We start from the raw sequence: 72,089 nt of genomic DNA, 5'->3' as shown, positions 1-72,089 counted from the left end.
TTCCTCCAGCGAAGTCAGCGAAGTTGAGAAATGATATCACATCATTTATACAAGACGATGCCGAGTCGTTGTACGAGGCTTGGGAAAGATACAAGGAATTGATGAGGAAGTGCCCACATCATGGTTTGCCAGTTTGGCTGCAAGTCCAAACATTCTATAATGGGTTGATGGGTAATGTGCAAACCATGGTGGATGCAGCTTCAGGAGGAGCTTTGCAGAATAAGACACCTGAAGAGGCGTATGAGTTGCTTGAGGTTTTGGCAAGCAACAACTACCAAAGACCGAATGAGAGAGTAACAACGAGGAAATCTTCGGGTCTTCATGAAGTAGATGCTTTCACAGCCATCTCAGCCCAACTCACTGCACTTCAAAAACAGTTGGGAACTATGCAGGTAAACTCTATACAAGCACCTCAACTAACATGTGATTTTTGTGCAGGAAACCATGTGAGCAGCGAGTGCCAAGTCGGAAACACATTTGCACCGTCGTCTTCATCAACGGAGCAAGTAAATTACTTGGCAGGAAATCAAAGACAGCCGAACAATCCGTTCTCCAACACATACAATCCAGGGTGGAGACATCATCCGAATCTGGCTTGGGGAAATCAAAACCAACAGGGTAACCAATGGAACCAGAGGCAAGTTCCAAATAACCAGCCAGGGGTGACCAATCAACCGGGAGATCCAAGAGTGTCGAAGTTGGAGGATTTGTTCGGTAAATTCATGCAAGAGTCTACAGGGTTCATGAATGAGACGAGGACAAACTTTAGAAACCAAGGGGCGTCCATTCGGAATCTTGAGGTACAGATGGGCCAATTGGCCGAGAAGCTGAATGATAGACCACAGGGTTCTCTACCTAGCAACACAGTGACCAACCCACGTGAACAAGCAAATGCAATCATTTTGAGAAGTGGGACAGTTTTAGAAGAAGTAGGCCAGCCTACGAAAGAAGGAGAGCAACCCGGAAAGGAAGAGTATGAAGAGAGAATGGATGAAGAGATTATCTGTGAAGAGAATTCAGGTGCTTTAGGGGAAGAGAACAAGAGAGAGGATGAAAGGCAAAAGAAGAAGGAGAAATTGCCATTCCCCGAGATACCACCAGAATTAGCTCATCACACTCCACCCGTGCCTTTTCCTCAGAGATTGAAGAAGAAGAATCAGGATAAGCAATTTTCGAAATTCATTGAAATTTTTAAAAAATTGCATATTAACATTCCTTTTGCAGATGCAATACAGCAAATGCCGAGCTATGCGAAGTTCCTGAAGGAGATACTTTCGAACAAGAGGAAATTAGAAGATGAGGAAACGGTGATGCTAACGGAAGAGTGTAGTGCAATCCTCCAAAAGAAATTACCCCCAAAGCTCAAAGATCCAGGGAGTTTTACTATTCCTTGTGTTATAGGGGATATTACTTTTGATCGTGTGCTTTGTGATTTAGGAGCTAGTATAAATTTGATGCCTTTTTCTGTTTTCAGGAGATTAGGGATCGGTGAAGTGAAGCCAACGACAATGTCGTTGCAACTAGCGGATCGGTCGATAAAGCACCCGAGGGGGATAGTTGAAGATGTGTTAGTGAAGGTGGGGAAAATAATATTTCCAGCGGACTTTGTAGTGCTGGACATGGAAGAGGATAAGGAGATTCCTCTCATTTTGGGCCGACCATTCTTGGCCACGGGGAGAGCACTGATTGACGTGCAGGAAGGGAAGTTGCTGTTAAGGGTTCAGGATGAAACAGTGACTTTTAATGTGTTTGATGCGATGAAGTTTCCGTCGGAAGCGGATTCATGTTTTAGTGTGGACGTGGTGGATGAACTCATTGTGGAGTCCATGGAAGAAAACAGTCCAGAATTGCCTCTAGAAGCGTGTATAGCAAAATCGAAAACAGTAGAGGTTGAAGACTCAGCGAGGAACGACTGTGCTAGAATGTTAGAAGCACTCCAACCAATTGAGGAGAGTCAAGATGCAGAATTTGAGGAATTTGACTTTGACAAAGAGAAGGCAAAGGAAAATAATAAAGAAGCTCCAAGGCTTGAACTGAAACCTTTACCGAATCACCTCAAATATGTCTATCTTGGAGATTCAGATACTTATCCGGTGATTATTAGTGCAGAATTGAATGCCTTACAGGAAGAGAAGTTGATTAGAGTGTTGAGGGAACATAGACTGGCGATTGGATGGACCATTGCGGACATTAGAGGCATATCACCCTCATTTTGCATGCATAAGATTCTCATGGAAGATGACTTTAAGCCGAGGGTGCAACCACAACGGAGATTGAATCCTTCAATGAAGGAAGTGGTGAGAAAGGAGGTTGTGAAACTCTTGGATGCGGGGATCATCTATCCGATTTCCGACAGTCCATGGGTGAGCCCGGTACAAGTTGTTCCAAAGAAAGGAGGGATTACCGTTGTGAAGAATGAGAGTAATGAGTTGATTCCAACAAGGACGGTAACGGGTTGGAGAGTGTGCATTGATTACCGTAAACTGAACGAGGCGACAAGGAAGGATCATTTTCCATTGCCCTTCATCGATCAAATGTTGGAGAGGTTGGCAGGACATGCATATTACTGTTTCCTGGATGGCTATTCAGGATATAACCAAATTGCCATCGCTCCGGAGGATCAAGAGAAAACGACCTTCACTTGCCCTTACGGCACCTTTGCCTACCGAAGAATGCCATTTGGGTTATGCAATGCACCAGCAACATTCCAAAGATGCATGATGTCAATCTTTGGAGACATGGTGGAAAGATTCATAGAAGTCTTCATGGATGACTTCTCAGTTTTTGGGTCATCATTTGACAATTGTCTAACAAATTTGTCTCTTGTTTTGCAGCGATGCACGGAAACGAATTTGGTGCTGAATTGGGAGAAATGTCACTTCATGGTCCAAGAGGGAATTGTGCTCGGGCATAGAATTTCCAAGGATGGGATTGAAGTTGATCGGGCGAAGACAGAAGTAATTGAGAAGCTACCACCGCCATCAAATGTCAAAGCAGTCCGAAGCTTTTTGGGGCATGCGGGGTTTTATAGACGCTTCATAAAGGATTTTTCTAAGATCTCTAAACCCCTGTGCAATCTTTTAAATAAAGATGTTGTTTTTGTTTTTGATGATGATTGCATGCATGCTTTCCTAACTTTAAAGAAATTGCTAGTTTCTGCACCTATTATAGCAGTCCCTGATTGGGGACTACCATTTGAACTAATGTGTGATGCTAGTGATTTTGCTTTAGGGGTAGTACTAGGGCAGAGAAAAAATAAAGTGTTGCATGTAATTCAGTATGCTAGCAAGACACTTGTTGATGCACAACTGAATTACACCACCACTGAAAAAGAACTATTGGCTGTGGTGTTTGCTTTTGACAAGTTTCGTTCTTATCTTTTAGGTGCGAAGGTAATCGTTTACACAGACCATTCAGCACTCAGACACCTTTTGGCGAAGCAAGAAGCAAAACCTCGGTTGATAAGATGGATTCTACTACTTCAAGAGTTTGAGTTGGAGATTCGAGACAAAAAGGGGTCGGAAAATGTAGTAGCTGATCATTTGTCAAGAATTGAGAGACCAATCAAGGGAGATGAGGTGGAAATGCCAATTTCAGAAACATTTCCGGATGAGAAACTGATGAGAGTGGATGAAGCACCATGGTATGCGGACTTTGCAAATTATCTATCATCAAGGGTGCTCCCAAGTGGTATGACATTTCAACAGAAGAGAAAATTTTTCTCTGATTTAAAATACTATTTTTGGGAAGAGCCATTCCTGTACAGACACTGTACTGACCAAATGATACGGAGATGTGTCCCGGAGGAAGAAATGGAGAGCATTCTAAGACATTGTCATGAGAGGGAAGTGGGTGGCCATTTCGGAGGAGCTAGAACAGCAGCGAAGGTGCTACAATCTGGGTTTTATTGGCCAACCCTCTTTAAGGATTCCTTCCGGATGATCCAGGAGTGTGACCAATGTCAACGGATGGGGAGTATTTCAAAAAGAGATGAGATGCCGTTGAACAACATCCTGGTGGTTGAAATTTTTGACGTTTGGGGGATTGATTTCATGGGTCCTTTCCCAAGTTCCTATGGGAACATGTTTATATTGGTAGCTGTGGACTATGTGTCGAAATGGGTTGAGGCAGTTGCATTGCCAACTAATGATGCTAGGGTGGTGATTAATTTTGTGAGGAAGAACATTTTCTCAAGGTTTGGAGTACCACGAGCAATTATTAGTGATGGAGGAACGCATTTTTGCAATAGGCAAATGGATGCATTGCTGAGTAAGTATGGAGTGACACATAGAGTGGCAACACCCTATCATCCACAAACGAGCGGGCAAGTAGAATTGTCAAATAGAGAACTGAAAGGGATTTTAGAGAAAACAGTCAATGCCTCGAGGAAGGATTGGTCACGGAAGCTGGACGATGCTTTATGGGCTTATCGCACTGCATTCAAAACCCCAATTGGTATGTCTCCGTTCAGATTGGTGTATGGGAAAGCATGCCACTTGCCGGTGGAACTTGAACATAAGGCATATTGGGCCGTCAAGCAGTTGAACATGGACTTAAAAGCCGCGGGAGAGGAGAGAATGCTGACTTTGAACGAGCTTGATGAGTTTCGTCTGGAAGCATATGAAAATGCCCGGAATTATAAAGAGAAAACAAAAAGGTGGCACGACAAGCACATCCGGGTCAAGGCTTTTGAAGTTGGGCAGAAAGTGTTGTTGTTCAACTCTAGACTTAGGCTTTTCCCCGGAAAACTTAAGTCTAGATGGTCCGGACCGTTCACTATAACGAGGATACATGCATCCGGAGCAGTGGAAGTCACACATGAGGAAAAGGGCACTTTCACGGTTAATGGACAGAGGTTGAAGCCATACGTTGAGGGGGTGATGAGCTGCAAGTTCATCCCAATCCGACTGGACATCCCAACCTAAAGGATGGAAAAAGTCAAGCTTCCGACTATAAACAAGCGCTTCTTGGGAGGCAACCCAAGCGTTTTAACTTTTTAATTTTAACTTTTTGTTGTTTGAATTGTTTTCTTATTTCATTATTAGTATGTATAAAATTTGATGTTTGTTGTTATTTTTCAAATGTTTCAGGTGAAGTCTAGAGCAAGGGAAGGTATCCAGAATTTTCAGACTTCGCCGCGGCGAAATACATTTTTTCGCCCCGGCGAAGAGACATGACGAAACCCAGGTTTGCTACTGGAGAGTTTCGCCGCGGCGAAGAAATTGTTTTCGCCGCGGCGAAGTAAAGGTAGAAATTTTTGAAAATTTGACTAAGGCATTTCGCCGCGGCGAAGAAAATTTCTTCGCCGAGGCGAAGTGAGCCTTAAACTCTCGGGAAGTTTTCGCCCCGGCGAAGAAATTTTCTTCGCCGCGGCGAAACCTGGGAAAATTCTAGGGTTCATGCGTGATGAACTTCGCCGCGGCGAAGAAACCTCTTCGCCGCGGCGAAGCTCCTTTTCTATAAATACTCACTTTTCTTCCTTCATTTTTCACGCCGCCTTCCATTGTGAGTTGAGAGAAAATTTTCAATCCTCCAATCTTTCACTTCTATTTTACTTTTCCAACCAAAATAATCACTCCACATCATTCCTAAACACCAAATCAACCCATTTCAACAACAATTTTCACAAAAATTTCACAAAATTTTTGGATCAAAAAATTTGGGGTTTTCTTGTTGCGATCATTTCTAAGTCAATTGGTGGTGCAAACGACTACATATTGGTAAGATTTCGAAGACCCAAAGCTTTATTTTGGAAAATTGTTAGTCTATTTTCGTAGATCTGAAATTATGTGAATTTTTAATATGAGATAATTTTTTGGGTTGTTGAGTTGTGATGTGCTTCATGTTGAGAAGTTTATATGCAATTTCATTGTTTGAAGTGTAGTTATTAATGATTTGGAGTGTTTGTGCTGAATAGAAAAATCGTAGTTTGGGGGTGAAGTTGCAAATTTTAGAAGTGTGGATTGTGTTGAAATTGTGATGTGGAATCTATTCTAAGGGTATATTGGCTGGAAACCAGAACCCGCCTTAAAAACTGCCTGGCAGTACTTGGCAACCTCTGGTATAACAACGCCGCGTACACCTTAAAATAGAAAAATCGTAGTTTGGGGGTCGAATTGAAAATATTTGGAAGTGTTAATTACTTTTGCAGGTTGAACAGAGCTATGTTTTTATAGGGGTAATTCATTGGGGTTAACATTTTGGATTGAATTTCAGTAAATCAATGGCTCCGAAAATTAAGCATACAGGAAAGGGGAAGAACGTGGACAAACGTTTTGTAAATGAGGACGCCCGTAAGCGTTATGAGGACGTGATCAAAGACAAGAACAAGGGTTTCATCCCTGAACGGGGATTGACAGCACCACAATCTTTGGACTGGAGTAGGGGTAGACGTTGGAACATGTTCATGAGTGCTCCTGAGGTGCCGGGTGTAGAACCGTTGGTAAGAGAATTCTATGCTAACTTCCCCGAGAGTCAGGATGGAATTGTGTTTGTGCGAGGGGAGGATGTGCCATTCTCAGCAATAGAAATCAACAAATTCTATAACTTGCCCGACTATCTCATTGGAGCTGATGAGTATGCGACGCTCAAAAGATCAGGCTATAACCATGATATTATCTTGCCGGTCATAGCAAAACCGGGGACAGCATGGGAAGTGTCTAAGAAAAGGAAGAAGACACTCAAGGGAACGCAGTTGACACCAATGGCTCGGCTGTGGCAGTACTTTGTATGTGCTAAACTGATGCCGGAGACGCACTACAGCACAGTGACTCATGAGAAGGCAGAATTGCTTTACACTATAGCCACAGGAAAGAGTATGGATGTGGGAGACATCATTTATAACAGTGTTCGGATTGCATCACAAAAGGGGCGATCAAGTTACTGTTTCCCGCATCTCATCACAGCCATGTGTCTAAAAGCCGGAGTCAAGGTTACCGATGATGAGCCGCGTATTAATCCAGCTCCGACTCTTGATGCTGACTATTTCAAGAAACACCTTGACCGAACAGAAGCTGCCCAACCAAGAGCGGGGGCAAAGAGGCAGAGAACAAGCACGGCCACATCATCCAGCTCCACAGGGTCACAGAAAGAGATGCTGCAAGAAATGATGAATATGATGAAATACATGAAGAGAAGACAGGATTGGATGATGGAGCGGACACAGAGCATGCATGAATTGCTAACAGATAGCTTCAAGGAACTGAATGTTGACACGTCCGCGTATCATTGGGTTGACTGGAACTCAGATGATTGGCCGGAATCAGAGGAAGAAGAGGAATCAGAGGAAGAGGGAGAAGAACAGGACTGAACCCGAGCACTTGTTTGTGTTTGGTTTAATTGCTTTCATTTAATTTTCTTGTCCAGTTGAAATTAAACTCATTTTATTTTGGTTTTGGATTTTGTTTATTTTGTCATTTGTTTAGTTAATTTTTTTTTTAGTGTTAAAAGGGCGATACAGGTTGTAATACTTTCAATATAGTTGTGAATTCGTTCTAACATAAGAAACACCACAGTTTATTGTTTTGACAGATTGTGGACGATGAAAAGTCCAAAGAACGGGTGAACATTGTGGAGCGACAATTCATGACTTAACCAGGGAGCATTCTCGTACCTTTTTATTGTTCATTTGTTTGTCCTTTGTTGTTTTTCTCTATTCCTGACTTATGCATAATGGAACATTGGGGACAATGTTATATTTAGTTTGGGGGTAGGGAATAGATTTTGAGTTTAAGGGTATATTGGCTGGAAACCAGTAACTGCCTTAAAAACTGCCTAGCAGTATTTGGCGACCTCGGGTTTAACAACGCCGCGTACACCTTAAAAGTTTTGTGTTGTATTTTTCTTTTGGTTGTTTTGTTTTGCCGATGATGAGTTGTATAAATCAATGATGAGAATAAGATTGTTGAATTTTTATTGTTGAGAAATGTTAAGCATTGCTTCAAGTTTACGTTTATTGACTGGATTCTGATTGGGGTTTGTTGAGTGGTTCAACCACGATTTTCATTTTTTCGGCATGCTTAGATTCATTTTATGCGATTAGGCAAAGTCTTGATAATGTTGGTGGATTCTAGAACCTAGTTGAGAAATGCTTGAGGCGAAATTTTAGGATTAGACATGGTTGAGGAGATGATTTAGGCAATTTTTGGAACGTTTGAGCCTTTCTAGCCAACCCATGATTGAAATTTTCACTAGTCACCCATTTGAGCCATTGGAACTTTGCTTTATTTTTCTTAGAAAACAACAGATTTGTAAATTCCTTTACCCTAAACACTTTATCATACCTTTAGGAGAATTCGGTCTTAGTGCAAAACCGAGAACGAAACGAGTGTACAATTGAGTAAAAGATTAGTTTGGGGGTTAAGAGAAGAAAAATGAAGAAGAGACCAAAAAGAATGATGTGGGAGTTGAGATAAAAGAATAAAAACAAAGGAGGTAGTCACCTCAATTCGATCCTAGTGTTGTGTTTATTTCCATTGAAAAAAAAAATAAAAAAATAAAAAAATAAAAAAAACTTTGTCGAACACAATGCTGCCTATTTTAAGGGTATATCGGCTGGAAACCAGAACCCGCCTTAAAAACTGCCTAGCAGTATTTGGCGACCTCGGGTTTAACAACGCCACGTACACCTTAAACAAGTCTCCCCTGCATTTATGGTATCCAAAAGTTTAAGAATACGTGTTGAAGGCGGTGAATTAGTAGACATGTCGATTGGTGTTGAGAAAGTGTGGGTTTCGATGTGATTTGAGTTTTGCTTTAGGACAACCGAGTTCTCTTACTTTGTTTCCTATCCTTTTATTGGAGCCCATGACCCGAGCCTAACATTACAAGCCTTTAAAGACCTTTTGATTCTCATCTGTGTTTAGTCCTCATTAGTGGAGAGTAGTTCGATATTTAGGCTTATGGAGTCTGCCACCATTTGATGAACTTTACAATTTTTGCATAAAATAATCCGGGAAGTTGGAATGTGGATTGAAGTGGGGATTACCTACTTGATGGACCGATTGAGGAAGACAGTCGATGTAGCTTATTACTTCCTGGAATGTCGAACATTTCCTGATAATAATTTTTCAACAATTTTTGAGACATGTGCAATTTCTAGGCAATTCGTTGTAGCATTTGAATTCGTTTTATTTTGGTTTTTCAGTTTGTGTGCATGTTTTCATATTTTTGTTTTTCGTTATTGTCTTTGTTTTCGTTATTTTTGTACTGTATGCTCGGGGACGAGCATCTCTTTAGTTTGGGGGTAGTTGATAATCCGTAAATTATACAGTTTTTATATGATCTTTTTGTCGGATTTCAGGTACTTTCTAGTGCATTTTTACCTGAATTGGTGCGTAATTCTCTACTTTTCGTGTTTCAGGTTAAAATGGACTCTTTTAGCGAATAAAGGCAAAATTTGACAGTTTTGACTCAGAATTGAAGGATTTCAGAAGATAGGAGAGTTCCGGAGTAGGACAATGCACGATGAAGCTTGTTTCCAAGGTGGAGAGTCGAAAATCGAAGAATCGGACGAAGAGGCAAGCAGAGTGGCAGTTCTGTAAATTTCAGAACTCTTGAAGAAGCTTCGCCCCGGCGAAGAAATTGTCTTCGCCGCGGCGAAATTGGGCAGAGTCGAATGTAAATTTTTCATTCTTCGCCGCGGCGAAGAATTCTTCTTCGCCGCGGCGACAGTTTAAAGTTTCAGTTTTGTAAACGCACAGTTTCGTGTGTGCGTGTTTTTGACTGGGTTTTTAGGACTAGGTATAAAAGAAAAACTTTAACTTTTTAGAAGGGGACCCGAACTGTTAGGTGAGCCGTCTTTTACATTTTTCCTTAGAGAGAAAAAGCTGGATTTTTCGGATTGTTGGAGGAGAAGTTCAGATTTTGACTGGAATAATTATCTTTTGGGGAGTTTTCTATTCTTTCATCTTAATTTCATTATGTTTATTCTGTTTACTTGTATTTTCCGTTTTTATTCTGTTAAATTAGCTATGAACTAATCTTCTATGGGTTAGGGTTTTGATTGTAGTTTGGATTTGGAATGGGTTGAGTATGTGATTGTGCTATTTCCATGTGAATAAGCTGTGGTTGTGTGTTACTCTGAAATTAATTGTTGTATGTGATGAACATGATGAGATTGAGAAATAATTCATGTTAAGCTTCATGGGTAATAACCATTATAGTATTGGATGCTAGAGATAGATTCAAGAATTAATGAAATCAATTTAGGATTCTTGTGCTTCATGATTTAGAATTGTTAACCTTCAAATTGTTGGGTGCGGAATGTTAATAATGATGAATAGGAAAACATAGCCCGAGAGGGTATGTTATCATAGTAGTGAATCCGATTTACAACCATTGCATGTGAATGTGAAAATAGTGTAACTTTTAGGTATAACCCATAAATAATCCGAACGAAGTCAAAACCCTACCCGTTTTACTTAAATTGAATCTTTGTGTTCCATTTGTTTTCCCTTTTAAGGATTAATTACTTGTTAGATTTTATATTGTTTTCTTTCAATTACAAATTGCTCCCACAAATCCAAGATTTTCGGTTGCTTCAACTTGTTAACACCATAGGAAACTTAGTGCTTCGCTACCAGTCCTCGTGGGAACGATATCCTACCCATCACTCTATTACTTGAGCGACTAGTGCACTTGCCAGTTTTGCATGTTGTAGTAAACACGCATCAAAGCATAAAAGTCTCTACTCTTTCTCAAGCTAATACTCATAGTGTAGAAATTCTCTACTCTTTCTGCAGCTACTTCTTAATGCACAATTAATGCATATGGATGGTTCATGCTCATTAATGCACTTAGGAAATGCCAATATGCAATGTTACAAGAATTAAGGTTCATAACTCATTCTCAAACTTCTCTTAGGCATTTCATCAAACAACTCATGTGCATACAAAAACTCTTCTCTAACTACAATTCTCTTTCTCTTTGTAACCATCCAAAATGGGAAGAAACTCCCTTCTATGGATATAATTCCTATCATAGAAGAAAACTCCCTAATATATCTACTCAATTTCCTCCAACTTCATCTCAAACTCATTACACATCAACACTTTCCATAAAGTAAATATATCCAACAACACAACAAGAATACTCATCTCAACTCAATTTCTCAACAAACAAACATATATCTCTACTCAATTTCTCTATAAGCATCATTTATACATGCATAAAGAAATCTCTATTCAAGGATTTCTTAAACTTTAGCTTGAGTTGGATTTACTTACCTTGTGATGGTGTGATTCCACTAGCACCTCTCTTTTTCCTTTGGTAGATGTCTTTTCTCTACATTTTTAAACAATAACACAATAAGACTATAACACCTTTATAGCTAAATTCACATCTAGAATAAAGGTCTTTACCTTAGGATGCTTTAAATCACCTCTCTACCCAAAACTACCCAAAAGCCCTTTAAAAAATCCTTAAAGAATTGGATGGAAAGTAGAGAGAAAATGGTGAATGAGTATGGCGGTGGAAGAAGAAGAATTAAAGGGTTTCTAAGACTTAACCCTTATTTACTCATATTTTACACCTTCTTTGCCATTTTACCGTTACTCTTTCTTAGGAATTCCACCTTTGTCCTTTTAATTCTTTGCAAATGCACCCCCATTTAAACTATTCTTCATGCAATTTCCTTGCATTTCACTCCCCACTTTTCCAGCTAATTAAGGGTAGAATGGTCATTGTGCCGCAAAGGAAGAATTCTCTAGAAACTTAATAAACATTTTGTCATGCCCTTTGCCGTGATGAAAACTTCCAGAACCTACACCGTAGGTTGCAAGGCTTCATCACTGCGGCAAAGCTTCTTCTTCGCCCCGACGAAGGCTGTAACACAAAAATTCGCCAAATCTTTACAAATTTCAGGGAAATCACTCAACCAACTCACACTATCAATTCAACCAAGGATAAAACAATAAGCATTCAAATAATAAAACACAATTAAACTACGTACCTCAAGTGGGGCGTTACAAAGAAGATCTCAAAGACAAAGTAGATCTGCCATTACTAATGATTATGTGGTTTATCTTCAAGAGTCAAAATTTGACTTGGGAATGGAAGCAGATGCAATTTCGTTTGCACAAGCCTTTTAAAGAGATAATTCAGCAAAGTGGTTGGACATTATGAAAGAAGAGTTAAAATCAATACAATACAATGAAGTTTGGGATTTAGTAGTATTGCCTAAATGTTGTAGAACTGTTGGGTGTAAATGGGTCTTTAAGACCAAACACGACTCTAATGGCAATATTGAACGTTGCAAGACCAGACTTGTTGCCAAAGGTTTTACTCATAAAGATGGTGTTGATTATAACAAGACCTTTTAACAGGTTTCCTCAAATGACTCTTTTAGAATTATTATGGCAATGGTAGCCCATTATGATCTGGAGCTTTATCAAATGGATGTGAAAACTGCCTTTCTGAATGAGAATTTAGAAGAAGAAGAAGTTTACATGGAACAACCTCATGGTTTTCCAATTGAAGGGAAAGAACATATGATGTGTAAATTAAAGTGATCAATATATGGACTGAAACAAGCTTCCAGACAATGGTACCTCAAGTTTCATAATACCATTACCACTTTTGGATTTAAGGAAAACATTGTTAATCGGTGAATATATCTAAAGGTCAGTAGGAGCACATTTGTAATTCTAGTCCTGTATGTTGATGACATCTTGCTTGCTACTATTAATCTTGGCAGATGTATGAAACAAAGAAATTTCTCTTTAAGAACTTTGAGATGAAGGATATGGGTAAGGCATCCTATGTGATTGGAATTGAAATTATTTGTGATAAATCACAAGGATTGTTGGGATTTTCTCAAAAAGCTTATATCAACAAAGTTCTAGAAAGATACAACATGGATAAGTGTCATGGGAGTCCAGTTCCAATTCAGAAAAGTGATAAGTTGAGCCTTAAACAATGCCCACATATTGAATTGGAACGCAAGCAAATGGAGTACATTCCTTATGCATCTGTTGTCAGAAGTTTAATGTATGCTCAGACATGTGATAAGAGTGTAATTTATATATTTTTATTCCTTCCATATTATGTTTTTTGTTATGTTTTATGCCTAGTTGAGTTGATTAGATTTTATTTTGTAAGTTTGGCATAATGGGATAGACTTTATGAAATAATTGAAGAAAGATTAGGAAATTCTAGATTTTTTGTTATTCTGCCAATGCTGCATTTTTCAGGTTTTTCATGGAGTCAGATTTCTCGATTGCAAAAGTGTTCTTCAGAAAAAGTAAAGTAGACAAATCAAGCATTCCAGGAAGGTATTATGGGCAAGAATCCGAGTTCGTTTGTGCCCTCATTAGTTGCTGTAAAACCGAACCTAGAATCCTATTCGCGGAAGGATTTCCCGGTTGAGTATTGATTCTTCGAAATGGGCCTAACTAGAGCTTCAGATATCGAAAGCAGGTGATTCAAAAGCCCAAATTCATCTACACATCCAGGGCTATAACTTTTATGACGTGACCAAGCCTAGAAGAGTTCTTTTACATTACAAGAATCCTGGTGCAAGCTGGATTACGAATTCTATTTTCCATATCTTATAAGATTTTGACAGTTTTAGAAGTCTATCATTTAGCAAAAATCTAGGAAATTAATTTCCGTTTTTCCTAGGGCATAATTGAGGAAAAAATATGTTCTTTATTTAGGAGTTGTTAGGTTAAAGAGGGAGAGAACAGCATTGGAGTTTAGTTTTTAGTTTTTTTTACTTTCTACATCAAGATGTGCGGCTGATCTTTCTTTAGTTCAAGGGGATTTTGAAGCCTGAATTCATGTCATTGGTGTAACTTAACTTCAGTAACATTGTTCTCAATCTCGTTTTTATTGGAATTGTTTATAATTTTCTGTTTGGGTGATTTAGTAATGGCCTGCTGAATTGTTTAATCGGAATTTTATCTGTTAAAATTAGGAAGTGTGATACGTAATTGTCCTCTTTCTATTCAATGAGTAACACTTGATGATAGATGATTACGGACATGTTTTCAGTCTGTCACCTTGAATAACATAACCTAAGTTAAATAATCTGATCTTGCGTGATTGTTGCTTGGATTGATCTACTTTCCTAATTCTTAAGGCTGCCATTGAATTAAACTTAGAGAGCTTATTCTAGGTTATTCAAGGGTTAGGATCTAATTGAAGAGCTTATTTCAGTAGTGACTACTAAGGAAAAATCTGGGTAACAGAGCTTGTTGTTTCCCAGGGTCAGTAATTCCACAATAATGCGATAGGATAATGTTACGGTTAGTTCATGTCCAATGCATGTTTAGGTGGATCTTGAACAGAGAACTGGTTGTTTTTAATCTGATATTTTCAACCATTGGAGATTTATTTGTTTCACTTTAGATTGCATTGACTACAACCCCTTTCATTACTGTTGTCATCTTTACTGTTTAGGATTTTATTTTATTTTTCTGTTGTTTTCGTTGTGGTTATTGGCATAGAATATAGGATTTAATCGAATCATTCCCTGTGGGATCGACCCTTGCTCACCCTATATGCAATTTAGTAGTTAGGTTAGTAAGGTTAATTAATTTGGTGCATTCGGCACGCTACCAACATGTACCAAACCAGACATTAGTTTTGCGGTCAACTTGCTAGGCAAATATTAGAGTAGTCTTGGAATGGATCATTGGCGAGCTGCAAAGAAAGTGCTGAGATATTTACAAGGGACGAAAGATCATATGCTTACCTATAGGAGATCTGATTATCTTAAGGTGATTGGATATTCAGATTCAGATTTTGCTGGTTGTGTAGACACCAGGAAATCTACATTTGGGTACGTTTTTCTATTACCTAGAAGAGTAGTTTCATGGAAAAGTGTGAAACAGTCTGTCATTGCTGCTTCCCCTATGGAGGCTGAATTTGTGGCATGCTTTGAGGCCACAGTTCAAGGATTATGGCTACAGAATTTTATTTCAAGGCTTGGGATTATCGATAGTATTGCTAGGCCGCTGAAATTTTATTGTGATAATGTCACAACAGTTTTCTTCTATAAAAACGACAAATATTCAAAAGGTGTTAAACATATGGAATTGAAATATTTTGCCGTTAAAGAAGTTCATAAACAAATTTTATGATAACGGATCCGCTGACTAAAGGGCTGTCACCTAAGACCTATAGTGAGCACATTGAGAGGATGGGTATTATTGCCCATCATGACTTATTTATGATGTTTTGTATATGTTTCTTGATTTACATTACGCTCCTCATGTTTTAGACACTCTGAGATCTTGATGTGTTGTTTCTGATTCATATAAATTATTATGTTATGTGTCCTTTATATTATGTTGTTTGCTATACATGAATGATAAATATGACAGAATTTGTCCTTGATAAAGACATTATTGTTGGACCATTAAGAATCATTATAGATTGTTCTGAATATAGAATTTGTAATGTGATACATGGAAAGGGACTGTGTTGATTCAATGACATACTACCACCATGATCCTTATGAATTCTTGCTCAATAATGTTTATATGCTTTACCATTTTAAGATATGGCCTTTGGCTAATTATTATTGTGTACACATTATATATTATTTCTTAAATATAAAGTTATTTAGTATTACATGGACCAAGTGAGACAATGTTAGAAATATTTTATATTTCACATAAGTTGGTCCATGTATCAAGGTTGATTTTGAAATAATTAAATTGGCTAAGGGGCATGATGGTCATTTACCTTTGATGGAGAGGTTACTACAGTTAAGAAAATAAAACTGTCATATAAAAGGGGTCTTCTCTCTCTATTCCCAATGAATTCATTACATATGTTTTTCTTTATCCATCAAAAGAAAAAAATTGACAGTAAAAGAATAAAGGGAAAGATATACAATGTCTTTCTTTCACAATTCCATAAAGAGATTACTCATTGATTCAAGTATGAATTATTTCTTTATTAAATAGTGAAAATACATTAAGTTTCAGATATTGAGATTTATGTTTATGCAATTTAGGACATAAAAATATAATTACATTATTGTTTCTTTGTCAAAAAAAGAAATTGATGAAATTGCTATTAAGTTTTTACAAGCCCAAGTTGTGCAAGAAAACAAATCAGATCCGGCCCAAACTCAAGGAGAAGAACTAGCCCAAATTGTGTAAAGAAAATGAGACATCTCGGCCTAAGCCCATTCAAGCACTAAAATATCAAGTGAAGTTCAAATCCAACAAAGAAAATGCCCAAGCATTCAAGAAGTCAAAGACAATCCATTATCCAAACCCAATGAGCATTTCCATGCTACTTTATTTTGGATCCATTTCAATGAACTCCAAGGCCCAAACTCATGTACTCTTATTATTAAGATTTAATTAAGTGTTGTTATGTTTAGCTAATTATCCTGGGTGGCATATTTACTTTACTTAATTGGTTAATTATCCTTATAATGCTACTATAAAAGCAAACTCTCTCTCATTTTGTAAGGATGAACAATGATATTGAAAATTAAACACTTGAAAAGAATAACTTTCCTTTTGCTTTAAAATCTTTATCCAAGTCTTGATGCAGGATTTGGTGGTGATTCAACTTCAAGTTGATGGAGAAATCATTTATGCTTGAAGACCTCTTCTTGTCTCTATCCTTTTTTATTCAAATAAGTGTTCTTGTGTTTCATCTTAACTTGGCCAAATTTCTAATGGTAATTTAGTGTTGTCCAAATCTGGTTGGTGTGTCTTGTGATATGTTTGTGCATGTTTTGAAGTTGAAATCCTCTTGTTTAGTGAAATCGTGAAGGTGGATTGGGGAGAGTCCTGTTTGGCCGAACTTTGGCTTGTGAGTTTTTGATATTTTGTTGAGCTTTCATGGAGATTTTGGATCAATTATTGTGTCAAAATTAGATTGCACAATGAATAACTACAAAAACCACACTACAGGGTTGTATAACAATTAGTAGGTTACTAATATTCTAGAAACATGTTCTAACTGTTAAAACTACAAATACTCACATGTGGCTTCAAATAGGTGCCCTATAGGTATATGAAACTATATAGTGTCCGAAAGAAGTTCTTACTCTCTTCAAGCTTCCCTACACAGAGGACAAAATGTTGAATGATTGTATAAAATTATGAATCAACTCATGTGAATATATATATATCGAGAAAATTTAGCTGCGCAGCCATCCCAAGTTTCCATTTAACAAAATGGCCTTGAAAATGTTTTTCATTTTTTTTTTTAATTTAGAGAAGCTGGCGTGGCATAGTTAGGATTCATTAAACATGTAGAATGGGTTAAAATGAAAAGATTAAAACATATGTGGGCCGAATATAAATAGTTAAACTTTTTAAAATTTGAAATTTACAAAACAAGCCCCATCTATTCACCTCACTTAATCAAAATTCATTAGGGCAAAAAGCAATTTCTTGAACCAAAGGGAGACACTACGATTTCTGATCAAACCTGCAAATTTCCACACCATATTCAATCCTAAAATCAATTTCTTGAACCCTAAACGGAATACAGTTGCGATTTTCGGCGATACAGTCGCGATTTTCGATCGATTTCTTGAACCCTAAAATCGATTTCTTGAACCCTGAACGAAATCTGTGCGATTTTCGGCGATACAGTCCACATTTTCGATCGAAACTGCAAATTTTGACACTAAATTCAATCCAAAACCATGGCTGACACTCACAATGAGGAGGAAAACCCAACGCCACTTCGAATCCTAGATTCCGGTGGCGCAAGCAGTTCAATGGCTGCTCTGGTGGATCATCCGATCAGTGAAGGTGGTCCACAGGCAGAGGAGATGATAGCGGCACAACAACAGAGAGAAGAATCGTAAAACGATTCTGAAGAGGAGGAGTCAGGCGAGGAGGAGGAGTCTGGCAAGAATTCAGGCGAGGAGGAGTCTTCCGAGGATTCAGGCGATGAGGAGGAGGCCGGTGAGAATGCAGGCGATGAGGAGGCCGGCGAAGAAAGGGTACGTATTTGTTTTAGGAGTACTGTCGCTTAAGCGATTAATCTCTTTTACTCATGATTGCTTAAGAGATTGATTCAATTTACTCTTGGTCGCTTAAGCGATCTTGTCCGAGGCAGAATCATCTTAGATATAAGATCGCTTAAGCGATCTTTTGTATCGCTTAAGAGATTCTTTCAATTTACTCTTGGTCGATCGCTTAAGAGATCTTGCACGAGGCAGAGTCAAGATCTCTTAGGCGATCCGAAATCGCTTAAGCGACCACAGAGGTAATTTTTTGTTGCTGATATTTTGTTTATTAGTTGTTTTGGTTTATTTTTGTTGCTGACATTTTATTTATATCGATCGTGTAGATTGTGCGGACCGTAAACTATAGAGACTACGAGTTGGAGCTTGTAAGCAATAAAGTACCCTACTTCCCTACAAGGCTGACGGTCAGGTCGAGTTGGGATGTTTTTGGCATAATAAAGGAGATTTTAGCTAGAATGAGGCATGGTGCAAGAGATTTCAAAGACACTTGTTTCGGTCGATTTTTAAGAATCAGAACAAATTGGAAAAAGGCGTTTTGGGGGCAGGGAGTCCATTACATGTTGTTGCACTCAGTAAAATGCAATTAAAATAAAGAAATGTGGTTTGTGGTGGACGGAAAGCCACTATGTTTTGGGATGATGGAATATGCCTTGGTGACGGGCTTAGGATGTAGGAAATTGCTAGATAAGCCAAAGGCAGAAACAATAAGGAAGAGTCTGCGAGCCATAAGGTTTCGTAAAAAGGCTTTGCAGGGGGTAAAGTCTACTACAGCACATGTTTTAGAGGAGAGGCTAGAAACAGGTCGGTTTAATGATGGAGAGAAGATAAAAGTGTGCTTGGTATTGTTTTTACATTCGATCTTATTGGCTAGTGACTTAACAAAAGCTGTTGAGAATGATTGGTTGTTGTTTGCAAGTGACTTGGAGTTCTTTAATTCTTATCCGTGGGGACGGATACCATTTGAGCGAACCATCAAGAGCCTGAAAAAACCAGACATGGTGTTAAAGCAGTCCCAATGGGTCGGGAAGGATAAACCAAGCATGTACAATTTGTTTGGCTTCCCATGGGCAATGCAGGTAAATATTAATAGCTTTTTGTTATATTTTTTGTAATATATGTGTTTGAATTATGATATGGACTGTTTTTTTACAATGTAGGCTTGGATGTATGAGGCCATCCCTGTTTTCGCTAGGGGGGGGGGGGAGGAGCAACAGTTTGGATGTGCAACAGCAATTTCCTAAGATGTTGCGGTGGCATGTCGAGAGGTGAACCCATTGGGATTACGACCAAATAAACATTGAGATTGAAGGGGTTGGGGTAAGATTAAAGGATTAAGCTTTTGAATATGCAGTTGCTTTAAAATGTCGCTTCAATCAGATTGATTTTGTTTCTTATTGCGGAGAGTCGTCCGTCCCTTTTCACCGCTACTGAGGATGAAGCGGAAGAGGACTATGTCACATCTTTCAAAGCACTGGAGGATGAAAGGGATGAACGGATAGACCGCCTAATGCGGGACCTAAAAGAGGTCATGCATGTGACGGCAGTTGTAGGGCCACTGCTTGACAACGTGGTTGATGTCGAGGATGATGAAGCTCCAATCGGCGGGAGGCTCGAGGAGGAGGAGGAGGAGAGGAAGAGATTCGTATGCCTCAGCAAACCGGTAGAACAAGTACCGCTTTGCCAAGACATCGGCGTCGAGAGAATGAGGTGGTTGACCTCATAAATGGCCTATTTGAGAGTTTTACAACAGCCGTTTATGACAGGTTTGATAAGATGGAAAAACGCATGAAAAGGGTGAAGGAGAAAGTGGATAAGCTGGCAGAGAAAGTTGGTACAATGGAGGGGGAAGTTAGTGGAGAATTAAAGACGGTTGAAGTGCAAACTAGGCTTAAAAGAGAGAGCCAAAAGAGCAAGTTTGTCAAATCGCCTTACATGGTAGTGACACAGGTAAAGAAGAGGAAAATTAAGAAAAAAATGGAGGAGGTTAAGGAGGTTGGTGGAGGAAGTGGGGCAGTGATAATGGAGGAGGGCGAGGTGGGAGGCGAAGGAAGCGGGGATGTAAAAATGGAGGAAGAGGGAGGAAGTGGGCAAGCGAAAATGGACTCAAATGTCGATTTGTATAGGCCAATAGAGGAAAAGAAAAAATGCTTCTATGCCTATTACAATGAATCAGGAAGTAATACCCATATAAAGTGTAAGACAGTGGATTATCCCTGGGAATGGTTTGAAAAGTTGTTGACGATAGGCACGTGGCTTGAGGACTCGGTGAGTTATTTACGCTTAATTTTCCTTATTTTTGCATATGTTTTTCATACTTGTTGTTTTTATTTGATGCAGCACATCGATGAGATATTGGCACTGATGAGGGTACGACAGACTAGTGATGGTGATCTATTGTATCTCGACTGTGCCACCACCGATGTGGCGTTTGGCCAAACGCTTGTTTTGACATATCGCACTTTAATTAAAAATGTCGTTGGTAGAGGTGCAGCAAAAAGAGCAAAGCGAAAAAGAATGGCCCCAGAACAATTGGACTGCATCCCTGATGATTTTCAGTTTGATGACAGGATTATGCAGTATGTACGGGGGGAAAGGCCCAAATATGTCCATGGTTGGGCCTTTGTTAAAAGAGTCTACTACATCATCCTCGTCAGAGAGATGCACTGGATAGTAGTCGTCGCTAGGGGTGTTCGGTTCTGGGTACCCTACGCTTTTTGAAGGAACCGGAACCTGAACCAGATTTGGAACCAAAACTGGAACCAACGGTTCCTTGAAATTTGGAACCAGAACTGGAACTGACGGTTCCGGTTCCTAGGTACCCAGAACCAGAACCTGTAACAACAGTTTCGGTTCCAGTTCTGGGTACCCTGTAAAATTACAATGACCCCCAAAAGTTTTTTAAATGACAAAAAAACCCTTAAAACTTATAAATACCCCCCCACCTGGCACTTGTTAACAAAAATAAAATTACAAATTATAAATTCAAAATGACAAACTCCATTACTTTGTAAAGGTAGATTCTCAAAAGTCAAACCAACTTACTTTAAATGTTATGAAATATAAATATAAATGTATTCACATTACTTTTACTACAAAAGTTTTTATTAACCCCCCTAATATTTAATTTTATTTTATATTAGTCTCGGTTCCTGGTTCCTAGTTCTGGTTCCGGTTCCGGTTCCTAACTATAGGAACCGGAACCTTAACCGTACAGTAACGATTCCAAAAATTTGGAACCGGAACCTACCCATTGACGATTGGTTCTGAGTAGGAACCGAAACCGGAACCAAACCCAGGGTACCCGACGGTTCCGATTCCAACTAGTTCTTTTGAACACCCTTAGTCGTCGCGCATCTAGATGAGGGGTTGTTGAAGATCCTTGACTACAACCCAACTATTTGTCGAGACAAGTAGTTGGAGGTAGAGTTGGAACCACTGTCCAGGTTGTTCCAGTGGCTGTTGCGTGATAGCGGGATGTTTGGGCACTTGGGTGATCAAGTACTAACCGGAAAGTGGCCACTGAAGCACTCTACCGTCCCAATAAATGAGTCAAGGTAAATTTTGTATAAAACTAACTTACATAATACAATTGTTATATATGTTTATTCTAATGCTAATGTCTTCTTCCTATTGTAGTGCTAAATGTGGAGCATATGCCTTGAAATTTATTCAGTTCGACATGACTAACACCTCGATGAACGGCTTGCATGACGAAACAATGAGAGACTGTCGGAAGCGCTAGGCTGTCGATTGCTTCCATAGGCAAATGGATCCGTTTTGAGTGACCAGAACCCAATCAAAAGGTATGAAAGTTGGACTTTGAATTTTGTAGTTTATGTGATGTTGATGTTGATACTTGGGTTCTGGTGCTGATGCTGTAGTTGTCATGCTTATATGGAGCTTTATCAAAAGAGACGGACTGAGTGAACTTCTCACCTACCTACTGTGTAACTTTTTTAGGTGTTTTTTTTAATTTACAAAAGCTGACGTGGCTGCAGGTGTATGCCGGATAATTTTGCAGGTTCCTAGCAAACAATGAGAGGAAACTTCTCAAAGGCTGGTTGGTAAGAGGAGGCATCTGCAATCAAGGCTTCTGGGAAGGCATGGTACCAAACAATGATCTCAGACAAGTTACTGGCAAACAAAATTCAAAAACTTCTCAAAGGCTGGTTGACAGGAAGAGGCATCTGCAATCAAGGCTGCTGGGAAGGCATGGTACCAAACATTGATCTCAGATAGGTTCCTAGCAAACAGAATTCGAAAACTTCTCAAAAGCTGGTTGGCAGGTCACAGAAGGGAAATGAGAGAATGTATGGAAGGCAAATGAGACGAAAAATGATACTTGGAATTGGGATCTTCTTTGCAATTGTTTGGGTGGAGGACATTTTATTGCAATCACAAGTATAGTTAAATGTCTTAGGAATTACTATGTTTCAGCACTACTATGGATGATTTTAAGTTTAAACTTTCAATTGCATTAATGTCTCTTATATTTTGATTTGTGATGAATTAGATTGATATAAATTACTTAATTTTGCGATACAAATTCTTTTCGGATTTGGGAGGGAAATGAGTGATATACAAATGTTTCCCAATCACAGTCATTTCAACATTAATTAACTTAAAGACGGGCATGGTACCAAACAATTACGTATATGACCGACCACATATATCTCTTAAACGACCAAGACTTTTCCAGAAATGATCGCTTAAGCGATCTCAAATCACTTAAGTGACCAAGAGTCTATTACAAAGCATCGCATAAGCGATACATAAGATCGCTTAAGCGATTACCCATCTGAACAAATGTTCATTCTGCCTCAGAAAATATCGCTTAAGCTATCCCGAATCGCTTAAGCGACAAAGACTCTTTTAGGAAGAATCGCTTAAGCGATACATAAGATTGCTTAAGCGATCATAGATCTAGGCAGATATTCATTCTGCCTCGGACAAGATCATTTAAACGATCTTAAATCGCTTAAGCGACCAAGAGTCTTTCACGAAAATCGCTTAAGCGATACAAATGGATCGCTTAAGCGATCATAGATCTGGGCAGATATTCATTCTGCCTCGGACAAGATCGCTTAAGTGATCTCCAATCGCTTAAGCAACCAAGAGTCTTTCACGAAAATCGCTTAAGCGATCATAGATCTAGGCAGATTCATTTTGCCTTGGACAAGATCGCTTAAGCGACCAAGAGTCTTTCACAAAAATTGCTTAAGCGATACAAATGGATCGCTTAAACGATCATAGATCTGGGCAGATTCATTCTGCCTTGGACAAGATCGCTTAAGCGATCTCAAATCGCTTAAGCGACCAAGAGTCTTTTACGAAATTGCTTAAGCGATCATAGATATGGGCATCTATCGCAGACTAGATCGCTTAAGCGATTACCCATCACTTAAGCGACCAGGAGTAAAAGCAAAGAATCACTTAAGCTATACAGACGGATCGCTTAAGCGACCAGAGCAAAAGCAAGGAATCGCTTAAGCGATACATACAAATCTCTTAAGCGACTTGTATTTCAGAGCATCGGTTAAGCGATTAACACTATGCTAAACGTATAGGATTTACGATTCGTTCAGTGGACCATGACTGTTATTATATTTATATTAAACATATAGTTTTTTTACGTTAGTATGAAACATATAAGGTGTAGAATGTTTACATATATGCTAAACATATGGGGTTTACGATTCGTTCAATGGACCATAACCGTTATTATATTTATAAGGTGACATATAGTTATTTTACGTCAGTATGAAACATATAAGGTGTAGAATGTTTACGTCTATGCTAAACATATAGGGTTTACGATTCGTTCAGTGGACCATGACCGTTATTATATTTATATTAAACATATAGTTCTTTTACATCAATATGAAACATATAAGGTGTAGAATGTTTACGTCTATGCTAAACATATAGGGTTTACGATTCGTTCAGTGGACCATGACCGTTATTATATTTATAAAGTAACCATGGAATCTTAGTGAACATATGTTCTTCTTCTTTGTTTAGAACATAAAGGGTGCGTTTGGATGAATATTCCTATAAATATTACAAATCCTATTCCCAAAATATTTCTTTGTTTAATTATTTAGGAAATATTAGTAGTTTTTTAATTAATTTTAGACCCATTAAGAGAATTAATTTTATTAATACTGCCTAAAAAAGTTTAAAAAGTAACAAAAACACCCCCACACACCCAGCTTCCTAGATTCTGGCTACCACCGACGGCTACAAACGACCGAAAATGGTCGATAATTCACTGATGTGGCCTTTTCCAGCTAGATCCACTGTGTATCTGCCTAGAAAAGGTCACATCTAGCCATCGTCGACTTTCAAAGAAATGGCCGACATTGACGGTTAACGACAGCCAAATCTTGGGCATCATTGACCGACAATGACGGCCAGATCTACTTTTCCGTCTGTCGACGGCCAGATCTGGCCGTGATCTGGCCTTTTCCGACCACATCAGTGGGCGATCTGGCCGAAAAAGGCCAAATCGACGCCCTACCCACCATTCCGACCACTGTGAGTCGTAACACCCTTTCCCGGCCAGATTCTGACGCTGGTGGCCGAAATCTGGTGCCTTGTGTAGGCGGGGGTGTATTTGTTAAATTTTAAAATTCTTTCTGTCAGTATTTTGATATTAATAAACTTAAGGGGTCTAAAAGTAATAAAAATATAAACTAATATTTACTAAATAATTAAACAAACAAATATTTTAAAATATTCCCAAAATATTTGCTTAAGCGATTCTGCCTAGGACATGATTTCTTACACGATCTAAAATCGCCTAATGTTCCACTCAACGAATCGTAAACCCTATATGTTTAGGATAGACGTAAACATTTTATACCTTTTATGTTTCATACTGACGTAAAAGAACTATATGTTTAATATAAATATAATAACGGTCATGGTCCACTAAACGAATCGTAAACCCTATATGTTAAGAGATCGAGCAATAAAATGGCTTCACAGTTGTGATATGGATAAACAAGTAGATGGTGAAATGTTTAGAGCATTGATAAATATTAAACTCTTTTGAGATTCTTCTCAGTCTGATTTTAAAAGAGTTATTATTTTAAAGAGTAAACGAAGTTTGAAAGACTAATCAACGGATTGTTTGTGCAGATAATTTTGTACAGTTACAGCTCCGTACGATTCATTCAATAAATAATATTTTATTGCCAACAACTAACAATTTTATGTATGGAGCTGTAACTGTGAAAAACCATTTGCACAAAAAATCTATTTAATAGTCGAATGAACTTCGTTTACACAGGGTCGTTTAAGCGATTGTAGATATCGCTTAAGCGATTATTTTCTTTTTCACTTGGTCGATTAAGCGATCTACGATTGCTTAAACGATCATGTGATTGGCAGAATCAAATCTGCCCAAGTGCATGATCGCTTAAGCGATCCGTGATATCGCTTAAGAGATTCTTGTCTTTTTCACTTGGTCAATTAAGCAATCGTAGATCGCTTAAGCGATCATGTGATGGGCAGAATCAATATCTGCCCGATATCGCCTAAGCGATCTGGTTTGAAAAACCCTTTGTCGCTTAAGCAATATACTTAGTCGCTTAAGCAATCATAGGCAATATATACTTTTCCAGCTTTTCTCCTGAATTTTGACAAACTAAAATTACCAACACGTATTAATTCCATACTTTCTTCTCAATTTGACAACCTAATTTCAAACTAAAATCACCAAAAAATATTTAGGTCATGTGACAAGAATACTAAATACAAAGAATGATTTATTAAAGGTAGCAATAAAATTTAAAACATCAATAATTGAAAAGACTAACTCATCAATGGTTGGCCTTGGCAACTCCTTGAATTTCATCCTTCTTTGAACCTAAATTTCTGGATCTGCATGTGATTACTTCTGGCAACTGCTTCTCTTGTGGCCAGATTGCTTGCAAATTGAGAACTTGTTCATCTTCCGGGGAACCTCAAAGGCTGATGGAATATGCTTAACTCTTTTTCTCCCCTTTGCTGTCTTCTTGAATGGCGGATGGATGATAATGTCAGCCAACTCTAGCGGCACTACCCACTGCTCTTCTGAAGGCACTGGATATATTGTTTCTGAATAAGCTAGCATGTAATGATCTGCCATATAGAGAGGAGAGCAAAGTTCCATGTAAATTCTTGAACCAAAATCCGGTTTCCGTTGGTGTTTCAGTGCTGCTAGTGCATGAGAACAAGGTAAACGTTGAATGTCGAGCACTTTATAGCAACAAGTTTTACTAACAAGGCTAACTACGGCATCTAAACCAGCCGCGCACAGTGAACTCATGAGCATTAAAAGGATAGGCAAACAGTACATTTGACAGTTCCATACGTTCTCGCAATAATTTTTTAGCTGATGGAACAAGGGTTGTAATAAAATTATCTGACTCCGTACGACACTCATGGAACCACCGTGAAAATGTCCTCTGGATTGCATCAAAAAGTGCAACTATTGGAAACTCTCTTTCTATTAACAACTGTGAATTTATGGACTCCGCTATATTCGTGGTCATGACATCAAACCTTCTTCCAGGAAAGTAAGCTCTACTTCATCGCTCGAAACCAACATCATGCTCAAGATACTTAGCAACTCTATCATCGTTGATTCGGATTTCCTAAAAGTGCTCCTCAAACTCATCAACCCGATAAGCTTTTGCTGCCATGTAGTATGTCTGAAGGAGGCCAGCACACTTAAACTTTTGTTTTATGTTCTCACCAATGTGCCTCATACAGAATCTGTGATGTGCTTGACGGTAAATAGTGGCAATCCCCTTTTTTATAGAGTTGTGCCTATCGGATATTATGCACAACTCGTCACTATCAGGCACTATCGTATGTAATTGCCGAAAAAACCAAGTCCACGACTCGTCATTCTCAAAGTCAACCACACACCATGCAACAGGATATGTGTGATTCTTGTTGTCTTATGCAGTGGCCACCAACAATGTACCTTCATACTTTACCGTCAGAAAGCAACCATCAACAGCCAACACTTTTCTCATGTTTACAAAACCCCTTATAGCAGAACCGTAAACAACAAAAAAATACTTAAACATCATATTCCTGTCCCACTTCAAAGCCGTCTTGCTACCCTAGTTTGTCAACTCAAGCATATAACGGTACGCTTCTAATACTGCGTACCCGTGCTCCAGCGTGCCCCTCACAAAATCTTTGCATGTTGTCTCCCTTTCTAGTATTTCCAATAACTAACAGCATATCTCAACTCTATGCGCACAAGTCTCTGAATGTCCTTAGGAGATGGACATTTCCCTTCAACGAACCAACTTTTGACAAATTGTTCAATAACATCAGCGGAGGCTTGATCAACAGACGTTTATCGATGCTCACCTGAAATATGTCTCAAATCACATGTGTGCTCACGTGTATATGTGCTAAGAATAAATTTTTTTGACTCTCTAACCTTCTACAATAAACCCGTCACTTACACTTTTGGTCACGACATGCAACCGTCACAGCCAATGAATTTGACTTTTTGGTGATGAACTCAAAATTACCTCTCACGGCAACAAGTTTTAGCTTCCTCACCGCTTCCTCACCACTTCCTCTTTGTTGTCAAATAAATACCCTATGCCCAACTCCGATCCATCTATAAAAACATTAACTGATTCACTACTACCTCCAATTGTCCCCTCTGAACCTACATAAACAACCATAGTATTCTCTTCCTCACAATCTACGCCTTCTGCATAATCTGTATTTAAAGGAATCTCTACATCTGTGGGAACATGTACGGGGTCCTCCTCCTCAACATTTTCATTCTACTCCCATCACCAACCTCTTCTACAGTGTCCTTCTCACCACCCAATTCACCATCTACTCTTGATTTTTCAACTAACAAATCAATGGCCTCGCAGTTCAAATTAAAACCAAACAAATCTCCGCCTACTTCCTCGTTATCCTCTTCCTTTAAACAAACTTCCAACGGTTTTTCTACAAAAGAAACTCTTAAAATCGGCCTCGAACCATTATCGATTACATCAATCATATATAACTTCACACTTTCATCCGACTTTAATATAGCAGAAGGTACCTATAATGTTCAGGAACTCTGCTTAAAACATACTTTACAACTATATTACTACGCGAGCAACTCAAATCACCTCTTCTAATTATTTCATCAATCAACTCATCAAAACTAACATCTATGCTCACAGCAATTGGTATAACTTATTTGCTCTTCCCAATCCACTTTTAGCTACTTTCTTCCTCCACCCACTTACCAAAATATTCAACACCCAAAACAATTTGTCCCATGTGTAATAATAGCCAATTACTTGTAATGCAAGAAAAAAAATATTCTTAAATGTTGTACTAAGAGTTCAAATATTTTAAAAAGAATCTGCACAGTCGCTTATATAGTCTGATGTATCGCTTAAGCAATCATGGTTATTTAATCCAGTATAAATAACCATGATCGCTTAAACAATCTTATGCCATTTACTGATCGCTTAAGCAATCTTATATCATTTACTGATCGCTTAAGCGATCTGCTCCTATACACCAGACTTTTAGAAGATCATTTAAGTGATCTTATGCCACATACCTGATTGTTTAAGCGATCTATCTGCTGCATTACTAGACCTACCAGATCACTTAAGCGATACACCATCATACCCAGAACACATTTTCAGTCATCTCCACCTACAATCGATCCATCATACCCCAGAACACATACCCAGAACAAATTTTCAACATATTTCACTCCTTTCAACTTCCATTACATCAAATACAACCCAACAACCTAAACAAGTAAATCAAAATCATAACCCAAACCCAATCCATGCTAAATCAAAATCATAACCCATATCTTTGTAAATCGAAATATGAAATCGAAAAGGAGATATACATACCTGGACGAAATTTCAGGACAAGGAGGAAGAGGGGGAGGAGGATCTGTGTTGGAGAAGATGTTAATGACAGAGGAATGCGTTAACGTGGCGGGAGGAAGAAGAAGAAGGTGTTTGGGTTTGTTTGCAAGAATTTTGACTCTTTGGGGACGTATTATAATTTTTAAAAGATTACACAATTATTCATTAATCCTAATTAACCCCTAATCATATTTAATTAAGCTTAATCAAAGATAAGGCTATTTAGTTAACATTTACAAACTACATAGCCTTTTAATAAAATTTTAACTCCAAATGTCTTTTTAATAATCTGCCCCCATTTTATCACACATCTGTCCTCTCCATTCCAATGTAGGATAAACAACAAGGTAAAATAAAATATAATACCACAGCAGGGGATCCTAAAAGCAAGTCAACCATTAAAATCATGACCTTGTTTGATGTTCTAGAGATGTTGGTTATATCTTCATATTTTTTCCTTTACAGAACCAGGGATTCAGGACAAGTTACCAATAAAACAAACGTCAAATATAAATAACTTGAGGCAAACAAGAACAAGAAACCACAAAGCACAGGTTTCCTCTTTAAAGCAATATATAACAACCTGATTTTATCTCAAACTTTCTAATCCTAAAAACTTTCAATCCATCTTCTGTTACCCGACTACGTGATGCCAACTTTCTGCAAATAATCATTGAAAAAGAAGAAATATATTATTCAAACAAAAGCATTTATCTGTGACATAAGGGAAACAATAAATTCCTTTTAACTACACCATACGGAGAATAGACTGAATAGTAGTAACAAAAACTGGGCCCTACCTTGGTTGATCAAATGATAGAGTGCAACAATATCTCCACCAGCACAAAATGCCCGACAACTGCCCTGATGCGTGTTTACTACAACATGCAAAACTAGCAAGTGCACTAGTCGCTCAAGTAATAGAGTGATGGGTAGGATATCGTTCCCACGAGGACTGGTAGCAAAGCACTAAGTTCCTATGGTGTTAACAAGTTGAAGCACCCGGAAATCTTGGATTTGTGGGAGCAATTTGTAATTTAAAGAAAACAAAATAAAATCTAACAAGTAATTAATCCTTAAAAAGGGAAAACAATTGGAACACAAAGATTCAAATTAAGTAAAACGGGTAGGGTTTTGACTTCGTTTGGATTATTTATGGGTTATACCTAAAAGTTACACTATTTTCACATTCACATGCAATGGTTGTAAATCGGATTCACTACTATGATAACATACCCTCTCGGGCTATGTTTTCCTATTCATCATTATTAACATTCCGCACCCAACAATTTGAAGGTTAACAATTCTAAATCATGAAGCACAAGAATCCTAAATTGATTTCATTAATTCTTGAATCTATCTCTAGCATCCAATACTATAATGGTTATTACCCATGAAGCTTAACATGAATTATTTCTCAATCTCATCATGTTCATCACATACAACAATTAATTTCAGAGTAACACACAACCACAGCTTATTCACATGGAAATAGCACAATCACATACTCAACCCATTCCAAATCCAAACTACAATCAAAACCCTAACCCATAGAAGATTAGTTCATAGCTAACTTAACAGAATAAAAACGGAAATCAAAAGTAAACAGAATAAACATAATGAAACTGAGATGAAGGAATAGAAATCTCTCCAAAAGACAAATCTTCTCTGTTGCAATCTGAATGTCCCCTTCACAATCCGAAAAATACCAGCTTTTTCTCTCTAAAATTGTAAAAGACGGCTAACCTTACTGCCCAGAGATCCCTTCTAAAAAGTTAATGTTTTCCTTTTATACCTAGTCCTAAAAACCCAGTTAAAAACACGCACACCCGAAGCTGTGCGTTTACAAAACTAAAAACTTTGACTGTCACCGCGGCGAAGAAGAATTCTTCGCCGCGGCGAAGAATGGAAATGCCCAATTCGTTTCTGGCCTACTTCGCCGCGGCGAAGACAATTTCTTCGCCGGGGCGAAGCTCCTTCAAGGGTTCTGAAATTTACAGAACTGCCACTCTACTTGCTTCTTCGTTCGATTCTTCGATTTTCGGCTCTCTTCCTTGGAAACAAGCTTCATCGTGCGTTGTCCTGCTCCGGAACTCTCCTATCTTCTGAAATCCGCTCAATTCTGAGTCAAAATTATCCAGTTTTGTCTTTATTTGCTCAAAAAGTCCATTTTAACCTGAAACATGAAAAGTAAAGAATTAAGCACCAATTCAGGTAAAAATGCACTAGAAAGTACCTGAAATCCGTCAAAAAGATCAAGTGAAAACTGTATAATTTACGGATTATCATGCCCTTCAAAAATTCAAAATTATTCCTTGGCAATGAATAAACCAAAATCATTCATTAACATCGAACAAGTAAACAAGTTGAAACTTGAATCTAAAATTTGAAAAAATCAAAGAAGAATTACCTTCATCATCACAAAACCGATATCTGTATCATCTTCCCAAAATTTATAGAGTTTATTCAACTTTTCTCCCTAAATACACAAAATAAATAAATACATTCAAGGTGAAAAAAAAAACTAGATGACACAACTTTTAATAAACATCTATTGAAATCGAACTGCAAAATAAAAAATAAAGAATATAATAGAAACAAAGACCACACCATATTTGTGTTGAGAGCATTCAGAACCAAGGGTATGTTAAGAATTGCCATTCGAGAACTAGCTCTACCTTCCGCTAATACCTGTAAGTTATAAAGAGAAGATTAAATAAATTGAATGTTAAAAAAAGAAAAAAAAATACATGTATTTCTTCTCAACACTGGTCCAATCGATGAATTCAAATTATCTATAACTCTTCTTCTTTTTCGTCTAACAGTCCCTTGCTAGTGCGAACTTCCCATATCACCTTGGCACCCATCAATTTCAGTAGCAGCAGGAGTAACAGACTCATCCTTCAACTGAACTCCGTTACAACCATCCCGTGCCCTAAAATCATCAACCGACATACTGGTTTCCCTTCGAATTCCACCAACCAATCCATAACTAAAATCTTGAGTCACACGAACTTCTTTTAACTCTTCCACACTCTCCAACAAAACCAATTTAAAGAGAGGAAGACAGAGAGAAATTAAGAGTAGTGGGAGCATATTATTAACTTTCAGTTGCTGGCGATGGAAATATGAAATGTAGCATGTTGTTTTTGCCAAGTAGAATGGTTTGTTAACATGTACCTATGGTGCAGTGTACCCCATTGTTGCTAATGTGCACTACTTGTGCGCCTAATGTGCGGTAGTTGTGTGCATTGTATGGTAGTTGTCCTTATCTGTTTCTTTCAAGGCCGAATGACAAGTTGAAATGACATCAAACTAAATTTCATTTTGACCTTAAAATGCCATCTTTACCCTTTATTATTCATCATAAGAAAATAAACTTTAAACTAATCCAATCAGTCCTATTATTCCAAAATTCCTTCACTTATACCCTTTATTTTATTACAAACAAATCCAAAAGATAGGAACAATATTTCTTGTCTCCCAATTATCCGATTGACTCCTATAACTTCTATTTATATCCATTTAGTTCTACTCTCACAATCCTTTTAAATAGGCCCTTCATTTAAGGTTTTATCAGTAAACCCCCTAATTTTTAGGAAATGGTGAAAACAACCCCTAGTTTCGTAAATGTAAGCTTTGTTTCCATTCCATTAAAAATAATTAATAATAATCCATTAAAATTAAAAATGAATTTTTTACCCTTTGAACCCTAAGATCTATTCACCTATTTTCCTTTCTAACTTTAAAAACTAACAATTTCACTCCTATTTTATATCTAGAAACTAACCTCCCTAACTTGGAAAACAATCTCGCTTCTTTGCAAGCACTAGGCTAGATTCAGCCTCATTTCTTGTTGGTAAATGGCTTGAGGTCAAATTAGGCTCCAAGTAGCTTCCTTGGTAGTTGCAAGGCCAAATAAGGCCTCATGAGAGGCCAAATCTGTAACGCCCACTTGAGGTACGTAGTTAATGTATGTGGTATTGCCTAAATGTTCATTGATTTGCCCTTACTTGAGTTTACATGTTGTTAATATTGTTTGGTTGGCCCTTAATTGAATTAGTGTTTTGTTTTGGTTGAGTGGTTGCCCTGAAAATTGTAAAGACTTGACAAAATCTTGGTGTTCCAGACTTCGCCGGGGCGAAGAATAATCTTCGCCGCGGCAAAGTAGTTTTGTAATTACGAACATTCTGTAATTTTTCACCGCAGCGAAGAGCCGGCTAAAATGTTTGGTGAAGTTCCTAGAGAATTTTTCCTTAGGGGCAAAGTGACCATTCTTCCCCTAATTAGCAGCTAAAGTGGGGAGTGAAATGTAAGAAAATTTTATGGAGAATGTATTAGAGTTGGGGGTGTGATTGCAATGAATTAAAGGACAAAGATGGAATTTCTAAGAAAGTGTAAGGGTAAAATGGGAAAGAATGTTTGTAAAATGAGATATTAAGGATTTAGTCTTAGAACAACCCCTCATTTCTCTACTTCCACCGCCATTCCCATTCTTCATTTTCTCAACCTCCCACTCAATTATCTAAGGACTTTTAGAGGGCTTTTGAGTGGTTTTTGATAAAGAGTTAAGCCAAAGCATATTTCTTGCTATATATGTGAGATTTATTTATAGAAGTGTTGAAGTCTTATAGTATTATTGTTGAAGGTTTTAGAGAGATGACTATCTACCAAAAGAAAAGAGATTCTAGTGGAGTCGCTTAATCACAAGGTAAGTAAATCCAATTCAAGTTAAGGTTTAAGAAATCACTTGAGTTCTTTATGTATGTATATCTTATGCTTGTTGAGAAATTGACATGAGATGTGTACTTATTTATGGTTGTTGGATATGTTTCAATTATGAGAAGTGCTTTTGGATGTGTGATGAGAGATTGAGGTTGGGTTTAAGTTGGAGTTTTGAGTAAACTTTTTGGGAGTGTTTTTCCTTGACAGGAATTATGATTATACAAGGGAGTTTCTTCCCATTTTGGATGGTTAAAGAGAGAAGTAGAGTTATAATTAAAGTGGAGCTTTTGTATGCACACTTATTGTTTGATGCAATGCCTAAGAGAAGCATAAGTATGAGTAGGGAACTTTAAATTCTTGCAACATTGCATATTTGCATTTCATGAGTGCATTTAATGAGCATGAGCCATCCACATGCATATATTTTGCATTTGTGTAATAGCTTATGTAAGAGCTTGAGAAAGAGTATAGAATGCTAAGAATAAAGCACTTTAAGAGTAAAGAAAAAGAAAGAGAAGTTCTAAAGAAGAGAATAGGTTGTGCGATGGGGAACCCGTGAGTGATGGGTAGAGTATTCCTACATGTACGCCGCATTGAGAGAGCGGCCTGAGCATGAGAGAAAGAATTGGTATAGCCCGTGAGAGTACATGCGGATGAGGGCTATACCCGAGAGTACCTGAGAGAGAGAATACACTCACATGGCCAAGGGTTCCAAATTCATGCAGAACCGAGTCCGATCGGCAAAGAGTAAGAAAGCATGAGAAAGAACAGAGAGAGAGAGAAAGAGAATTAGTAGAAAAGAATTGTGAGAAACAGAGAAAGCGAGATAGAGAATAGAAAGAATAAGAAGAGAAAGAAACTTAGAAGAGAGTAACGTAATGAAAGAATTAAGAAAAGAGTTACGGGGATAGAGGAGTAGAGGATTTACTTACTGAGCATTGTTTGGGCTCACCCCGTTGTTTTTTATGTTTTTGCAGGAACCAGGTGAGGATGCGGTCGGATGGACGTCGGCAAGCAAAGAGCAATAGTTCCACTGTCTGCTATTTTTTATGATTTTGGTACATGTGATTTTGTACGATGTAAAGAATGTATATATTTTAATAAAAGAAAAATTTGGGCCCAACTACTTTTGTTACTATACATGTATTTTTATTATGTGTATTTTTATGAGTATATTAGTAGAAAGCAGTTATTACATTTTTGGTATCAGAGCAAGATTTTGGGATTTGACAGTGTGCTATTCTCGCCGCTGCGATGTCCGATAGCCGACATTGTATGTTAATTCTTTCCTTCCTCTAAGTGTTGTTTGAATTGATCACATGTAGTTGTTTTGTAGATGAGACGTAGAACTCGATCGAGTGGCAAGAATGTGAGGAGTGAGGGAGAAACTCCTAACCTACCAGAACCTACTCCTCTAGCTCTTGATGAGACAAGAATTTGTAACATTGTACCGCAAGTGTTAGCAGAAAGTCAGGGAAAAGCTGTTCCGGAAAGAACGAAAACCCCTATTTGAATACCTACCGCAAGGCAAGAAAAAGAAGGGTCGGTACCTCAAAAAGTACAAAATAGGATTAAGCCGATTTATGGGCTTCCCAGCCAACATCAGCCGCCAGAGTTTAGGGGTACTACGGACCCGTTAGAGGCAGAGGGGTGGTTCAGGTCTGTGGAGCGAACAGCGGCATTGTTTCCTATGACCAATAGAGAAAGGATCTAGTATGCAAGTTTCCTATTTCGGGGTGATGCCCGGATTTGGTGGGAATTAATGGAAGAGACTCATGACATGGCGTCGATGAGTTGGGAAGAATTCAGGAGATTGTTTGAGGCCGACTGCCGAACAGAGGATTAGGTACATGAGAAGATTCAAGAGTTTATCAATTTGAAGCAGAAGACTAGTACGGTGAAAGAATATTCGGTAAGATTTAATTCCCTTACTCGTTTTGCACCCGGGATAGTGTATACTCCGGAGTTGAGGAAAGACAAATTTGTTCATGGATTGAGGTCGGATATAGCCCGTGATGTGATGGCAGGAGCCAAGCCCCCTCATACTTACAATGAAGCTTTAGCGCGAGCTTTAAGGGCAGAAATATATGTAAACAAATTTGTTGCAGAGGGATTATCTTCAATGGTATCCAGTGAACCATCATCTACTTCACATAGAGAGAGAGGGAGTAGATGTTACAAGGAACAGGGAAGTGAGGACCAAGAAAAAGTTCCAACCCAAGAAGAGTAGGAAAGATTGGCAGAATAAACGGCCCAAGACCGATGGGTTTCCCCCTTATCCTAAGTGTGGGAGGAACCACTCAGGAGAGTGTTTAAGGGACCGAAATGTGTGCTATAGGTGCCGATAGCCAGGATACTTGATGAAGGATTGTAAAGCTCCCCTTCCACCTGCAACTCAGACTTCTAAAGGTACAAATGCCAAAGTATTTACCGTGGCACAAGGTGAAGTAGATGCCAGTCCAGCAGCTATAACTAGTCAGTTATTATTTCATGCAGTTCCTTTATATGTTTTGATTGATTCTGGAGCCACTCATTCATTTATATCTCATGTGATGATAGAAAGATTAGGTTTGAAACCTACCAGAGTGAGCCAACCCATTAAGATAAAGTTACCCGATGGGGTTAGTGTTTTGACTCATGAGATTGTTCCAGGAGAGTACGTAGAAATTCTTGGCCGAGAGTTAGTAGTTGATTTAATAGTATTTGATATGCCCGACTTTGATGTGATTTTGTGCATGGACTTCCTAGGGAGGTATGGAGTAGAAATTGATTGTCGGAAGAAGAAAGCGAGATTTAATCTCGATAATGGAGATAAATTTAGTTTTAGGAATGGCCATCAGTTGAGTATGTTGATCAGTAATGTGAAGGCTAGAAAGATGTTAAGAAAGGGGTATTCTGGGTATATGCTCACATGGTGCAGAGTAGTGATGTTCCACAGTCAGAAATTCAGTAGGTGCTAGTAGTTCAGGAATTCCTAGATGTGTTTCCAGAAGACTTACCGGGTTTGCCTCCGGAAAGAGAAGTTGAGTTTAGTATTGAATTAGCACCAGGAACAACACCGATATCTAAAGCCCCGTATCGAATGGCCCAGCCGAGCTTCAGGAATTGAAGAAGCAACTCCAAGAGCTCTTAGATAAAGGTTTTATCCGACCGAGTCATTCTCCCTAGGGTGCTCCAATATTATTTATGAAGAAGAAAGATGGATCACTACGAATGTGTATAGACTATAGAAGTTGAATAAAGTGACAGTGAAGAATAAGTACCCGCTACCTCGGATAGATGATTTGTTTGATCAGCTGAAAGGAGCCGCAGTGTTTTCCAAAATTGATTTGTGGTTAGGGTACCATCAAGTACAAGTGGCGGAGCAAGATATATATAAGACTGCTTTTCGTACAAGATATGGGCATTATGAATTTGTAGTGATGCCTTTTGGGTTAACTAATGCCTCAGAAGTTTTTATGGACTTGATGAACCGGGTATTTCATGATTGTTTGGATCAGTTCGTAGTGGTTTTTATAGATGATATCCTAGTTTACTCTAAGTCGAGAGAAGAGCATGAGGAACACTTAAGAATAGTGCTGCAACGATTAAGGGAAAGGAAGTTGTATGCTAAGTTTTTCAAGTGTGAATTTTGGCTTGATCAAGTGATATTTCTGGGCCATACTGTGTCTAAGGAAGGGATTTCAGTGGATCTCAGTAAAGTGAAGGCAATCCTTGAATGGCAAAGGCCGAAGACAATAAAAGAGGTTAGAAGTTTCTTGGGCCTAGCAGGCTACTACCTGTGATTTGTAGCAGGGTTCGCCCAGTTGGCTAAACCGTTGACAGCTCTTACTAAATAAAGAACTCCATTTGTATGGTTAGAAGCATGTGAAGAGAGTTTTCAAGAGTTGAAGAAAAGATTAACGACAACTCCCGTGTTAGTGTTACCTCATGAGGGTGTAGATTATGACATTTATACAGATGCCTCACAGCAAGGATTGGGTGCTGTATTGATGCAATTAGGTAGGGTGATAGCTTATGCTTCTCAGCAATTGAAAGAGTATGAGACAAGATACCCTACACATGATCTAGAGTTGGCAGCCGTAGTCTTTGCATTAAAGATTTGGAGGCATTACCTTTATGGTGCCAAGAGTAATATCTACACTGATCATAAGAGTTTAAAGTACTTCTTCACTCAGAAGGAGGTGAATATGAGACAGAGAAGATGGCTAGAGCTAGTTAAGGATTATGAATGTGAGATTAAGTACCAACTGGGGAAAGCCAATGTAGTAGCCAATGCCTTGAGTAGAAAAGCTTATTTGTCCCGACTTACTAAACAGAAGGAATTAATATAAGAGTTGTGTAGAGAACAAATTGAGATCATATCGGGACGGCTTGCCAAGTTAGAGGTTCAGTCTACCTTATTGGAAGAAGTCAAAGAAAAGCAAGTGGCTGATGAGTGGTGTCAGAAAATAGTTCAGCAAATCCGAGAAGGCAAGACAACAGAGTTTCACTTAGTAGATAGAGTCCTCCATTTTAGGAATCGGTTGTGTATTCCTCATGGTGATGAGTTGAGGAAGAGAATACTTACGGAGGCTCATGACACACCCTACACTGCTCATCCTAGAGCCATCAAGATGTATCAAGATTTAAAGAAATGCTATTGGTGGCCAAGTATGAAGAGAAACATTGTAGAATTTGTAGCTAGATGCCTGGTTTGTCAGCAGGTGAAAGTAGAACACTAAAGGCTGTCAGGGTTGCTTCAACCGCTTAGTGTTCTGGAGTGGAAATGGGAGAGTATCTTGATGGATTTTATCACAAGTCTCCCTAGAGTACTGAAAGGATATAATACTATATGGGTGATTGTAGACAAATTAACTAAGTCAGCCCATTTTCTTCCAGTAAAGAAGAGCACTACTATGGATCAGTTGGCTCAGATTTATATTAAAGAGGTAGTGAGATTGCATGGAGTACCCAAGACAATAGTATCAGATAGAGATTCCAGATTTGTCTCAGCTTTCTAGACTAGTTTATAGAGAAATTTGGGCACCCGTTTGGCATTCAACACTACCTATCATCCTCAGACAGATGGCCAAACAGAGAGAACAAATCAAGTGCTTGAGGATATGTTGAGAGCCTGCTGTATGGATTACAAAGTATCATGGCATGAAATGTTACCCTTGGTGGAGTTTGCCTATAATAATAGTTACCAGTCTACAATTAAGATGGCTCCTTACGAGGCTTTATATTGAAGACGATGTAGATCTCCACTACATTGGGATGAGATAGGTGAGAAGGATGAGTTAAGAACAGCTCTTGGGCCAGAAGTAACTCAGAAAGTGATAGAGGAGGTAAAGTTAGTCAAAAAACAGAATGAAACAAGCCCAAGACAAACAGAAAAGTTATGCCGACTTGAAGAGAATAGATGTTGAGTTCAAAGTGGGTGATAAGGTGTTCCTAAGAGTTTCCCCCTACAAACGAGTGATACGCTTCGGTAGCAAAGGGAAATTAGTACCGAGATACATTGGTCCATTTGAAGTGTTACAGCGAGTGGGAAAAGTGGCTTATAGATTGGCACTACCACCTAGCATGGACAAGGTGCATGATGTTTTCGATGTCCCGATGCTTCGGCAGTACGTAGGTGACCCCTCCCATATACTGAGCATAGAGGACGTTGACTTGGAAGAGAATCTTGTGTATGAGGAGCGTCCAGTTCAGATCTTAGATTGGAAGATTAAAGAGCTCCGGAATAAGAGTATTCCGTTAGTGAAAGTCCTCTGGAGAAATCACAAGGTAGAATAAGCCACATAGAAGGTAGAGCAAGATATCCAGAATTGTTACCCGGAGTTGTTTGTTTGAATTTCGGGAACGAAATTCTTTTAAGGGGGGGAGAATTATAACACCCACTTGAGGGACGTAGTTAATGTATGTGGTATTGCCCAAATTTTCATTGATTTGCCCTTACTTGAGTTTACATGTTGTTAATATTGTTTGGTTGGCCCTTAGTTGAATTAGTGTTTTGTTTTGGTTGAGCGGTTGCCCTGAAAATTGTAAAGACTTGGTGAAATCTTGGTGTTCCAGACTTCGCCGGGGCAAAGAATAATCTTCGCCGTTGCGAAGTAGGTTTTGTAATTATGTACATTCTGTAATTTTTCGCTGCGGCGAAGAGCCGGCTGAAATGTTTGGTGAAGATTCTAGAGAATTTTTCCTTAGGGGCAAAGTGACCATTCTACCCCTAATTAGCAGCTAAAGTGGAGAGTGAAATGTAAGAAAATTTCATGGAGAATGTATTAGAGTTAGGGGTGTGATTGCAATGAATTAAAGGACAAAGATGGAATTTCTAAGAAAGTGTAAGGGCAAAATGGGAAAGAATGTTTGTAAAATGAGATATTAAGGATTTAGTCTTAGAACAACCCCTCATTTCTCTACTTCCACCGCCATTCCCATTCTTCATTTTCTCTCAACCTCCCACTCAATTATCTAAGGACTTTTAGAGGGCTTTTGAGTGGTTTTTGGTAAAGAGTTAAGCCAAAGCATCCTAAGGTAAGATTTCTTGCTATATATGTGAGATTTATTTATAGAAGTGTTGAAGTCTTATATTATTATTGTTGAAGGTTTTAGAGAGAGGACTATCTACGAAAGGAAAAGAGATTCTAGTGGAGTCACTCAATCACAAGGTAAGTAAATCCAATTCAAGTTAAGGTTTAAGAAATCACTTGAGTTCTTTATGTATGTATATCTTATGCTTGTTGAGAAATTGAGATGAGATGTGTACTTATTTATGATTGTTGGATATGTTTCAATTATGAGAAGTGATTTTGGATGTGTGATGAGAGATTGAGGTTGGGTTGAAGTTGGATGAGTTTTGAGTAAACTTTTTGGGAGTATTTTTCCTTGACAAGAATTATGATTATACAAGAGAGTTTCTTCCCATTTTGGATGGTTAAAGAGAGAAGTAGAGTTATAATTAAAGTAGAGTTGAGTTATAATTAAAATAGAGTTTTTGTATGCACACTTATTGTTTGATGAAATACCTAAGAGAAGCAAGAGTATGAGTAGGGAACTTCAAATTCTTGCAACATTGCATATTTGCATTTCATGAGTACATTTAATGAGCATGAGTCATCCACATGCATATATTTTGCATTTGTGTAATAGCTTGTGTAAGAGCTTGAGAAAGAGTACAGAATGCTAAGAATAAAGCACTTTAAGAGTAAAGAAAAAGAAAATAAAAGAAAGAGAAGTGCTAAAGAAGAGAATAGGTTGTGCGATGGGGAACCCGTGAGTGATGGGTAGAGTATTCCCGCATGTACGCCGCATTGAGAGAGCAACCTGAGCATGAGAGAAAGAATTGGTATAGCCCGTGAGAGTACATGTGGATGAGGGCTATACCCGAGAGTACCCGAGAGAGAGAATACACTCACATGGTCAAAGGTTCTGAATCCATGCATAACCGAGTCCGATCGGCAAAGAGTAAGAGAGCATAAGAAAGAACAGAGAGAGAGAAAGAGAATTAGTAGAAAAGAATTGTGAGAAATAGAGAAACCGAGATAAAGAATAGAAAGAATAAGAAGAGAAAGAAACTTAGAAGAGAGTAACGTAATGAAAGAATTAAGAAAAGAGTTACGGGGATAGAGGAGTAGAGGATTTACTTGCTGAGCATTGTTTGTGCTCACCCCATTGTTTTCTATGTTTTTGCAGGAACCAGGTGAGGATGCGGTCGAATGGACGTCGACAAGCAAAGAGCAATAGTTACACTGTCTACTATTTTTGATGGTTTTGGTACATGAGATTTTGTACGATGTAAAGAATGTATATATTTTAATAAAAGAAAAATTTGGGCCCAACTACTTTTGTTACTATACATGTATTTTTATTATGTGTATTTTTATGAGTATATTAGTAGAAAGCAATTATTACAAAATCTGGGTTGCTTTGTTAGCATCTTGAGAGGCTAAATCTTGCCTTATGCTACTTCACTATGGTTTTTTAGGCCAAATCTTTTTTATGTAAATATATATACATTTATTTTGAAAAACGTGTCGAACAGTTAAAAAATTGGTCTTCTCACACAGGCAATCACTCCATTACTTTGTCGGATTGGAGATAAGATGGTTTTAAGCTTATTATCTAGGTAATAATAGAGAGCCAAGCTTAAAATATTTAACGTCGCCTAAAACAGAATAAAAATAATGTCATAATGAAATAAGACCATAAGTGATAAATTATCAAAATTTATTACTTTATATGTCTAATTGTTATATTAGAATTCTAATGAATTAAAAGTATGTATAAAGTGAACTCAAGTTAGATATTAAGTATGTCTGAACTAAAATATGTACGACATTTACAAGAAAAAAGGGATATACACTCCATGGGAAAGGAGAAAATGTTGTAGCATGTGATTCATACCACATGTGCAAAAATATTGACCAAGAGGGTAATGAAAGTCAAAATCTCAACTTTAACATTGTGTGAGACGTTGAGATTATAACAACAAATCTCATACCCTTATGACTTTATTCTGTTTCTTGAAAGCTTTATATAATGATTACTATCTTAAAGTGTTGCCAAAAGATTAAGATAAATTTAATCTATTATGACATTTTTGAAAACGCAAATTAAATTAAAGTTGCGAGAATCGAGAAAAGAGCAAGATACAATTTTGGATTATCACACTATAATCATATGTATTCATTGGTCGACCAATTATGTTTTGCTTTTATGTAAAGACAAAACATAATTATGAATACAACAAATATTTATTATAAATGAGATCATTAGAGAAAGAAAAGTAATTTAGAGTATTGCATACAACATACAACCCAAGTTTCATTATTCGAGAAGTTATATATTCCTAACATATATATAACTAATATGCTCTCGATGTATGCATGATCACACAATATATTTACAAAGTATGAATCTTGTAGAAACGCAAAAAGAGATGGTTTTATCATGTGTGAGTATGAGATATTGGATACGAATAGGACACCCATTATACAATATTTGAAGTGGTAACTGCCAAGCAGTTACCACACACACTCATTACCATTTGCAAATAAAAGAGAAAGAGGATTAGTTTTTTATCTTTGGTTTTGCAATTTGGAGGATTGGGAATAAGGGAATTTTATGTGCAAAGCTGTATTTCAACTTGGGTCTACCAGAGGTAGGGGTGAGTAGTTCTGGGTACCCTGCATTTTTCGGAGAAACCGGAACCGAAACTACACAGTGCAGGTTCCCAAAAAAAAGAACCGGACCTAGAACCACAAAGTGCATGTTCTTAAATTCAAGGAACCTAAACCTAAAATGCAGGTTTCGGTTCCTTTCCCGGGCACCCTGTAAAAAATTAATTACCCCCTATTAGTTTAAAAAATGACCAAAATACCTTAAAAGTTTACAAATACACCCCTAACAAATTTTGATTACACATTCATTTATGTCCAATGTGACTCATAAATCCTCTAATCTCTAGGCAACACTTGAATTCAATCAATTCATCATAATTCACATAAAATTCTTCAATCAAAACCAAAACACAAACAATTAATTAAACAATCATACTATAAATCTATAATTTAATATTATAATTAATTAAATTTCTAATCATTTAATTAAATATTGTACTAATGTTTATAATGGAATATTATAATTAATTAAATTTTTAATCATTTAATTAAGTATTGTGCTAATGTGGAAAATCACTAATGTTTATAATATAATGTCATAATTAATTAAATAATCATTTATTTATATAATATTATAATTAATTACGTTATTAAACTATAATGTAATGTTATAATGAATTAAGTAACCATACTATAAATCTTTAATGTAATATTATAATTAATTAAATTTATAATCATTTAATTAAGTATTGTACTAATATTTATAATGAAATGTTATAATTAATTAAGTGATTATTTAATTAAGTAATCATTTGTTTATAACGTAATGTTATAATTAATTAAGCAATTATACTATAAATTTATAATGTAATGTTATAATTAATTAAGTAATCATACTATAAATTTATAATGTAATGTTATAATGAATTAAGTAATCAAACTATAAATCTTTAATGTAATATTATAATTAATTAAATTTCTAATCATGTAATTAAGTATTGTACTAATATTTATACTGGAATATTATAATTAATTAAGTAACCATTTAATTAAGTAATCATTTGTTTATTATGTAATGTTATAATTAATTAAATTTCTAATTATTTAATTAAGTAATGTACTAAATTATTAATGTAATGTTATAAACTTATAATTAATTAAGTAATAATTTAACTATAATGTAATGATATACTTAGAACTTGATAATTGAAGTAAATAACTAAATATTATATTATTAGTCAATCAAATATACTATTTTATTCAAAAATAATTCTTTTAATAACATTAAAACACTATTAATTGGTCCTAATTCCAATTATACACTTAATTAATCAAAACTTTAATATTAATATATTATAATATATTAAAAAAATTTATATAGTGTAGTTTATATGTAATAAGTATAATTGTATATTTATTTAATTAGGTTATTGTAAAAATTTAACTTTTTCCATTTTAATTTTTTTATATGTAAAATTACAATAAACCCCCCATTCTTCATATATATTTATTTCAGCCCAGATTCCAAAACAGGGTACCCACTGCAGGTTCCAAGCAGGTTCCAAGTCCGGTACTTGCTGCAGGTTCTTTTTTCCAAGTTCCGGTTCTAGTTCCTCCACATACAGGAATCGAAACCGAAACTGCACAATGTCGGTTCCAAAAAAATGGAACCAGAACCTGCCCGCACAGTATCTATTCCGAGTAGGTTCTGGTTCCGATTCCAATTCTAGTTCTACCCATATGTTCTAGTTCTACCCACTATCCATGCTCACCCCTACCAGAGGTATTTATGTTGTGATTTTGTTTATTGCAATTCGTTAATTATATTAATGTGATTGCAATGATGAACATGTTAACATGATCTTGGGATTAAATTAGGAAATATGTTATTCTTAATTTACTAACACCTTCCCGAACCAAGGCTCTTCACTCATGAGTTCGCTACTTATGCAGAACCACAACACAACACAAATTTTTCTCTATGACTGATGAATTGTTCAACAAAAGTAATTCACCACACAATACTTATTGACTCACAGACTAAGAACTTGTTCAGTGCAAGAGTTCAATACTCAACACAGAGCAAAAACTTACAAAATGATCATGCATTTAGTGTAAGCTAAACAAAAAACCATTATCAGATGTAAAAACACATTTACATTCGAGATACGCCATAACTTAGTTACATACAATCTGGTAACATGCACAGATGCATAAGAATATTCCACATACCTAAGGTCAATCAAAAATAATGTTTGCAGAATATATACTATCTAGGATATACTTGGAAAATCCCAAAACCTGGTTCACAAAATAAGTTCTTAAGCAACGATAGATATGACAACCTATTATACAGCTATTACATGAGAGTACATATATATAAATAAACGGTTAAAACCAGAGCTTAGAAGTGAGAAATATTAGCCTCAATTTCCTTCATTTTTCATTAATGTCTTCCCAGTCAAACCACAAGCAAGTGCCTCGTTTGGAATGTTACGAACATGTTGGATACCTTCAGCAAATACCACTCCCATACCCATATGCAAATGAGGTTCAATGTGGCAATGGAATGGCCAAACTCCTGGATTATCAGCAACAAACCTCAAAGCAGTCCACCCATAAGGGAAAATAACTGCAGTATTTCTCAATGGTGGATTCTTCAAGTTAAGTTTCTTCTTATCCATCTTTGAAAACTTTCCTTCTCCATACCCCAACATCCAAAAATCATGCCCATGCAAATGCCATGGATGTATTTCACTAACGTTTGCTGATAATGCATTAGCATTTTGAAGTATAACGTCAACTGTGGTGTTAAAACCAAGCATGTAAACCCCATTTCCCGTCGTCGAGTTAGGGTTAACTGGTGGCTTCATCACGTCATAATCTTCAGAAAAGTTTTCCGGTGGACTTTTCTGATCAAAAGCAGTTTTGAGTGAGAATTTAATAGAACCAATGTAAGGAGTGGCAGGCAAAGTCAAGGAAATATTGTTAATAGCCCATTTGGTGAATCCATTGATGGTGTTTTGGGTGTTGAGAAGAATAATTCGACGTTGGTAAGTTTCAGGAGGCTTAGGGGAACCCATTAGGGCAAATATTTTGTTAGAGAAAGACTTGCTGTGGTTATAATCATTCCATTTTGGAGTAATGGGTGGTGGAGAGAGAGGTAATTTTGAGGCAGAAGTTGGATGATAGTTTAAAATTGAGAGAGCTTGAGGGGTTTTGGGTTCTCTTCCTCTTACACCAACTGAAATCCAATAGTTCTTGGAGGAATCTTGATTTGTTGTAAATAAAACTGAGTAACTTTCACCTGAATAAATGTCCATATCATCTACATCAAATGGTTGGACATAGTTTCCATCGGCTTCCACCACCACCATTTTGTGATTCTAGATCATTAATACAAAAATATAAAATTAATAAACATTTACATGCATATTATTTAATGAGTGAATTAATTAATTCAGCTAGTTTAACTTATTTGGGAAAATAATTTATCTTAATCTATTAATTTATCATTTATCACATCCCACTAATTATACTTAAGCTAACAAGATTGAAATTATATTTTAAGGTTGTTTTAGTATGTGGTTTTTAGGACATGTTCTAAGAATACTAACTATAATTTTTAAAGCATCAAAGTGACATAAACAACCCTATTTTTTAAATCAAAGTTTATCTAATATGAAATTATGAATAGAAATAATATATTTAGAAATAGGAAAAAATGAACATGTGAACGATATTGTTGTCTGAAAGCAGAAACACAGAAACAGGCGCAGTCGGGGGCAGAGAGTCAGTGTATGGTCACACATCTGCTACTGGTAAAAAGTTTCAGGCACGCTTACATATCCCTACTTTTTTTATTAAATCTTTTTAACCAGATTGTTACATTCTGATAGTGATATTTGAAATAAATGATCTATTTTTTTTTCTTTAATTGAATAATATGTCTAAAAATCCTTATCCAAACATTCAGTTATAAATGGCACTTTCACTCTACAATTTTTTATTTTTCAAAAGTGATAAATATGCTCAATTCTTGACACATGTAATGTAATAAGAAATAAAATATATATTTGTTACACTCAAGCAAAAAAGTGATGGCAGCATCACACTAACTAAATTCTAATTGCTATTATGATTTCTGATTTGGATTCACATTCACAACTAAACTAATTGAATGTGAAAAACTGGAAAAGGCAACTTAGTGGACAACTATTACGCATTAACTTTTTATTTTGAGGAAATTTCTCAACTAATATTCTATAATTTATCTAACGTCTTTAAACAAAAGTAGTATCACCTTTAATCAGTATATCTTTTTATTGATTCGAGAATAAAATATCTAAAGAGAAACTATATATATTCCCTACTTTTGTTATTATATCTTTTTAAGTTTTAAAAAAAAAAACAAATAATAGAATAGGTTACCCCAATAGCCAAATTGAGTGAGGCAAGAGCCGTGGTACTAGCAATCCTCAGCCTGTAAGTTTTATTTGGGAGCACGCGCAGAATCTGGGGTGCGCATTGTTCATTTCCTCTGAACTTGCATTGTTTAATGGATGAATTGCTAAAATGCGCGGCCATGGAACAGTTGTATTGCCCTCTTCCATTAATCAGTAGTGTCTGAAGCAAAAATTTCGCAGACATATCAAAACAATTTCCATTTATCTTCTTTTATGAATACCGAGTTTGGACCAGACCACCCACCAAACCTATAATATTTTCCTTTTTATGTGCTTTGAAGTCAATTCAATGTTGAATGATGAAGATGGAGAGTGGCAATTTATTTATAAAATAAACTATACCTGTGGCTCACCAATCCAACGAAATGGCTTAGAGGAGAGACCTACTTCTTGGTCGTGAACACTTTGGTGCCACCAATCACTCAGTAATAGGTTGAATTCACCATCATAATGGAAAGGCTCTTTTTCTCCATCTCCCACATCTACTATCAGAGATCCATACAGCCCTGCTGATCTTTGCATCCCAAAGTGTCCATGGTAAAAATATGTTCCTGCCTGTACCCCATCGGCCATCCATAAATATAAATGGGTAGATCTAGAAATAGCAAAGTTTAAAACATGCAAAGAAAAAAGTGTACCTTGTCAACTTTGAACCTGTAAAGAAAGGTTTCTCCAGGGTTGATAGCACATTGTGAGATGGAAGCAGTCCCATCTGCCCATGGTGTTCCAAGCTGTAAGCCAATCAACAAATTTGTTTTTAATTACTAAAAGAACAAACATGCATGTTCTCATGCAAATAAATAAAGGAGAGAAACCTGTCTGATTCCATGCCAGTGAATGACAACTCCTTCAGTATGGAGTTTGTTAGTGAGCTGAATAGCAATTGTATCTCCAGCTTTAGCTCTGATGGTTGGCCCTGGAAACTGTCCATTAATTCCCATCACAACATGCTCCATGCAATCTGGTGCTCCAAACATGTACTCCACTTCCCATTTGAAGTGCCTTGTTTTTGAACCAAATGCGATTACAATTTGCGTACACAACAAAATGCACCAAACCACAACAAGTCTAAACATTTTGTAGCCAAAGAAAGAGAAGAAAAGATTTCACAAGGATGATGAGAGAGATGAAAAAGTGAATGGTTTAGTTGGGGTGTTGTGTGTGTATGTGTGTATATAGTGGATGCTGCATACATTTATAAAGTTATAATTAGATTGGCAATAATTTTTGTTTTTCATTTGTTTTATGTATTTAAATGCGCTGGCACTCGGAGAAAGGAAGAGTGGTTGAATTATTATGCGCGTAGAGTGGGTAGCGATGTGATGGCATTCCCTTTTAAAAAATAAAAATCACTTATAGCGCATGTGTTGGTCTGGTCATTTTCATTTTCCTGTCAATATCTGAATAACCACAAATATCTTCCTCATCATCATAACATTGACTATTTTTCTAACCTCATTTTTGTGTTAATAAGAAGACCTATATCATTATTTCAATTACTGGCAATTCTGTTCATTCAACTATACTATTATTTCAATTTCACAACTATCTCGTTCACATATATTATATATAATTATTGGTGTATACTCCTAAGAAGACTAATATAATTTGGGAACTAAAGCTACATATTATTTTATTAATTTATTGGTGGCTTTGCCTGCAGTAAAATACGGATTGATTGAACATTATTGAAGGCTTGCTTCATGCTCCTATCGCCGGCCTTAAGATTTTAGTAATGCCTAAAGTTGTTTATATTATATATAATATATTGGTCATTGGTCAAAATCTATGGCTCCTCGGTCTCAAAGTATAATCTTTCTTTGTTTTATTAAATATTAGCACCTGGTTTTCTGATGACTTCAAACTAATGGCACCTATATGTAAGGGTGTTCAAAAGAACCGATTGGAACCAAAACCGACGGATACCCAGGGTTTGGTTCCGGTTCCTACCCAGAATCGACTGTCAACGGGTAGGTTTTGGCTCCAAATTTTTGGAACCGAAACCGGAAACCGAGAATAATATAAAATAAAATTAAAGAGTAAGGGGGTTAATAAAAACTTTTGTAGAAAAAGTAATGTGAATACATTTATATTTATATTTCATAACATTTAAAGTAAGTTGGTTTGACTTTTGAGAATCTATCTTTACAAAGTAATGGAGTTTTTAATTTTGAATTTATAAATTGTAATTTTATTTTTTTTAACAAGTTCCAGGTGGGGGGTTATTTATAAGTTTTTAAGGTTTTTTTTACCTTTTTAAAAACTTTTGAGGGGGTCATTGTAATTTTATAGGATACCCAAAACCGGAACCGTTGTTACAGGTTCTGGTTCTGGGTACCTAAGAACCGGAACCGTTGGTTTCGATTCCGATTCCAAATTTCAAGGAACCGTCGGTTCCGGTTCCTGTTCCTGTTCCTTTAAAAAGTGCAGGGTACCCGGCACTGAACACCCCTAGCTATATGTCATCAAATTAACATTACTACTATAATTCATGATAATAATAATAATATTAATAATATTCTGATTAAAGTATGGAATCTTCTTTTTTGGGTTTTCTATTCTAACGTGAAACAAGCATTCATAAAAGCATGAAATTATGAAATCTTTTTTGCTGGAAATAAAATAAAATTTTATTAATAAAGATTATAAATTGCATTATTTATTCTGGTAATGGGAGATGTCCTGATTTTTTTTCCTCCAAAACAAGAAAGGGACATATTCTCTAATTAATAATTGACTACGCTTTAACTTAACTGATAAATAAATGAATTAGCAGACAGATCGTTGTCATACTTTTCAAGTTTCATCAATATTAATATTTACTAGTACAGCTCATTTAGATATTATGAGAAGACGAATGTCTTTCAAAGGATTTCGTGACTCAAATGTCTACAAAAAGAATGTGAAGTATGATTCAATCAACCTTTTATTATCATCTATACATGTATGCCTAATTAACTACTTATTTATATATATGCATGACAAAATTGTTAGAATCCGAAGCTGGCAACTTTCGCCAACACCATCCATAGCACCCTTGTCCACCCGCCACCAAAATCTCACCCTCTTCGTCGTGAATTCACCCACCAATCTTCGGCCACAGTCAGATTTCTTTCACACGACGCGCAACTGTCCCAAGCCTCCCGGTTGATTTTGGCGACCTTAATCCCTCCCACCACCACCCCTTAACTCACCGGCATCCCTTCTCCAAAACCCCCATCATCCCCGACCACGGTAGCCCGTTGTTTGTCGGCCACACACCGTTGTGATTGATTTCGTTTGATTGTTTTTTTTCTAGGTTTTTTCGTTTAATTTTGTTGATTGATTGTTTAGTTCTGTGAGGAAGTTTAATTGTTTGGTTGAGGGTGATGAATCCTATCGATTTGGGTGAGAAATCTGGTACGGATCCATAGAATACGGCTGACAATGACAATGGTAGTGAGTTGAGAGAGGGTGCTTGTGAAAGAAATTTCAAATGTGAAGGGTTATTTGAAATTTTTATTTTTATTTCAAATTTAATAAAATATAAATGACCACTTTATCTTTTTACCGTTATATTAAATAATTTTATGTTAATTTAAGGGTGGAAACTTATAGATTCGCAAAACCTTGAGTGGGAACATGTCTTTTACTCAGGAAATATAATATAAAAATTTTCTAATGAATTCATGGTAAAGATCTTGGTTGAGTTAATGCCTGTGGGGACGTGGGTTTCTATAGGGAGACCCACGTGCTTGTCCCCAACACCCCAGTAAATACCTAGGGGACTAGAACGATAGTGGCCATCGCAACCTAAGGATAAAATTTTTAACACTTAGTATAAAAAATATCATTTTATTCCCTATAAATTTAGTTTTTATCATTAAAGCCACCCCATGTTCTTAAAGTAACACTTTAGCCCTTGTAAGTGTGACTTCCTAATAACTTTCTGGCCCTATCATTCACTAGTGAGTTGAGAGAGGGTGCTTGTGAGAGAAATTTCAGATGTGAAGGGTTATTTTAAAAGTTTTATTTTTATTTCAAATTAATAAAATGTAAATGACCATTTTATCTTTTAACTATTATATTAAATAATTTTATGTTGACTTAACGGTGGGAGCTTGTAGATTCGCGAAACCTTAGGTGGGAATATGTTGTTTACTCGGAAAATATAATATAAAAGTTTTCTAACGAAATTCAACTAATTGCATTAGTTTGTTTTTTCATGGTAAAGATCTTGGTCGAGTCAACGCCTGTGGGCACGTGGGTTTCTATAGGAAGACCCACGTGTTGATCCCCAACACCCCAATAATTACCTGGAGGACTAGAACCCATAGTGGCGAAGCCATGTGTAGGCCTGAGGTGGCGATTGCCACCCAAGGAGAAAAAATTCAAAAGCTAGTACAAAAAATATCATTTTATTCCCTATAAATTTAGTTTTTCTCATTCAAGGCATGCCATGTTTTTAAAGTAACACTTTAGACCTTGTAAGTGTAACTTCCTAATAACTTTCTGGCCCTGTCATTCACTAAACATTAATTCTGTGAAAACACCCCCCCCCCCCCCCCCCCCCCCCCCCACCCACCCCCATTCTCCCAAAAAAATTTCCGGCTCCGCCCTTGACTAGAACACCAATTTTACATTGATACTCCTTGTTAAGATCAATGTTTACTAGAAATCTGTAGTTGTTAACAAATGAGTAACCTTATTTCCTTCAACTTTAGCCCTAACTCACGGTTTAAGGTGCCTCAACCTCCTAGCCTCCGCCGTGGAAAATGGTGCCCCACCTGCCATAACAACAACACTTTTACTTACCCAAAAAAAAAAAAAAAAACACACTTTTTTAGCTATTAAATCTTGCAAATTAGCTGGTTGAGTAATATAAATGTTTGTTCTCCGGCCCATAGTTATATATTCTCCTCATCGAAATGGAAGGTGATCAACAATATGCCATGGAATTTTAGAGTAGAGAAGTGAGCTTGTAACTAGAGGTTTATAAGCATTACAATAAATAAAAAAATAATAAAAATAAAAATCATTTTAGTGTTTATTATTTTATTTCAAATTAATTGACAAAAAGGGAGAAAAGTTATTGGAGTTGCTCCACCGAACTAATGATCCATTAGTATAGGTAAATGAATGTTATATTCAGAAAATGATGTCTGAAATATGGTTCAAAGTAATCTTATTTATTGAGTTAAAGGTTTTTAGAAAATTTATGTACGCTTCATTGATTTGAGGATTTGAAGAATTTAAAAAAAAATAAAAATGAAAAGAGTGAAAATGGTAGGGAAGTATGAATGAAAAAAATATATTTTGAAGTGGGAAAATGATGGAAAGGGCTAAGATCAATTTATAATTAACTTTTAAATTACATAGGAACCCTAACAACAAAGGGATACTTTTTAGATCCCCTGAGATTTGGTCAAACCCATAAACCCCCTCAGGTATTGGTAATAACACAAATGCCCTTACTGTCACTTACTCTTCGTTAGTTCTAACATCAAAGACAAATGAGTAAAATACCTAAAAATAGTTAAAAATTTTCTAATCAAAAATAAAAAGACAAGAAATTAACCTCTTCACTTGTGGACGGAAGGCAAAACCATTAGACATTAGGGTTAGCAATAAACAAAGGTATTGTATTCAAGTAACAAAAGAGGTACATGCCATATATATACAATTATCTTGATCCATTAGGATTATAGGATGTTACATGGTCCTAAGAATTAGGCAGACTCCAAAGTAGACATAGATACCTTAGATACATAAAAAAGAAAAAAAGAAGACAAGAAATTATAAACCCTAAAAAACCTATCATTCCTACCTCTTCGCCACCACCCCACTAATTACTTCCACTACTACCACCCCCAAAGAACTTCACCATTAAGGGTTTATCAATGGCCAAGGTTATGGCCTTTAAGAGGTCATTATAGTGGGTCTGGATACCTCAAATAACTAAAAAACCTATCATTCCTACCCCTTCTTCACGAATACCCTACTAATTACTCCCACTGCTACCTCCCTCAAAGAACTTCACCGTTAAGGGTCAGTTGTTGCGGCTTTATCAATGGCCAAGGTTGTGGCCTTTAAGAGGTCATTATTGTAGCCTCAGCAAATGCTGAAGCTGTGGCCTTTAGAGGTCATCCTTAAGGCCTCAACAAAGGCCATGACCGTGACCTTCAAATGCTGTCGTTGAGGCTCAACAAAGGCCACTGTCGTGGCCTTAAAAAGTCATCGTTGCAGTCTTAGCAAAGGCTGACATCGTGGCCTTTAAAAGCCAACATTGTACCCTCAACAAAGGTTGCAGTTATGGTGATCAATGGTGGAGTGTGTTTGACTTTCGAACTTGGAGTGTTTTTGGAATAAGGTGAGAACTTGTTGGGTGGGGGAGAAGAGCATTAATGTAGTTCTACCTGAAATTAAACTAACAAAAAGTGACTAATAACAGGGGTTTTTGTTTTAATACCCATAATAGAGGGGGTTTATTCAGCTAGGCCAAACCTTTGGGAGCTTTAGGAATTATCCCTATCTTTAAGGTATGGGGTTTTTAGCTACTTTTTAACAGTATTAGATGTATTTCATATTAATTGATCTTATGGTGGATAAATAACATAAATTATATTATAATTACATCATCCTCCCAATAATTGACATTAAATTTGTCACGCCGTTGTAACCATTCGATTTCTCTGAAAATGATTTTTCTCTATACACTCTGTTAAACGTTTATATACCAAATAATCAAATTATTACTTAATTTATCTTCGATTTTTAAAAACAAAAATTAGAAAAGAAAAGAAAAGAAAAAACTAAGAAACCTAGATCACATGACTTGTACAAATTCTTTGATCAATAGTTATACAACGTATTATGAAAACTACAAAATAATTGTTAAACTTGTACAAAATAATTTTAAGCTAATATGTCACAAAGCTAATAAGAAATTTATTTTATTTTTTGATATATTTTTTTCTAAAATAATTACTTATATATATAACACATTTTAGAATTTTGAAATTAAATTTGTTATAAATCTAATTTTGAAATTTTTAATGATACGAGAGTAGTATGTGTTGTGTGTGATTTTTCCATCAAGCTTGGAGAAGTCAGAGTTCTGCGAGATTATAGCTCGACCCAGAACCAATTTGGCTCAAACGATTGTCCAATCTAGCATAAACTTGTCGAGATGTAGCTCGACCCAGAATAAGCTAGTTGTGACCAATCTCGACAGTTGTTCAAGCAGATCACAGATAAACTCAAATCCCGGATACTTCGGAAGAGATCAAACTGATAGCAATCATGGTGTAATCTCAACACTCAATCGCGAGAATATCGGAGTTGCATTCCAATCTTGATTGTAATTCCTTTAATTTTGTTCTTTCCTTTGTACATAACTTGTATATAAACCCCTTCCAACAATGGAAAAGGGGTTAAAAAATTATTCTAGGCATAGAATTACTTTCTTGTAAGCTCTCAAAGCAATAAGAAGTGCAATGGACGTAGGCTCAAGATTATAACTTACCGAACCACTTTAAAAACCAATTTGTGTTCTTTACATTTAAGCTTTTTCATTCATTCATTGCTGGTTATCTTTAATCACGTACACACCCGTTCCGATTCCACCAAGGTCAATCGAATCACTCTAGTTGGTGCAATTTTCGTATCAACATTTTGACACTAAAAGGAGGGGCCTCTGTCAAATTTCAAAATTTTCGACAATCCATTTCAGTGACCTGATCACCTAAAAATTCTAATGGTCCATACCAGATCAAAGACCAACACCATAAACCATGAAAAAATGGAAACCACCAATCAAGAGGTGCATCAGACTGTTTCTTCAGGTCTACCACCAATGCTACCAATGCAACAGATCATGAACCAACAAAAGGTAGGGATGTTGAATCCCGAGAATGGACAACTGATGGAGATAATCAGAACAATGGTTGCACAGTGGTGCAACATAACATGGTTGAGTTAAGAAATCAGCAACTGGACCCCTGGGACCTTAACCAACCACGCTTCACAGATGCTACCTCGAAAAATCAAAACTCAACCAACAACCAATCTGGATCGTCGACACCAAGGAGCGACCGACACCTCCGACACCACAAGGTACATTTTGCTCATAAACGTGAGTCTCGCAGGCAAACTAACCCTGAAAGGCGACTAGGAAACAACCCATGGGGGAGAATAAAGGCAACGGTCACCTGAGGGATACTCGATCTACTCGACAATATCCCTAGCATCAGCCCGGTTTTAACCCATACCAAAGGCGGGCTCAAACGTCGCAAGCTCGCGAGATAAGTCACGCGTGCTAATCTGGCAATGATCGACGTTCTGGTTTTAACCAACATCACGAGTAGCGGACTGATGAGTATGATAACACCTACCAACCTAGCCACCATGACTCAACCTTGCACATCAATGCACATGATGGAGGAGGCTCACAAGCAACGGATCTCCAAACTCACTTGCTCGAGGTAAAATTGAATAGAGCCCGCAGCCAGAGTACTCCTCATAATGAAGATTTAGATCAGGTGCAAAAATTTCTCGATGATCTATGAGCCCTCCAGAACAATGCAGCGAAAGAAATAGTGAGTTTTCAGTTCACAGAGGAAGTTTGTCAAGCTCTGCTTCCCTCAGGATTCAGGGTGCCAGAAAGTAAGTTCGACAGGAAAGGAGATCCCAAAGACCATCTTGACTCTTTTAACGATTTGATGGAGCTACATCAGGTTGTAACTTGGCAAAGTGGCGTTGTTTCACAATCACATTAGTTGGGGATGCCAAGAGGTGGTACAAGAGGCTCAAGGCAAACTCAATTCAGTCTTGGCAATAGTTCTCCTCGCTGTGCCTACAGCAATTCCAAGTGAGGAGACAGTTCGCAATACCATTTAGTTATCTGAGCAATATTCGTCAAGAAAAAGATGAGAAACTGACCTCGTATTTAATGAGGTTTTAGAATGAGCGAGCAAAGGTTGAGAATGCACCAAAAGAGTCGATCAGGACTTTGCTGATAGCAGGAATCAGGTCATAGACGGAGCTATGGAAAGAGTTCCAAAGCAAAGACCATGTAAGCTGGCCAAGTTCTATCAAATGGCCACTAAACATTAGCGAGTGGAAAGCTTGCTAGTGGCCCTAGCTAGAAGCTCACCAAGAAGAGCCCCGGACAGGCAACAAGATCACCTAATAGATAAACAGAAAGGTCAAGATTGCAATGATAGGGACCATAACAGGTCCTAAAAAAGGCAAAAAACCATGAGGAAAGGAAACCTTTACCGCGATATGCGGAGTACACTCCTCTTACTCAAGATATAGCTCACATATATGAAGTCTCCCGTAAGGCTAAGACGTTGCCTACGCCAGAAAGAATGAGAAGGGCACCCGGCAAAAGAGATTGTCAGAAATACTATCGGTACCACCAAGACATCGGGCACAACACCAATAAGTGTCGGGCACTCAAAGATGTCATCGAAGATCTAATACGAAGAGCCCACTTGAAAGAATTTATCAAGGCGCCAGCTCGCGAAAATACAGGCAAGTAGAATAATTAGATCCAACAAGCCCCAGCCAACAACGATGTTCTAGTGGGCATGATCTATGGGGGGGCCCGACATTGCAAAGAGCTCAAGGTGATCTCGTGAGCAATATACACAAGAGGCTAAGATAAACTCGGTCCCTCTAGTAATGAGCTGTGAAGAAAAGCTGCCAAAGCGGCCCAAGCAAGAGAACGAGGTTATAAGATTCACCAAAGAAGAATGTGAAGAATCTCCTCGCCATAATCATGATGCGATTGTAATCGCAGCAAAGATCAATAATACCGAGTACTCAGGGTAATGGTCGAAAATGGCAGTGTAGCGAACATCATTTTCTTGGGAGCTTTCCGAGAAATGAGGTTCACAGAACAAGACTTAAGGGCATGTCCATCATCGCTTTACGGATTCATCGAGGATAGCTTAGTCCCAAAGGGAACAATCAACTTTCTCATGACTCTTAGGGAAGAGCCTAAGATCAAGACGATGATGGCGGAGTTCTTAGTGGTCGATTGCCTGATCACATATAATGTCATTATCAAGAGACCAATCCTGGATGACCTAAGCGTAGTCACTTTGGTATGCTACCAAGCAATGAGATTCCCAACTCTAGGTGGGGTTGTAACAATCAAGAGGCACGATTCTAGGGAATGAAATAATCGAACCATTCATGCTGCACAAAAATGGTTGCTCCCGAGAACCATGGTCATCGTTGAGTCTAAGCCAAAGCTCGAACCTCTGGAAGACATTATAGATCCTCGCATCCACAAAGAAAAGCCCGCAGCAAGGCCAACCGAAGAGCTGCGAAAGGTATCTGTTAACGAGGAAGAACCAACTCGTGTGCTGAGAATTGGCAACAGTCTGAGTGACGAGCTAACAAACAATCTTGTGGGGTTCCTAAAGAAAAACCTCGACGCGTTCGCTTGGGTACATGCAGACATGGTGGGAATCAACCCTGAGGTAATGTGCCACAGGTTAAACGTCAACTCAAGTGTTTAACCAATTCGATAGAAAAGAAGATCTATGGGTGCTGAGCGGTCCAGAGCACTTAAGGATGAAGTTGATAAGCTCTTAAACATCAATTTTATTAGTGAAGTAAAGTACCAAGACTGGCTTGCCAACCCAGTCTTAGTGAAAAAGTCGAATGGCAAGTGGCGGACTTGCGTTGACTTCACTAATCTGAAGAAGGCCTGTCCTAAAGACAACTTTCTGTTACCCTGGATCGATTAATTAGTAGATTTAACAACCAAGAACGCACTACTAAGCTTCATAGATGCATACTTAGGATAAAACCAAATCCTGATGTATCAGCCTGATGAAGAACACACCTCCTTTATTACTGATCGAGGTATTTATTGTTACAGGGTAATGTCATTTAGCCTGAAGAACGCTGGAGCGACCTATCAATGTTGGTGGACAAAATGTTCGCTGAGTAAATTGGCAATACAATGGAGGTATACATTGACAACATGCTCATCAAATCAAAGGTCGTCGAAAGCCACATAGAGCACTTTGGAGAAATGTTCAGCATCCTTAGAAAATACCAAATGAGATTTAATCCTCTGAAGTGTGCTTTTGGAGTAAGCTCATGGAAGTTTCTAGGTTTCCTTGTAAATCAATGAGGTGTCAAAACTGACCCAGACAAGATTCAAGCTCTCCTTAACATGAAGAACCCAGCTAGCATACAGTAGGTTCAGAGTTTGACAGGGTGAGTGGTCGCACTAAGCAGATTTGTCTCCCAAGCTACAGACAGGTACCTACATTTCTTCGAAACGCTAAAGGTGAACAAGGATTTCAAGTGGACAGAGGAATGCGAGAAAGCATTCCAAAAGTTGAAGAAACACTTGAGGCATCCCCATTTGCTATCAAAGCCCATCCAAGGTGAGCCCCTGTTAGAGTAGGTGCCCTAGAGCCAATCAATTCTTGTAAAATTGACTTTGTAATAAATGTTTATTTATCAATAAAAGGAATATTCTTCTATATCATGTATGTAATGATATATGTCCTTAGGATGGTAGAACCGTGACGAGGGTATCAAGTGTTTCAAATCTTGATAGTGAGAACCCCATGATCACATATGGTGGCCATTCTAAAAATGTTCGTAGCCCCAGTATTATTTTGACCCAGGACATAGATAATACGGTAAGGCTATCATAGTGTTGAACGAACTTGTCAAAAGGCAATAATTAATCTCACTTGTCAAGGTTGTTTGCCGACAACCTAGTACAACGCATGGGTGCTTACTAGAGGCAAGTTCACTGGACAGACCCACCAGAGGATTCCATATGGATGGTAACCCCAATGTTTATAATAAATCCTCTAACGGATGGTGGTGCATGTGATTCTTAGACTTAAGATCACCGGAGCGCCTTGTGCACCAATTGGTGTAGTTTGACACTAGCCCAACATAGTTCTATTCAGAGCTATCAATACAGTAGTGATTGGCTACATTGAGAAGTGTATTGAGACTATGGTGGATCGACAAAGGATTCATCGCTCTTAGGTACGGGAGAAGTTATCTAACTGGGTAATTTAGTAAATGGCAATAACACTAAATCTGTGGCCATAGTGGGATTGAGTTGATGCTCAATCCAATTTAATATTCCTGACATTAGTCCAGTAACTAAATACACACATGTCGAGGATATCTAAGGTTGACACTATTTCTGTACCTTAGTCTCAATGAGATAACAGTTGATTAAAGGATTTGATTGCACGGTAACCAAACCATTGACAGGATGTGGTTTCGCTGAATCTGAATCTATCGGGTGGCCATGATGCCTTTCTAGGGACCAATCTTGGTATGTGTGTAGTGAGACGATTAATTTGTGTTAATCGCGATACTACACACTGCTGATATGATAAGGAGCCTACGGGTCACACACTTAGAAGATAATTTAAGAATCAATTTGTGAGAAGGGTATTTTCGTCTTTTAGGACGAAAGGGTATTTTGGTTATTTCACAATGCAATTAAATTTGCTGAGATTGTTGCCTGTATTTAATTTTAATATTAAAATTAAATTAGTGAGATTATATTTAAATATATCTCTATACATATTTAAATGAATTATTATTATTAATTAAATGTTAATACATTATTATATATTAATTGATTTTAATTATAATAATAATTAATTAATTAAAATACCATAAAGGGTGTGTTTGGTTGCAAGGGTGAACTAAGGTTGGAGCCATGACTATTCCTAAGTGGAGTAGGGTTTTAATTGTTGCACTATATAAGTGCAACTTAAAATTAAAACAAAATAAGGAAATTATTCATTCAATTAAAACGCTAGCCACCCTATCTCTCTCTCTCTCTCTCTCAAGAAGAAAACTTTTCTTGTTCTTCTTTCTTGAATCTTGAAGCCCTTGATTGTTCTAGCAAAATAATCAAGGGTTATGCGGATTATCTTCGTGTGGACTTCCGTGAGTGTGATCCTACTTTGGATTGATTGGCAAAAAATCATGTGAACAGTAGACCGTGAATAGTAACAGTGAACAGTATTCCTATCCGAAGTCAGAGATATTCAGAGGAGCCTCCAAACGTACATAAGTATTCTAACTCTTGAATGGATTTACCTTATACAGATTTTGTTTATAAACATGTAAACGGTAATCTATACTCGGATCTTAGCAAAGAAAGGTAATTGATTTACCGATTGAATTTTTGTTTCTCCACTGCATATGGTAGATCAATTACTAACAGTGGTATCAGAGCCTCGGGTATTAGGTTATATTGTTTAATTGATGTTTGATAACATGTAATTTGTTTGATAACATGTTGTTGCATGATTTGAAGTGTTTTTTTTAAATCTGGAAAAATTATGTATGTTGAATGTCTTAATTAATCAGTTGATTAAATAATGTGTTGATTGAATGTGTATTGGTTGGTTGGTGTCTTGGTCGAATGTTTAAGCATTCAATTTGATTGTGAAAAATTGCAAAAGATGTTACTGTGCCTGATTCACTGTTTTGCGACATTAGCCGTGGCGAAATAACACTTCGCCGCTGTATAAAACTCTTTGGAACGATTTGTGTTTTCTGGAAGTTCACGGTCACCGTGGCAAATTAAAACTTCGCCACAGCGACCATGTGTACATGAACTTCGCCAGGCCGAAGAATTTCTTCGCCCCGGCAAGAAACCTACTGTTCCGTTTTTGCTTTCTATTTTTTGCATAGGGGCTAAATTGTAGTTTTTGAACCTTTAAAGCCAATATTTATTCTGCACGTTTAAGGTGGTAACTTGATAATTCAACCCACCCAATTCAAAAATTGATTGTTTTTTAATGTATGCAATGTTCTTGTTTGATAATTGCATGGTGCCCGGTACATGAGCCTTAGACCTATTGTTTATTGTTTATTGGGTTTGTTTGTAATTTTTATAAACAAATAGGACCTGCATGTCATACCTCTCTTTCTTAAATCTCCATGTATTTCGTCTCCTTATCTCACTCCCCTCGTATGTAACGCGAGGTTTCTATTTTATTGATGTAAATTAGAATAGGTTTTTTATTATAAAATTATTTGTAATGATCGTGAAGAAGAAACGAAGGAGCTATGAAAAGGAATAACTTGAAGATCCAAGATTTATTTTTAAACCCTAGGTTGACCCACTGATTCCTCTAGGCTCGAGGAAATTAGTTTTAGTGGGCCATGTACTGGCACGTTTTATTTTGGTTAGAATGCATGCTAAGGTTAAATGTTCAATAACATGCCAAACAATGTCATTCTAACAAAGATAATAATCTGGTGAGACATTAAATAAAAACCCTCAAATAAGATATATTAAGTCATGTATGCCTTCCATCACCATGGTTTTAATCAAGCCACTATTCGTCGGAACCTTGTTCGCCACAGCGAAGGGTACACTTCTACCAGTGGGAGGTTAAAATTCATTGGAGTTTTCCTTAATGATGATGGGTCGACTTAAAATGACAGTTTTGCTTGTTCGCTACAGCGAAGGTTGATAAACAAATCATAGGCATAGTAGAGAAGTACACATGTTGAGTGTACGTGGCGACATGTAGTGTCCACTCTACTAATTTCGGGAATCACACTTGAGGACGATGGCTAGGCCGTTGGATTGTGTGATTGGCTTGTTGGCTTATTTCACATTTGAAGTTGGTAATGGGAGCTATCAACTGGTGTGGATTAAGTTTGTTATCCTGCCTAATCAACCCATTTTGGCTTGTTCGCCACAGTGAAGGTTTGAAATGGGCCAGATGGGATCTCAGTCCACTAGGAAAGCCAATGAGCTTTCCTGAGTTAATAGTGAGGGCTATTGGCTTGAGGAAAATAGTGGGAGTGTTTTTTAATAAAATACCATATTAAGAAATAATAAACCTTATATTGACTTTACTTTTCTGAATTGTATATTCACTTAAAAATGAGCATTATGAACCTGCGACCGATAATCGAGAAAGAAAACAGGTTGGATGGATCCAATTTATCGGAATGGTATAGTAATCTTAAAATTATACTAAAGTCAAAAAAGAAATTGTATATCATAGAAAAGCCATACATGGCTGAGCCTGATCCTGATGCCACTCAGGAAGTAAAGGATACTTATCAAAAGTTCCTTGATGATGCTAATGGCGTTCAATGCTTGATGTTAGCATCAATGACACTAGTACTGCAAAAGCAGCATGAGAATATGGACGCTGCTGCCATTATTCTACACCTCAAGGAGCTTTACGAAGGGAATGCTTGACATGAGAGGTACAGGGTGTCAAAAGCACTGTTTAGAAGTCGTTTGACCAAGGGAGCCCAAGTTGGCCCTCATGTACTCAAAATGATCGAGCACATAGAGAGGCTTGAGATTCAGGTTTGAATTGGATGCAGAATTACAAATGGATTTAATTTTGCAATCCTTGCCTGACTCTTATGCACCGGTCATAATGAACTTTAATATGACCATTATGGTGAAAACCCTGTCGGAGCTTTTGAATATGCTAAGGACTGTAGAGCAAGACTTGAAGAACTCCAAGCCTGTTTTACTGGTAGCTTCCAATAAAGGAAAGGGTAAGAGCAAGGGAAAGGCCAAGGCCAATCCCAAGCCCAAGCCTAAAGAACAAGATGCTCTCAAGCCTGCGGGTGGCGTTGGGAAATGTGGGAAGGTAGTCTTCTTCTATTGTGGCAAGCCTGGCCACTGGAGGAAGCACTGCAAGGCTTTCCTCCCAAACAAGAAGAAGTCAGATGCTTCGACTTCAGGTATGTTTATGATTGAGATTAACTTCTCTCCTTCAACATCTTAGGTCATTGACACAGGATGTGGTACTCACATTTGTACTGATGTGTAGGGACTAAGGCAGAATAAATTGCTCGCCAAGAGAGAAGTGGACCTACGAGTTGGAAATAGAGCACATGTGGCTGCATTAGCTATAGGGACTTATTGTTTTTCTTTGCCTTCGGGCTTATTATTAGAACTCAAAGACAGTTATGTTGTACCTGCGATTTCTAGAAACATTATTTCAATATCCGCTTTGGATAATATAGGATATCATTTTGAGATTTCTAATGGATTGTTGTCCTTTAGTTTGAATGGTATTATATTTGGAATTGCAAGGTTATATAACGGATTATATGTTCTTGATTTGAACAATAAAGATATTCTCAATGTTGAAACTAAGAAAGCTAAACATGGCGAACAAAACCATACATACCTCTGGCATTGTAGATTGGGTCATGGTAATTAGACCCACATTGCAAAACTAACGGATGGTAGTGCATGTGATCCTTAGACTTAAGATCACGGGAGCGCCTTGTGCACCAATTGGTGTAGTTTGACTCTAGCCCAATGTAGTTCTATTTAGAGCTATCAATACGATAGTGATTGGCATCGAGACTATGGTGGATCGACAAAGGATTCATCACTCCTGGGTACGGGAGAAGTTATCTCACTGGGTAATTCAGTAAATGGCAATGACACTAAATATGTGGCCACAGTGGGATTGAGTTGATGCTCAATCCAATTTAATATTCATGTCATTGGTCCAGTAACTGAATACAAACATGTCGAGGATATCTGAGGTTGACACTATTTCTGTATTTCAGTCTCGATGAGATAACAGTTGATCAAAGGATTTGATTGCACGGTAATCAAACCATTGGCAAGCTGTGGTTTCGTTGAATCTGAATCTATCGGGTGGCCATTATGCATTGTTAGGGGCCAATCTTGGTCTGTGTGTAGTGAGACGATTAATTGGTGTTAATCGCGATACTACACACTGCCGATATGATGAGGAGCCTACGGATCACACACTTAGAAGATAATTTAAGAATCAATTTGTGACAAGGGTATTTTTGTCTTTTAGGACAAAATGCTATTTTGGTCATTTCACAGTGCAATTAAATTTACTGAGGTTGTTGCCTGTATTTAATTTTAATATTAAAAATAAATTAGTGAGATTATATTTAAATATATCTCTGTATATATTTAAATGAATTATTATTATTAATTAAATGTTAATATATTATTATATATTAATTGATTTTAATTATAATAATAATTAATTAATTAAAATACCATAAAGAGTGTGTTTGGCTACAAGGGTGACTAGGTTGGAGCCCATGACTATTCCTAAGTGGAATAGGGTTTTAATTGATGCACTATATAAGTGAAACTTAAAATTAAAACAAAATAAGAGAATTATTCATTCAATTAAAACCCTAGCCACCCTATCTCTCTCTCTCTCAAAAGAAGAAAACTTTTCTTGTTCTTCTTTCTTGATTCTTGAAGCCCTTGATTGTTCTAGCAAAATAATCAAGGGTTTTGCGGATTATCTTCATGTGGACTTCCGAGTGTGATCCTACTTTGGATCGATTGGCAAAAAATCACGTGAACAGTAGACGGTGAACAGTATCATGAATAGTGTTCCTATCCGAAGTCAGAAATATTCGGAGGAGCCTCCAAACATACATAAGTATTCTAATCCTTGAATGGATTTACTTTATACAGATTTTGTTTATAAACATGTAAACGGTATAACCTATACTTGGATCTTGGCAAAGAAAGGTAATTGATTTACCGATTGAATTTTTGTTTTTCTGTTGCGTATGTTGCTCGATGCTGAGACAAGATATCCCGAGATGGAGAAGCTTGCCTATGCACTCGTCATCACCGCTCAAAAATTGCGACCCTATTTCAAGCACACTTCATACATGTCCTGACAAGCTTTCCACTGAGAAAGATAATGTAGAAGCCCGAGGCATGGGGTACATTAATTCAAGGGACTATGGAGATGAGCTAGCATGACATCAAGTATGTCCTAAGGACAGCAACTAAGGGACAAGCTTTGGCAGACTTCATTTCGAAGTTCTCCTATCAGCCTAAGGGAGAAATAAGCCCGCCAAAGCCGAGCACCTCGGAAGCAAACAAGTCTATGAAACTGAAGCTTAATAGTTTATAGCAGTGGACCTTGTACATAGATGGGTCCTTGAATGAAAAAGGGGTAGGAGCTAGGCTTTTGTTCGAAAGTCCTGAAGGGAACCTAATCCAAGCTATAGTCAAATTTGAGTTTGTCGCCTCGAACAATGAGGTAGAGTGTGAAGCAATGCTCGAGTGGATCCACCTCACCAAAGAAATGGAGGCAGAGTCAATAAAGATCTATAGTGACTCTTAGCTCGTGGTCCATCAGATTTCTAGAGAATATCAAGCAAAGGAGGACAGAATGGCATCCTATCTCCAGCAAGTAAAACTTGAACTCGAGCATTTCAAAACTTTCACTGTTTTTTAGATCCCGAGAGAGAAGAATTCAGTGGCCGACACTTTAGCTCTCCTAGCTTCAGGAATGAGCCAAGAAGTGACTGATTCCATTCCTGTTAAGTTTTGTCCAAGTCCCAACATCCTCGCTTCATAGGAGTCAGTCTTAGTAACAAGACAGAGGTATAACTAGATGGATGCAATAACTACATACCTAAGAGATGGGATAGTGCCCGAAGGAAGAAATGAAGCTAAGATCCTTCGAGAAAAATCAGCTCGGTACACGCTTATCAACGACAAATTGTATAAGCGTGGACATAACTCGCCACTCTTGCGTTGTGTTGATCACGAAGATGCAGAATATGTCTTGAAAAAGATCCACAAAGGCATTTGTGGGAACCATGCAATGGGTAGATCTCTGGCATACAAAGTACTCTGCCAAGGTGTGACAATTGTCAGAGATTTGTAGATGTTCCGTGAGCTCCACCCCAAGAATTAACCATTCTAACAAGTCCTTGGCCATTCACGATCTAGGGGATCTATTTGATAGGCCTTTTGCCTCTAAGAAAAGGGGGTGTTAAGTTCACAGTGATCGTAGTGGATTATTTTACCAAGTGAACAGAAGTTGAGCCTTTGCCTACCATCACCTCGAACAAGCTAAAGGATTTCGTATACAAGAACATCATTTGTAGATTCGGAATCCCCCATACCATAATAAGTGATAATAGGAAACAATTCGATTTTGAAGATTTCCAATCATTCTGCGAAAGGCTCGAGATCAAGAAAAGCTTCTCAGCTGTTTATCGGCCTCATGCCAACGGTCAAGTAAAAGCTGTAAATAAAGTGATCAAGCACACCATAAAAAAGAAGCTTGATTCCCTTAAAGGAAAATGGGTTAAGAAACTGCCCGAGACCTTATGGTCTTACAGAACAACCGCTAGACTCTCAACAGGAGAAACCTCATTCTCACTTTCACACAGATGCGAAGCAATGGCCGGATTGAAGTGGGGATTAGTTCATTTTGGAGAGAGGTCTTCAATGAAAAAAACGAAGATCTTCTCCACCTAAGGCTGGATCTAATCGAAGAACATCGAGCCAAACGATACTTCAACTCCAAGGTCAGAAATAGAGACTTTCGGGTGGGTGACCTAGTTCTTAGAAAGGTTGTCTTAGGTACACAAAACCCCAACTTGAGGGCACTCAGGCCCAAATGGGAAGGTCCTTTTAGGATCTCTGAAAAGTTTGCATCGGGAACCTTCCACCTAGAACACCTTAACGGTGATGTTGTACTGCGAGCATGGAACACCAAGCATCTACGAAGGTATTACCAATAAGCAGCTCGGGTTTTAATTATGTTTTCTCTTTTTCCTATTTTATGTAAGGTCTTTACAGCCAAATCTCATTCATTAATAATAAGGTATTATTCATGAGCTCTATTTTGTTTGTTATTTTTTATCTGTTTTTCATAATCACGACCTAAGCGATCACATCCAAAAACTCAGAGTCAAGAGTTCGAAAAAAGGCAGCTTAGCTTTATAAGCCACGCCAAAATTCGACTCATTAAGGGAGAAATCCCCCGATTCGACGAAGTTAAAACTCAGGAAAAACTCGAGTAAAACACGTCGAAGTAAAATCAGTCATAAATCGGCAACCAAAACTCAAGAAGAAGAACTTGTCCAAACTCGACGTTATCGCGTGAAAGATTTTCTTTTCGTTCGAAAAGTTCCTAAAGAGGAGCGAGCCATGCATAACTTAAAACTATTTTTGTTCCCAAAAAGGCAGGCTACGCATAACTTGGAGCAAATTCGAATTTTTATGTTAAGTTCGATCTGAACAATTTAAATGACTCTGTAGAAATGAAAAACTTGCTCGAAAAAAATAGGCAAAATAAATTTTTCATTGATTATAGTAGTTACAATCTAAACTAAAACAAAACAAAAAAAAAAAAAAAAAAAAAAAAAAAAAAAAGGATAGAAAAAAATTCTAGACAACAGGAGTAGGGGCACCATTGCCAACAGGAATAAGAGCATCGTCGATAGCAACAGTCTTGGCAGCTTCTTCAGAGGCAAGAGCTGGGACATCATTTGGAGGCTTGACTGGGGGAAGGTCGACAATGATAGGTGGGAGCGAAGCCAGAGGAGGCGGATCTTCAACCTCTTGCTTCATCTTGGCTTCTTCATCCTCATCCTTAACCTCTCCCTCATCCTCATTGTCAGACTCAAAGCTATCCAAATAAACATACTCCATGCTCCGTGCCTGAGTCTTCATCCTATCAATTTCCTTTCAATAGGCCATAGGAAGGAAGAAAAAGTCAAGTGAGGGATGAGCCTCCCACAACTGCTAAACGAGGTAGACTAAGGTGTCCTAAGCGTGGCTCGTGATGGTCAACCTCAACTCTTTGACATCAATCGTAAGCCGGGCAACCTCAGACTCAACCTCTTTGTGGTCTTCTACCTCATTAGAGAGGTCGCATGAAGCCCTCTCATATTTGGCCTCCCAATTCGAGGCAGCTTTCTGAGTCATGGTAAGCTTGGAATTCAACTTGTTATTGGCACCTCACTACTATGTGATGGGAATGCAAAATGTCATATTTAACCCCCTTAATGTTTAGTCTTTTATATGTATTTGTTTCCTAATTGTACTAATTATTACTTTATTTTGGTTTAGGAAGCAAATGGAGGTGTTAATTGAAAAACGGAATTAATTAGGGGAATTCGGACAGTTTCGCCACTGGTTCGTATTCTGGGAATAATTCTCTCATCCGAGCTCCGATTGAGATGATTCAAAATTCTGTGGAACGCTAAGAAAGAGATCTACAACTTTCAGTTTTTGATATTTTAGAGATAATGACTGAATCAAGGTTGTAATTGAGCTTGAAGTTGACACACCTGCATTACCGACGTCCTGGAGCATTCTGACTTGTTATGCAAGTCAGTCTATTATTGCACGTTTTGAAGACATACATGCTGCACGAAAATTACAGCTGGAAACACCACCTTCCTATTTTATTAGGACTCTATTTTATTTTATTTCCAATTAGAATTAAATTAGGATTAATGTTATTTTAGGATAGGAGAATATTTCTTTTAGGAGATTGAGTGGGATTTGAATTCTTAAATTAGATTTTAAAAGGGAGATCAGAGTAGGTTTTGGGGGACCACGCCTCTCTCTCTTCTCTTCTCTGAAATTTTCTTTCACTTGAGTTTTTGTGATGGCCATGAGCGGCTAGAACTTTTGTAACTTGGTCGAAGGAAACGGAAACCTCGGAATCAAATAAACTGTGAGATCTTTCTGTTTTTAGTGTTAAATTCATGTTTGAGTATTGAATGTTATTCTGTGCATATTTTCATGATTGATGCATTTAATTACTAGGAGGCCTACTAGTGTATTATTTGTTGAAATCTACTGCTAAGTTTGATATCAAATCCGTAATTGTTTGATCCCTCCAACTTGTGAAGCAATTAGGGTTAGTAATTTGCTGCGTCAGGAATTAGTAACCTTACGAAGAACATTCAACTAAATTAAATACAACCGCTTGTGTTTGTGTTGTTTAGCTTCATCGATCTCTCTAATTCTTAAGGCTGCCACTAGATTAAATCTTGAGCGCTTGTCTAGGGTTGTTTAGGGGTAAGATTAATTAGGATCGCTTGTTTCCTGATTAATTACAATTAAGGAGAGATAGGAAATTAGTTCCAACGGTGAATATTCAATGTGTGAATTGATTATCTTTGCATCAATGATCAGTTGTAAGATTCCGATGGTAGATGTTGACAGAGACCAAGTTCGTCCTTTTGATTGAATTCGAATTAAATTGTTTTTGTTTTTACTGAAATTGTTTTCTGTTTTTACACAAACCCCCCAGCGTTTTTCACATCAAAGAAAATTCAGCTAGACACTCTTCGTGGGATCGACCCTTGCTTACCCTATTTACAGTTCCGTAGTTAGGTTCGGAAGGTTTTAATTCTAGCTGCCTACGACAGCACGCCACTATGCCAGACTCTTCTCATCCTCGGTTGACTTTTCCTCAGCCTTTGCTCGAGCGGCCTTGCTTGCCTTAATTTTGTCAAGGAACTCCCCTTCCTTGACCTCAAAGGCCTTAGTTTCCTTTTTCAGTCAAGCTTGGCCTACAACAAGTTCTTCTCCTTTTCTGCCAATTCGACCCTAGTCAAGGCTTCCTCCTTCAGTTTCTCTACTTCTTGCCACCCTACATGGGTACCCTCCAGTGTGAGATAGCTCTTATCGAGGAGGAGCTTAGTCACCACGCAAGCCTAAAAAGAAAGAAAGAGTTAGAGAGAAATAAAACGAAAAACCTATGAGAAAGGAAAAAGGGCAGACTGTCGATACCTTGGTGACGTAGTTGCATGCCAAAGCAAGTTGCTCATAGGGAGATGCGTCTCTAAGCCCCACATAGGTCCACGGCAAGATGACTTCCCTGACCATCGAAGCTGCAACACTGATGTGCTCTAGGAGCCCATCGATCATTGCATCGAGCGTAGCCTGAGCTGCCTCGTCCGCCTTCCCTTTACCTCCTCTCAGAGGTGAGCTTGATCTATTTCCCACGAGGATGACGGTCTCAACCGTAGGAATGGACTTTTTTTTTTTACTAAGTCCTTGGCCACAACCTTCTTGCCCGGCAGCCTTCTTGCCTAAGCCAACTTATTGCTTCGTAACCTTTTGTTTTCCACAGCCCCCTACTACTTGGTCGACTTTTTCTTGCTTGAGCCTTCCTATTGCTCAAGCATCTTCTTCTTGCATGAGCCATCTTGCTGCTCGAACATTTTCTTCTTCCCCAAGCCTCTAGCTTGCTCGGGGGTTTGCTTTGCCAAGCCCTTTGGGGGCTCAGAGGTACCTTTTCCCCCGACTGTCTTGGAGGTAGTCAAAGGCTTCTTGGCACTTGGGCCTTCCCCAAGTTCACCGCCACTGTGCTTGAGGACTAGTCATGAGGTACCTTGCCCGGCCGGCCCAACAGTGTTCGCGGGCTGCTTCTTCGTCGGAACAATCGACGACTTCTTGGCAACCGCACAGGCTGGTGCCTTCTTCTTTAGGCTTTTGGGTTTTTCGGCCCACATATCTACAAAGGAAAAGCAAGTGGTTAGCAACCTAAAAGAGTAAGATCAAAAGCAACGAGCTATTAAGTACTTACATTTCTCAAAAAAGGTATTAAACTTGGCGTCATCGATTTCAACCGAGAAAGCGTAATAAGCTTGATAACGTCGCGCTCACTGCTGGGGAGATTGGTAAATCATTGAAGCCGCTCCAAGCTCGCCTCATGAAGGAAGTTCTGCTCGATGTTTACTACAAAACACAGAAAATTGATTAGTTCACCTGTCGAGCTTGGAAACACTTTGTACACACAAAGATCAGGGTTTTACTAGCTTTTGGAGCAAAAATGTCGGTTTGTAATATACTGTATAGCTAGTAATTCTTTGAGAAATATATGATAAAATCCACTAAATAACTTTTATAAACATATATACATAACGTAAAATCCGAAAATTCTAATTTTAATTCATATAAATATATACACAAAATATTGATATACTTTAGTAAGCACAAGGTAATCTTGAACAGTGCTGCCAAACTCCTCCGCTTCTTGACGTCCCACCCGGTCGTAAATCATCTGCAAACCAATAAAATAACAAAGTGAGCACTAATTGTTCAGTAAGTAAACCAAACTGCCCTTTTGTGTTTCCTCTGTTACTCATGTTTTGATTTTCCTTTTCTCACTTTATTCTTTGATAATATTCTTCATTCCTTTCTGATATTCTGCATTCTTTTCTGATACTCTGATTTGCTACTTATCAACGTGCAAAGACAATGAATAAAATTGTACATCGTCGAGCACATAAGAAAATACTGAATCATGTAAGTAGCATAATACATATGTAGAATAATACACTTTCCTAAGAAAAGAACTTTCTTTTCTTTTCTATTTTCTATCTCTTATGTTGTATCTCTTTCTTTTCTTCTTTGTTTCTCTTTCTTTTCTTTCTTCTTTCTGGTTTGCCGATCAGACTAGGTTAATGCATGGATTTGGAACCCTGGCCATGTGAGTGGGTACATTCCTCATCTACATGCACTACTGATGGACTGTACAAATATTGTATCTCTCTGCTATGGCCGCTCGTGGCGGTGTGCATGTAGGTATGCTCTGTTGGGTACAGTCCTCATCCATATATACTATTGACGGACTGTACAAATATTGTATCTCTCTGCTGTGGCTGCTCGCTCATGGCTGCGTGTATGTGGGCATCTCTGTCACTCATGGGTTTCCCATCGCAAAAACCTTATAACATAGCATGTTGTAGAAAGAGAATAGAAAGAGATACTATACACATTTTAACACGAATTTCCAAGCTATGGAAATTCTATACTTGCATTCTTTAGTAAATGAGAAAATATACATACTTGCATGATAGCTTAAAAGAAAATTACAAGCCATTTTCTTTTCTTTCTTTCCCATTCTCTGCTAACATATTCTTTCATATTCTCATTTACCAAATCAAGGCTATATATAAATCATAAGCAAAATAAATGCATAATCAAGCCCATTCTTTGATGTTCTTTCCAAGTTCACATACACAAACTTGAAAATTCATTATGGCATAATGGTATGTCATGACATATTCTACCATTCTCTACTATCACAATTGTCATATCAAAGTAACACTTTAACTTGCAATTCTTTTCTAACACTTCCATGTGCAT

At 37.6% G+C, this 72,089-nt stretch overlaps 1 protein-coding gene and 1 non-coding gene across 2 annotated transcripts; both read right to left on the bottom strand.

Annotated features, from left to right (window-relative positions):
* Window positions 1–20: 20 nt before the first annotated feature.
* On the bottom strand, window positions 21–127 carry LOC116142212. Its single transcript, XR_004129973.1, has one exon. It is a non-coding gene; the product is annotated as a small nucleolar RNA R71 (small nucleolar RNA).
* Window positions 128–44,973: 44,846 nt separating this feature from the next.
* Window positions 44,974–48,309, bottom strand: LOC116142154 (L-ascorbate oxidase-like). The gene is made up of 5 exons (XM_031427588.1): window positions 47,983–48,309; window positions 47,806–47,898; window positions 47,510–47,722; window positions 47,133–47,327; window positions 44,974–46,087 (listed from the first exon to the last, which is right to left on the bottom strand). Exons 1-5 carry the CDS (start codon window positions 48,241–48,243, stop codon window positions 45,128–45,130), a joined length of 1,722 nt encoding a protein of 573 aa, XP_031283448.1. The 5' UTR covers window positions 48,244–48,309; the 3' UTR covers window positions 44,974–45,127.
* Window positions 48,310–72,089: the final 23,780 nt, after the last annotated feature.

The sequence above is a fragment of the Pistacia vera genome, unplaced genomic scaffold (genome assembly GCF_008641045.1).
Source record: "Pistacia vera cultivar Batoury unplaced genomic scaffold, PisVer_v2 Contig405, whole genome shotgun sequence".
NCBI classification, from domain to species: domain Eukaryota; kingdom Viridiplantae; phylum Streptophyta; class Magnoliopsida; order Sapindales; family Anacardiaceae; genus Pistacia; species Pistacia vera.
Note: the sequence above shows the minus strand (reverse complement) of the source record. Positions and strands in the feature narration are given on the sequence as shown.

Coding starts and splice junctions, on each gene's coding strand:
- LOC116142154 (XM_031427588.1), bottom strand. CDS start 48,243: ATGTTTAGACTTGTTGTGGTTTGGTGCATTTTGTTGTGTACGCAAATT. Junction 47,899..47,982: donor ACTGGCATGGAATCAGACAG/GTTTCTCTCCTT, acceptor ATTGGCTTACAG/CTTGGAACACCATGGGCAGA. Junction 47,723..47,805: donor ACAGGTTCAAAGTTGACAAG/GTACACTTTTTT, acceptor GATGGGGTACAG/GCAGGAACATATTTTTACCA.